Here is a 72,089-nt window from a genome sequence, read left to right as displayed (position 1 = left end):
GCCAGGTCCCACCACCCCCTAAAATCATTTTGATCTTTGGCTGGCCAGAGTGAGGAAGCAATGAGGGTGACAAGGGAGCTCTGGAAAAGACACATTGCCTCTTGTCTCTTGTGGGTCTGAATGTAAGCAGGGGAAAAAAGACATTGAACATCTGGAAACTTAGCTTGGGAGATCTTTGAATATGGGAATGAATTGTCTTCTATACCTCTGAGCCTGCCACTGGCATAATCCCTGGCATCCAGTGGTCATTCAAAAATGATGATTACATCATTGAATAAAGGAAAGAGGAGAGATGGGATTATTCCCCAGAAGGTAACTGGGTGCTTGTTAGCTCAGGGGAGCAGAGAGGAGATAATTTTCTTTTTGTATTTTTTTCTAAGGGGTCAAAGAAGAAGCAGGAATGCTCAATTATCTCCTGTAAATAACAACAAGGAGCTTGCAGCATGAGACAATGTCTAACTGCTTTGTAGATGCCATTTAGCGCTAGGGACAAGCTATTTTAAGTCATGATTAAGACTTAACTTGGCTAGGGGGCAACTTGTTCAAGGGCTGCTGGCTTGGGTACTGAGTAATAGTCTCATTTATTACCCACGGGCAGGGCAACTGCACTCACAGGATGGAGTAGACCATCCTAACCACGGTTTGACTTGGGGGAAGGGTGATTCAGACAGAGGAAGCAGCGTATGAGAAGACCCTGAAGTATGACAAAGCAGTGTCTTAGAAGTGACTTAATAAATGAGGAAGAAGCAATAAAACTTAGCCAGTAGTACTAGAAGTTCTAAGCAAAGTGAGAAATGTAGTAATTATTTCCATTCACCTAGTTTGATGGAATCATGGATTAACTTTTAGGGTGAAGTATCTGCAAATCAGAGCTTGGGTTTAGGGTTAAAGCTTTTGAGGCCACCTCCACTCTGCCCCTGCACCCTTCCTTGCTCTCACCCTTCAAAACACTACAGAAAAGATATCGTCACTTTTGATTCTTTCTGGAATAAACAAATCTCCAGATTGCCTCAATTTTATTGACAGAAGGAAAGGGGGAGTTTGCTTTAACAGTGGCTGTCTGTTACTTGCTGAATCTGATGATCTCAATTTGAGTTTCAGAATGTGCCCTCTTGGTCCTCCTTGTTTTGTTTTCGTTTTTGCTTGTGCGTTTGTTTGGCCTTTGATAAGTTACTTTTATTGGACATCTATTGTTTGTCCGCTTGGTCCTCCTTCCAATTTTCTGAAAACTACCCCTTCTACCATCCTATACAAATGTTTACCTCTGTCCCCCAGGAATGTTGAGTGGGGCTTGAGAGATTCCAGTTTCAGTCTGGCTGGGACTTTGAACAGAGAACATGGAAACCAGGGTGGCCGTGATGCCCCATATGTTCTGTTGTGAGGTAAAGAAAGCTATCCTGCCGTGAGGGAACGTAAGATGGAGAGTGAGGCCCCCTGGGGTCTCTGAAAGGCTCCAACCCTGCATTCAGATTGTTCTCTGGACCTGGGTGCATCTCTGTCCATGGCATTTATGAACTTCCTTTTGATAATCCAGGGTATCCAGTATTTTATCTGGAGACCCTCGTTGGAGGAGACCTCAAAGGAATTCAATACAATTTTGATACAGAAATGTGCTTTGCAGATCTGGTTCCTGTCCCACACTCCACTTGCACATTCCCTATTCAAATAGAAACAAATCGTATAGGAACAGACTCTTCCTGGCTAGGATTTTGTTTTCAAAAACCAAACCTCAAATGCAAAAGATGAAAAGTTTTAAGTTTCCTGGTAAATCAGGAAAAACTCCCATTCAGGTGTCCAGTTATTTAAGCAAAAGAAATTGTTTTGTTCTCCCTTTACTGAATTAAGTTACTAATTTTCCTCAAGTAACATTACTCTAAAGTATTCTTTTAAGAACTTTCATTCTCACATACATAATATTTTGCATAATATTAACACTATATTAATAACATGAACCAATAAATATTGAGTGCTTAATACATGCCAGGAACTCTTCTAAGTATTTTGCATGTGCTAACTAATTTGATTTTTGCAGCAGCCTCATCTGGTTTATTATTATTTCCATTTTATATATATAAGGAAACTGAGGCACAGACAGGTTAAATGCATGAAGTGGCTTGCTGGAGGTCACACACTAAGTGATCAAATGGAAATGAACATGGCAGTTTGGTTCCAGAGCCAGGGCTCCAAACCACGACAGATTACTCTTAGAGATAGATATTCCACACATAAACAAAATCACATCAAATTAAAAGAGTTTACATTGAGTGTTCTGGGGTCTGAAACTGCATGTCTGGTTCTACAACTTTCATAGAGCTCCTGATTTTAACTGCTTGGGTAAATGGCTGCACATCATGGCCTCTCCTGCAAGCCATTAGCTTCCACGTAACACCTAGTGTGAGAAGTTACTAAAGGAGATTAGTCTGTTGGCTAGATCATTCTTCTCTGTAGTTTTCTCCCATTCATCCTAGACTGATCTGGTAGATCGTATAAATGACAAGTAATCACTTTCCAGTAGTTGAAGAGCAGTCTGCCTTCCTGGGGTGCTCTTTGCCTTGGTCCAAACACTTTCAGCTTTTTCAACCATTGCTTTGAGCTATCAGGAATAATCCAATCATGTTTGAGTTCTGTGATTGTGCATGGATATTATCTCCTTGGGCATAAACCTGTCTGTAGAAATTTTCTTATCATAAAACTTTAGTCTATGTTCAAATAAAAAATATAGCTTTTTACGGGATACCGAAAAAAATCCTTCTTCGTGGGCCTTTGGAAAGGAAATTCTGTCCTTGTAATTTCCCACGGTGATTCTAAGTGCATGGTCTTTTCCATAGCAATTATTGGCAATGAACAGTAAAAATGGTAAAAATATTTTCTTTTATATTTTAAGCCTGCTACAGTTTTAAAGAGTTTAAGTATAGGGCTCTATAGTGAAAGCAAATCATTAAATCCCCATGTTTATCTTCTGCATGCCAGATGAGGGTGTATCCCTAAATTCTTTCCCTGTTTGTCTTTCCCAATTTCCCCTTTGAAAGGCAAACCTTTAAACTGAACAGACATTTTGAACTTCTACTTGCATAGCCTAGCATCAGAACTTATGGAAACACGTGAGGGAGCAGATAAACTAAGACAAGGAACCTGGCTTACCTGATCACTGATGTTACCGAGGACAAGCAGTGACTGGAGAAAGTTTGGTACATGTGACTAAGATTAGCCTCTGAGGAATGTCTGATGGTGGTCGGAGTGTAAAGACTAATGGTTTTGAAAGTATTCATCACCATTGGTGATGAAATTTCACTGCAGTTTTGGTTACTTTCAATAAACCACGTAGACTCACTGTGGCTTCCCTTAATGTGATGTAGCTAACATTCAGCACAGTACATACCAGCAAGACCATGCATTAAGGGTAGTGTGTGTGTGTGTGTGTGTGTGTATGTCTATGTGATCATACATGACAGAGAGAAAGAGAGAGAAAGAGAGAGAGGGAGAAAGAGAGAAAGAAAGAGAGAGAGAGGGAGAAAGACAGAGAGAAAGAGAGAGAGAGAGAATGGAAACTGGTAAAAAAAAAAACAAAAAAAAAACAGCAGCGGTAGAATTTGTCTTCCACATACTCTGTCTACAGCATCCCTGCTGTTCTCTTAGGATAAGCCAGTCTTCAGCAATAGTACCAGTGCTGTTAGTAGGGTCATTTCGACCATGATTTTGTGGTACTTTATACAAAGCAACCCCAGACTTGTTTTCAGTCTTTTTTATTGAGATGTATTCTGTTTATATAATGATACTCATTCATGAAAACCAATAGATACCATTTATTTAACCCAGAAGTTGTACTTCTTGGAATCTGTCTAAATAAATGATTGGAGAAGTGCAAAAGATGTATGGGAAAGGATATTCTTTGTAGTCTTTTTCATACCTTCTTTCCACTGTGGAAATTACCTGTTTATCAATAGGTGTATAGTTAAATAAACTTTGTTACATGCTTTTAAGATAATTCTTTGTGGCCATTAAAAATGATATAGTTCAATTTTCAGACCTGGAATATGCTCATGTTTTTATGTAAAAAGAAAATAGGCTAAGTAACAGTGTATATAGTTCATTCTTATTTTTGACATCTATCCATCTGTAACTAAATGGGTAGGAAGTATTCTGGAAAGGTAAATACCAAAATGCTGGCAATAATGATCTCTGTACAGTAGAATTATAGATGATTTCAACTTCATTTTTGATTATCTGTTTTTCAAATATTTTTATGTAATTAATAATCATTAAATTGCTTATATAATGAGGAAAAAGTAAAATTATTTTTCACAGAAATAAATAGACCAATAATTGTCTTTGTTTCTAGTAATACCACTTCCTCAGTGAAACTATCTGCAAGTAACTGAAACAGATAAAAGAAATTCAACAATATGTAGTTCAAACATATAGCTTCTATGGATCCACTTTGGCCACAAGATATAATGATTTCTTCTTTTGTTTGGATATGATACTATACACAATTATTATTTTTAAGTCATAGAGCTGCTACTATTCAAAAATTTGGCTCACTCATGCTTAAAACCCCCGTGTTGCCTGAAAATATTTAATTATTTTCCCTATTGTTAACCATTGTTCCTAAGCTGGTACATCCAATTAGATAGAGAGCCTTACCTTGTCTTTTAGGCACTTTGGAATAAAAAGATCAACTCATGTTTAGCAGATAGCAAATGTAAAAAGCATTAATTGAGAACCCACTATAATCTGTTAAATTCTTTTGATTAATATCACTTATTTTTACAAAATAACCCAATGAGACAGAAATTATCCCCATTTTCAGAAGAATAAATATAGATTTGGGAAAGCTGGTTGACTGCTAGCATTATAGAGTTAGCCATTGGCAAAGCCAAGACTTAGACCTAGGTCTTTTGACTTTAGTTACCATTTATTTTCTCATTTCCATAATGCTTCAAGAGGAGTAATAAAGAACTTAATACATTTGGCAACTTCCTATCAGAAGCATATCTATGCTGTCTATAGAGATCATTCTTTCAGTCTGAGTTTTTAGTTGCAAACAATGAAACAGGCTTTAAACAGGAATAATTCTCAAATCATATTTTGTCTACAGGTGTATCCTCACAGCACTCATCAGAGGCACAAGCTTGAATTTTAGATACTGCATGGGTCATACTCACTAGGACCCCTGACTTCTGAAAACTCAGTGACTACAGCAATCAAGACAGTGCTGTGTTGGCGAAACAACAGACAAATAGATTGGTCGAACAAAACAGAGAGCTCAGAAATTGACCCACACAAATATGGTCAACTGGTCTTTGACAAAGAAGTAAAGGCAATTCAATAGTCTTTTCAACAAATGGTTCTGAAACAACTAGACATCAACATAAAATAAATTTAGAAACAGATTTTTTACCTCTTACAAAAATGAACTCAAAATGCATCACAGGCCTAAATGTAAAATACAAAACTATTAAACACCTAGAAGATAACATAGGAAAAAATCTAGATGTGTTTGGGTTTGGAGATGGTTCTTTAGATATGACACCAAATGCACTGTATACATGAAAAAAAGTTGATACATTGGGCTTCATTAAAATTAAATATTTTTGTTCTGTGAAAGACACTGTCAAGAGAATGAGAAATAAGCTACAGAGTGGGAGAAATATTTTCAAAAGATATATCTGAAAAAGGACTTGTTACCCCCAATATAGAAGAAACTCTTAAAGCTCAGCAATAAGAAAACAAACAACCTGATTAAACAACCAGGGCAAAAAATCTGAATAGACACCTAACCAAAGAAGAGATACACATGACAAATAAGCATACGAAAAGATAGTCTACATTATACCTCATTAGGGAATTGCAAATTAAAATAACCACCACTCCACACCTATTAGAATGGATAACATCTAAAACACTGACAACACTAAATGCTGATGAGAATGTAGGGCAACATGAACTTTCTTTCATTGTTGCTGGGGATGTAAAATGGCACAGCCACTTTGGAAGACAGTCTGGCAGTTTCTCATAAAGCTAAACATGGTCTTGTCATATGATTCATAAATTGTGTTCCTTGGTATTTACCCAAAAGAGTTATGTCCACAGAAAAACTTGTCTCCACACAAAAACCTACATACATACATTTATAGCAGCTTTGTTCATAATTGCCAAAATTTGGAAGCAACCAAGATGTTCTTCAATAGGTAAATATATAAACTGTGGTATATTCACACAACTGAATATTATTCAATGCCAAAAAGAGACAAGCCATGAAAAAACATGGAAGAACCTTAAAGGTATATTACTAAGTGAAAGAAGCAATCAGAATAGGCAAAACTATGGAGGCAGTAAAAAGATCAGTGGTTACTGGAGGCTTGGTGGGAGAGAGGGAGGAGGAGTAGGTGAGGTGCAGGTGATTTTTAGGGTAGTGAAACCATTCTGTACCAATACTAAGAGGGTAATACATGTCATTATACATTTGTCAAAACCCACAGAATCTACAGCCCAAAGAGTGAGCCCTAATGTAAACTAGGGCATTGAGTTACAATAATGTGTCAATGTCATTTAGTCATTTGTAACAAATGCACCACTCTGGTAAGGGATGCTGATAGTGAGTAAGGCTATGAGTGTGTATGAGCTGAATGGGTATATGGGAAATCTCTGTACTTTGCTCAATTTTGCTGTGGACCTAAACTGCTCTTAAAGATAAAGTCTATTAGTTAAAAACCAAGCAAACAAACAAACTCCATGACTCTTGTCAACAACCATATAGCTTTCCCCAAAAATGAATTCCATGTGGAGTCTTCTTTCTCTTTGATGTCTTCCAAATCCAAGCTTGTAGAGGTGGTTTAATTGGTTCAGTCTACGTCATATGCCAAGGGTAAGTTGAAAATGGAGTTCTGGATTCTACTTTGACGAAAAGGGCTATCATATGGGAACTTCCATACACATCGGAAGCCAGACTGTCACTATTGTGGCAAATGTCCACTATAGACACTAATGTAGAAAGAGAAAAAAAAACTCTACATTAATATTTTTCAATAACTAATTCCTTTACAGGCACAAAAGCCTAATGATTAATTAACTTATTTTTTCCATTGGAAGGGAATTAAGGTCTTCTCTATTTTGCTATTTGCTTTCTTTGATTTCTATATGTTCACTTTTTCTGGGGGTGGGAGTGGGGATTCTTGCAGAAATGCTTTAAGTACACCTATAAATTTTTCCAACTGCTTTTGATACATTTACTTCTAGGAACTGTTCATTAAAAGAGTTAGCATTTTCCCCCACTAACACTTTAAGCACAAAATCAGTAAAGTTTACGTATTTACTAAACTTCTTTCATGTCTGTTATACAAAGGCAGTTGCCTTTAACAAGATTATTTTGGCTGGCTGTTTCTGAAAAAAAACACAGATGCTGGAGAAATATTCAAAGACTTTGTTAAACGTTAGGATTGTTAACTAATTATATCAGTTGAAGGATGGTTTCACCTTTGGCTTTTACAATAAAGTCAGACATTAATGGACTTGGCGATTCTAATAGGAAATAAGGATAGAAAGATTAAGGAAATTTCTACAGCAGGAACAATATAAAAGACAAAAAAGAAAGGAGAAGGAACAAGAACATAAAAAAAGGCGGGCTCTGAGAGAGTAGAGGTCAATGCAGTTGTGGCAACTGTCATCATCACTATAGACTCTGGTCGAGACCCAAAGTAAAAATAATCATGATCATAAAGAGAAGAGGAAGTCCCATAAATAGCAAAATTAAAAGAAATTCAAAAAACCAAAAATCCCAACTCATGCTATTAGAAGTGGGCAAAGGACTTGGATAGACATTTCTCAAAGGAAGATATACAAATTACTAATAGATCTATAATAAGACAATCAATATTATTAACATTGGGGAAATTCAAATAAAAACCACAATGAGGTATCTTATCACACCTGTTAGGATGTCTATGACCAAGAAAAAATAGATAATGAGTGCTGACGAGGATGTGAAGAAATTGGAACCCTTGTACACTGTTGGTTGAAATGTAAAATTGTGTAGCTGTTATGGAAAACAATACAAGATTCCTCAAAAAATTAAAAATTTAAAAATTTAAATTAAAAATAGAAATACCACATGATTCAGCAATCCCACATTTGGGTATGTATCCAAAAGAATTGAAATCAGGATTTTGAAGAGATACTTGGATTTCCATGTTCATTGCAGCATTATTTACAATAGGCAAGATAGAGAACAACCTAAATGTCCATTGACAGATGAATGAATAAAGAAAATGTAGCACTTACATACGATAGAATATTATCCAGACTTAAAAAAGAACGAAATCTTGACATAAGCATCAATATAGATGAACTTAGAGAACACTGTGCTAAGTAAAATAAGCCAGACACAGAAGGACAAATGCTGCGTGACTCCACCAACAGGAAGTATCTAAAATGGTCAAACTCATGGAAACAGAGAGTGGAATGGTGGTTGCCAGGGTCTTAGCAGGAGAGGAAAGAAGAGTCATTGTTCAACAGGTATAAAGTTTCAGCTATGTTTTTGTTTGCTTAATTGAAGATCAGTTGGTTGAAAGTATTCAGGTTTATTTCTGGGTTCTCTATTCTGTTCCATTGGTCTATGTGCCTATTTTTATACCAGTACCATGCTGTTTTGGTGACCATGGGCTAGTTTGAAGTCAGGTAATGTGATACCTCCAGATTTGTTCTTTTAGTTTAGTCTTGTTTTGGCTATGCGGGTTCTTTTTTGGTTCCATATGAATTTTAGGATTGTTTTTTCCAGTTCTGTGAAAAATTATGGTGGTATTTTGATGGAAATTGCATTGAATTTGTAGATTGTTGTTGGCAGTATGGTCATTTTCACAATATTGATTCTACACATCCATGAGCATGGGATGTGTTTCCATTTGTTTGTGTCATCTATGATTTCTTTCAGCAGTGTTTTGTAGTTTTCCTTGTAGAGGTCTTTCATCTCGATTAGGTATGTTCTTAAGTATTTTACTTTATTTTTGCAGGTATTGTAAAAGGGGTTGAGTTTTTGATTTGACTCTCAGCTTGGTTGCTGTTGGTGTGTAGCAGAGCTACTGATTTGTGTACATTAATTTTGTATCCTGAAACTTGACTGAATTCATTTATCAGTTCTAGGAGCTTTTTGGAGGAGTCTTTAGGGTTTTCTAAGTATACAATCATATTATCAGGACACTCTATTTAACAAATGGTGCTGGGATAATTGGCAAGCCACATGTAGGAGAATGAAAGTGGATCCTCATCTCTCACCTTATACAAAATCAACTCAAGATGGATCAAGGACTTAAATCTAAGACGTGAAACTATAAAAATTCTAGCAGATAACATCGGAAAAATCCTTCTAGACGTTGGCTTAGGCAAAGACTTCATGGCAAAGTACCCAAAAGCAAATGCAACAAAACAATGGTAAATAGGTGGGACTTAATTAAACTGAAGAACTTCTGCACAGCAAAAGAAACAGCAGAGTAAACAGACAACCCATGGAGTGGGAGAAAATCTTCACAATCTATATATCTAACAAAGGACCAACATCTGAATCTACAAAGAACTCAAACGAATTAGCGAGAAAAAAAAATCCCATCAAAGAGTGGGCTAAGGATATGAATAGGCAGTTCTCAAAAGAAGATATACAAATGGCCAAGAAAGATATGAACATGCTCAACATCACTAATATCAGGGAAATCCAAATCAAAACAATGCGATACCACCTTACTCCTGCAAGAAAGGCCATAACCAAAAAATCAAATAAGATTAGATGTTGGCATGGATGTAGTAAAAAGAGAACACTTCTACACTGCTGGTGGGAATGTAAACTAGTACATCCACTATGGAAAACAGTGTGGGGATTCCTTAAAGAACTAAAAGTAGAACTACCATTTGATCCAGCAATTCCACTACTGGGTGTCTATCCAGAGGAAAAGAAATCATTATACGAATATGGAACCAGCCCAAATGCTCATCAATCAACATGTAGATAAAGAAATTGTGATATGTATGTACAATGGAATACTACTCAGCCATAAAAAGGAATGAATTAATGGCATTTGCAGCAACCTGGATGGAACTGGAGACTATTATTCCAAGTGAACTAACCCAGGAATGGAAAACCAACATCATATGTTCTCACCAAAAATGGGAGTGAAGCTATGAAGATGCAAAGGCATAAGAATGATACAATGGTCTTTGGGGGCTCAGGGGAAGGGTGGGAGCTGGGTGAGGAGTAAAAGACTGCAAATTGGGTTCAGTGTATACTGCTTGGGTGATGGGTGCACCAAAATCTCACAAATAACCACCAAAGAACTTACTAATGTAACCAAATACCTCCTGTTCCTCCAAAACTTATGGAAATAAAAAAGTTTTAAAAAAAGTATCAGGTATGTAACATGAGTAAGTTCTAGAAATCTGCCATAAAACATTGAGCCTAGATATAGTTAACAATACTGTATTTTGCACTTCAAAATTTAAGAGGGTAGGTCTCATGTTAAGTGTTCTTACCACAATAAAACAGACAAAAACAATTAACGATCACACACACACACACATAATAAAGAGAAGGGAAAGGTGAGTTGTAAAAGCCTAAGCAGCTAAGGAGAATACAAAATTTTTCCAGGTATTAGAGAGAAGTTGGTATGAATACAGCTTTACATCTATGGCTTATTATTAAAGATATTAAAATACCATATGATGAAATTGTGGGTATTCAACACAATTCTTTTTTTTTTTTTTTTTTTTTTTTGGAGTAATAGAGGGACTTTATTTGATAATTAAAAAATGAATTTCTTCATCTCACTCAATGGTAGTACCTGTTGCTATAAGAGGTCAAGCAACTGAATGGTAAAATAGCTAACCATGTTCATTTGCTTCTTAATGTCCTGATATTTGGCTTCAGGTGGAGATGAGTGTCTGTTTTCTTTTCTTTTTTTTTTTTTTTTTTTTTTTTTTTTTCTTTTATTATTATTATTATTATTATTATTATACTTTAGGTTTTATGGTACATGTGCGCAATGTGCAGGTAAGTTACATATGTATACATGTGCCATACTGGTGCGCTGCACCCACCAACTCGTCAGCTAGCATTAGGAATATCTCCCAATGCTATCCCTCCCCCCTCCCCCCACCCCACAACAGTCCCCAGAGTGTGATGTTCCCCTTCCTGTGTCCATGTGTTCTCATTGTTCAATTCCCACCTATGAGTGAGAATATGCGGTGTTTGGTTTTTTGTTCTTGCGATAGTTTACTGAGAATGATGATTTCCAATTTCATCCATGTCCCTACAAAGGACGTGAACTCATCATTTTTTATGGCTGCATAGTATTCCATGGTGTATATGTGCCACATTTTCTTAATCCAGTCTATCATTGTTGGACATTTGGGTTGGTTCCAAGTCTTTGCTATTGTGAATAATGCCGCAATAAACATACGTGTGCATGTGTCTTTATAGCAGCATGATTTATAGTCCTTTGGGTATATACCCAGTAATGGGATGGCTGGGTCGAATGGAATTTCTAGTTCTAGATCCCTGAGGAATCGCCACACTGACTTCCACAAGGGTTGAACTAGTTTACAGTCCCACCAACAGTGTAAAAGTGTTCCTATTTCTCCACATCCTCTCCAGCACCTGTTGTTTCCGGACTTTTTAATGATTGCCATTCTAACTGGTGTGAGATGGTATCTCATTGTGGTTTTGATTTGCATTTCTCTGATGGCCAGTGATGTTGAGCATTTTTTCATGTGTTTTTTGGCTGCATAAATGTCTTCTTTTGAGAAGTGTCTGTTCATGTCCTTCGCCCACTTTTTGATGGGGTTGTTTGTTTTTTTCTTGTAAATTTGTTGGAGTTCATTGTAGATTCTGGATATTAGCCCTTTGTCAGATGAGTAGGTTGCAAAAATTTTCTCCCATTTTGTAGGTTGCCTGTTCACTCTGATGGTAGTTTCTTTTGCTGTGCAGAAGCTCTTTAGTTTAATTAGATCCCATTTGTCAATTTTGGCTTTTGTTGCCATTGCTTTTGGTGTTTTAGACATGAAGTCCTTGCCCATGCCTATGTCCTGAATGGTAATGCCTAGGTTTTCTTCTAGGGTTTTTATGGTTTCAGGTCTAACGTTTAAGTCTTTAATCCATCTTGAATTGATTTTTGTATAAGGTGTAAGGAAGGGATCCAGTTTCAGCTTTCTACATATGGCTAGCCAGTTTTCCCAGCACCATTTATTAAATAGGGAATCCTTTCCCCATTTCTTGTTTTTGTCAGGTTTGTCAAAGATCAGATACTTGTAGATATGTGGCATTATTTCTGATGGCTCTGTTCTGTTCCATTGATCTATATCTCTGTTTTGGTACCAGTACCATGCTGTTTTGGTTACTGTAGCCTTGTAGTATAGTTTGAAGTCAGGTAGTGTGATGCCTCCAGCTTTGTTCTTTTGGCTTAGGATTGACTTGGCGATGCGGGCTCTTTTTTGGTTCCATATGAACTTTAAAGTAGTTTTTTCCAGTTCTGTGAAGAAAGTCATTGGTAGCTTGATGGGGATGGCATTGAATCTGTAAATTACCTTGGGAAGGATGGCCATTTTCATGATATTGATTCTTCCTACCCATGAGCATGGAATGTTCTTCCATTTGTTTGTATCCTCTTTTATTTCCTTGAGCAGTGGTTTGTAGTTCTCCTTGAAGAGGTCTTTCACATCCCTTGTAAGTTGGATTCCTAGGTATTTTATTCTCTTTGAAGCAATTGTGAATGGGAGTTCACTCATGATTTGGCTCTCTGTTTGTCTGTTATTGATGTATAAGAATGCTTGTGATTTTTGCACATTGATTTTGTATCCTGAGACTTTGCTGAAGTTGCTTATCAGCTTAAGGAGATTTTGGGCTGAGACAATGGGGTTTTCTAGATATACAATCATGTCATCTGCAAACAGGGACAATTTGACTTCCTCTTTTCCTAATTGAATACCCTTGATTTCCTTCTCCTGCCTAATTGCCCTGGCCAGAACTTCCAACACTATGTTGAATAGAAGTGGTGAGAGAGGGCATCCCTGTCTTGTGCCAGTTTTCAAAGGGAATGCTTCCAGTTTTTGCCCATTCAGTATGATATTGGCTGTGGGTTTGTCATAAATAGCTCTTATTATTTTGAGATACGTCCCATCAATTCCTAATTTATTGAGAGTTTTTAGCATGAAGGGTTGTTGAATTTTGTCAAAGGCCTTTTCTGCATCTATTGAGATAATCATGTGGTTTTTGTCTTTCATTCTGTTTATATGCTGGATTACATTTATTGATTTGCGTATATTGAACCAGCCTTGCATCCCAGGGATGAAGCCCACTTGATCATGGTGGATAAGCTTTTTGATGTGCTGCTGGATTCTGTTTGCCAGTATTTTATTGAGGATTTTTGCATCAATGTTCATCAAGGATATTGGTCTAAAATTCTCTTTTTTGGTTGTGTCTCTGCCAGGCTTTGGTATCAGGATGATGCTGGCCTCATAAAATGAGTTAGGGAGGCTTCCCTCTTTTTCTATTGATTGGAATAGTTTCAGAAGGAATGGTACCAGCTCCTCCTTGTACCTCTGGTAGAATTCGGCTGTGAATCCATCTGGACCTGGACTTTTTTTGGTTGGTAAGCTATTGATTATTGCCACAATTTCAGCTCCTGTTATTGGTCTATTCAGAGATTCAACTTCTTCCTGGTTTAATCTTGGGAGGGTGTATGTCAACACAATTCTTTAAAGGAAGATGCTGATTAACATTTCAAATTTTTAAAACGTTGCTCGAGTAATGCCATTTACAGAATAGCAGGAAGTAGATGTGAATTAATTGTGTGCATTTCTCAGGTGGCGCTGAGGGTTATAATTCATCTCACTTTAAGATCTGTCCTGGCCAAATGCACTGAGGTGCAGAGAGGATCAGCAGAAAAGGAGCCACTGAGGAGGATGGAGGGAGGACTCGGGTGCAAGCCTGAATTCACCACATGAATCCTTCACCCTTTTCCAGAATGAGCTCTGTCTTGCATAGATGGAAAAGCAAGCAAAGAAATATATTAATCTTTCTCCCTGATATACAGCATATTTTATTTTTGTTTGTAGTGGTCTTCCGACTCTCACTGAGCCTTGCTAAGGGATGTGCCAGAACAGAAGTTTGTTCTGTGACATTGCCCATCACTCTAATTTGTTTTCCCTTCATAAAAAGACTGCATAATTTCTCAGGTCTATTCTAGCCACTATATCTTTTGATCTTTTTTCCTTGTATTATTTGTCATACTAGGATAATATCAGTATAAAGTAGCTAGCTCCAAGTTAAATTGAGCAGAGCTTCTGCTTTAGTTCTTGTAGGAAAGAAGACAATGACAAGACAATTAGTTTATATTTATTTATTCAATCAATAAATATTTCTTGAATTCCTACATTATAAGTGCTGAGAGTTCAGTAATACAACAGAGTCTCAATTCTCACAGACATTGTATTCTTTAGGGGGAAAACCACAATACACAGTATATAAAAATGTCAAGTGGTGATGATAAGAGCTATAAATTACAATAAAGCAGGTTGCAAGAAACTATGCGAATGGGGAGGAGCTGCTATTTTATATGAAGCAACGAGAGCAGACTTCTGATAAGGCAATACTTGATTAATTTGCTTCCAGAATCAACTCCAAAGCTCCATTCAGATTCAATTCAATATCATATACCCTTTAAGGTAATGCTTGTACTTTAAGAATTCTTCTAGGTTCTGTGCAATAGATTACTGGCTGAGGCACTAAAACTAGGTAAGCCTCTGTCATCAAGAATTTATTTTTCTATTCTGCTCTACCAGAAAAAAAATTGGAACATTTTCAATAAAGGTTAAAATAAAAAATAATTTTAGTTAATCTGAAAATTAGGTAATGCATAGCACTCCATGCCCTCTTATTCTACCATAAGAAGGTTTTGTATGTGTGACTGCTCTTTTCATTGGGAAGATGAAAATGTCTTCCAGCTTGATATCAATCATGTGCAGTGATGGGCATGCTTCTTCCTCCTGATATTTCAGATATAGGGAGGAGGCCAAGTATGGGAGAGCAGAGAATAATAGACCTGGCTGATTCCATAAAAATCAATCATTGTTATTCATAATAATAAAATAGGCCAGATGTGGTGGCTCATGCCTGTAATACCAGCACTTTGGGAGGCCAAGGTGGGTGGATCCCTTGAGCCCACAAAGATCCTGGTTAATCTGGTTTTACAGTTCATGGTCCCCACTACCGTAGGTGGCTTCTCAAGGAAAGACTCGTTAGGATGGCTTTTGGCCACTGACGTTGGACTTCAGTTTCTGGCTGGTGCATCTATCTTTGGTAGGCAGATTTAGTCTGGCCAATGTCCAGCTTAGGAAATCCATAAATGCTTTGAATTCTGTACCACAGAGGGTTTTGTTTCTGGTACACCTTATGGCACAAATGGCAGTCGTCTGAAAAAATATTGTTCTGCTTACTAGTTTTAGCTTCCTGAAAGAGTGGTTGGTTTGCCGTCATAGAGACTGGTGTCTTTTTTCTTCCCAACCTAACCTTCCTTGGAGAGTTGGTTACTTTGACTCAATCACCTGCTCTGTTTAGATTCACCATTGATCTGTTATCAATGAGCAATGTAACCAAAACTATTTATAAGCAATTTCTGAGTAGTGGTCAACTTGCAACACTTCCTCTGTTGGGCTTGTGGGTTCCTGGCCCTGAGTAATACATGCGATATAGTGCAGGGCAGTGGTTTTTAACCTTTTGATAAACACAGATATTTTTAGAAATTTTTTTGAGATTTTTGGTGGCTATGTATCTTTTATTAAAAAATGAAGGAGACTATAAACCCACCTGATGAGAAAGTACTGCATGCTAATACCACATACTTTCACTAAAAAGAAATAAGTAAATAAAATAGCTAATAAATGATACAAAGGCATGAAATGTGAGAAGCTATTCTCACTTTCCCAGCTTGGCCATGAACTTGGTAACTTCCTGGGGGAATTTTTCATTGTCAATGTTTTGGTGTACTTCTTTAGGCTTTTTTCATCTCTACTTACTTTACATGGTTGATATCCCATTGAACCCCACATTTTAATAAATATGAATCAGGGTCTGACCCAGAGGTCAGCAAACATTTTCTGTAAAGGGCCAGATGGCAACTATTTTAAGCTTTGATGACCATGCAACAAATCCACTTTGCTGTTGCAGTGTACAAACAACCATAGCCAATATGTAAGCAAATAGGCATTGCCGTGTTCTAATAAAACTTTATTTACAAAAACAGAAGGCAGATATAGTGTGTTGATTCTTGTGCTGTGCTATTAATATGAAGTTATTATACATACTATTTGTCAGGTATAGATATAGGTTGGTGCAAAAGTAATTGTAGTTTTTGCCATTAGAATTAATTACCAGTGGCAAAAACTGCAATTACTTTCGCAACAACCTAGTAATACCTATCTAGCATATTTCATTTGAATTCACTAATTTAAACAAATGCAGTGACTCAAGTTATTAAATATAATTTTAGAGATTTGACCATCATTACTTGAAGTCTATGGCAATAAAATACCTATTTAATTGTTTTTCTATACAATTCTTGATTTTTTTTGGAGAAAACTATTAATTCTCTTTGCATAGTATCTCATGTAAAAATAAAAACAAATTACGTAAAAGTTAGGTCATTCATTATTAGCAATTTCTGGAGTAAATAGCATCAGTTATTGTTTTAAGTGGTTATCGAGTAAGACCAGGGCTAGATGAGTTTTTTAACCCGTGAGAAAAAGAAGAGGTCCAATTACACATTCCCTGGTATTGGAAAATAAGCAGAAGCAGAATAGTAATCATGAATAAAAGTACCACAGAGCCAAAATTTTTCCCCAGGCTTTGGAATTCCACTAAAAACCGTATAATCCAACTGGATTTCTGTTTAGTATCAAGTTCTCTGTCTCCGCCTGTATTGAATTCACCATCAAAATATCTCCAACGTCTCTTGCTTAAGACTTCACTAGGGGAAGACCCTAGTGTTTAAACCTCACCTCCAAGACAAGACACTTTTAATATCACCCTCCCTAGGATGAAATATGTCTCCAGTTGGTTAAAGTCTTCCATGAAAAATGGTTCTATAGTCAAAAATATTTGGGAAATGTTGGGTTAGCCAAATTTTACTGTAGGACTTCTCAGAGGCTTTAACATAATGATATGCTCTATGAATTAGTAATGCCCTATATTTCTCAAGTTTATTAGAAATGGACCTCTCCCCAGATGGCAGAACAAATGTTTGGTATAAAACACTTTGGGAAATGCTGATAGATTCATCCTTCCCACTGTTCTTCCTTCAGAACTTAGCTTCACTGTGCATTTCCTTAGGTGCCTTCTCTGTTTTGCACAGTGACAGTCTATCATCAATGTATTAACCAAAGTCCAATATTAATGCCTGAGAATGAGATGAGTCTATGCCTTATTCACTCCAGAATCATCTGTGGCTCCTACAGAGTCAAATTCTATTTCAAATAATTGATCAAGCTACTATAGCACTTATGTTGCCGTGGACATAAAATTGAGAGCTATCTGGTATGATATCAATCTTCCAGCCAGCTTAATTTTTATACATTTAACCTTTGTATATCTTTTAAAGAAAGCAGTTGGTACAAAAGTAAGAGACTGTCTTCAGGAAGCTTCCTGGAGGGAGCTTATGCTAAAGAGATGTATAGGCAAGTATACAAAGTTCAAAGAAATGTATATTCTTATTGCTGTGTAGTCCATGGTTGAATAAAAAGGGAAATAATTTAAGGACCCTTCAAGAGGGTATTAGTGGTGTATCAAAATATCTGACAGTATAGGGCACTGTGTAGTAGCTTGGTCTTGGAGTCTGGTAGACCGGTGTTTGAATCTTTATCATCACCAAGCTTTGTGATTTTTAGTGAATTTCTTAAGCTCTTTAAGTTTCAACTTTCTCATCTATAAAATGTAGAGAATAATTCTACTTATTTCATTATATTGCTTTAAGGATTAAATAAATGGGTTAATGCCCTTTTGTACTTAGCACAAAGCTTCACACATTGCAAATGTACAATAAATCTCCAGCCATTGAATGCTGTAGAAAGATTGTGAAATGATATACATAGGCATATGTACCTAGAGAGCTGTTTGGAAGAAGGTCCATTTATTATGGTTAAGTGATTTTCTCTGGGTAGTGGACTTTGGGTGAATTGTACTTTCTTAAAAACCTTTTCTGGACCGGCGCGGTGGCTCACGCCTGTAATGCCAGCACTTTGGGAGGCCCAGACGGGCGGATCACGAGGTCAGGAGATCAAGACCATCCTGGCTAACACGGTGAAACCCCCGTCTCTACTAAAAATACACAAAATTAGCCGGGCGTGTTGGCGGGCGCCTGTAATCCCAGCTACTCGGGAGGCTGAGGCAGGAGAATGGCGTGAACCCGGGAGGTGGAGCTTGCAGTGAGCCGAGATGGCGCCACTGCACTCCAGCCTGGGGAACAGAGCGAGACTCCGTCTCAAAACAAAAACAAAAACAAAAACCAAAAACTTTTCTAGAGTGTCTGGATTTTCTTTACAGTAATCACACTGTTTTTCTAAGAGAAATACAAGAACGCTATTTTAATTTAGGGAAAAAAGATGTACAATTCAAGAGATGTACTGTGGGCCCGTTTCAAAGAAAATAATCAGAGTAATCTTGCTTTATTTTTATCCTTTAGAAACTTGAACCTCAGGCGCACCATCAGATTAATCATAATCTTATTGCTATGACAGGTCGTGCTAGACCTCATCTGCTCTTTGTTTCAAGCACTGATCCAGATTACACTTCCCAAATGGAACTCCATTCTCTGTTCTCCCACTGTGTCCTTGCTTCTAGATGGACCAGATAACTGGATCTCACCAGTTATGTGATACCAAAGAATACATGCTACTTCTAGATAAGAGGAGGTGTGCCATGCTCTCTCATTCTTCATCCTGCAGCTGGAAGAAAAGGATTCCCAGGCTTTAGGAGATGGTATTATTCAGAGGTGGAAGCAGCCTAAATTCCTGTGTCACTTTCTGGAGGAGAGCGTTCAAGACAGACAACCGATTAGGAATATCTACAATGATTTTTTTGTTATTCTAATCTGAATGATACGATTATACATTATCTTCATTAGTCTACCGGTGACCTTTCTCTACTCAGTTAATTACTTTGTATAATATGCCACCATTAACCTACCTACAACTTAGGCACTTGAACATTCCAAGTAATTGACGTTTAATGCTCCTTTCCTCTGAAATTCTCTAAGTATGTATCTAGGAGCAAGATTTCTGGATCTTCATGGTATGCAAATGCTCAGCTTTACATGACAATGCCAAACTGCTTTTCAAAGTGTTATACCAATTTCCAAAGCCATGAGTAATATATGCTGCTTCACATCCTTGCAAAGTACTAGTATCAGAGTTCTTAATTTTGACCATTTTGAATGGGAAGAAAATGGGGTCACACTGTGGTCTTGACTTTTGTTTGAATAATTACTAGTGAGCTTAAGGCAAGATACTTCTGAAGAAAAAGAAGAAAAAAGAAGAAGAGGGCTTGCCTTACTAAAAACTAAAGTTAAGTTATAAGTAATTACTTAGGTAATGAAGGTAGAATGGTGTTAGTGAAGGATGGACAGATGGACCAGTGGAGCAGAATGCAGGCTCTGAAATGGATGCATATATATGTGGGGGCTTCATATATGAAAAGTAGTTTAGGCAAAGGTAGAATTATTCAAAAACCAGAGCTAGAAATGTCGGATGTATAAAGAAAAAAAGCCTTTGGATCCCTTTCTCATAGTCCGTACAGAAATGAACACCAGAAAAATTGAAAATTTAAATGTCATATGCAAGACTTTAAAATTTTTAGTAGAAAATAGAGGTAAATCTTTTTCTGACTTTGGAGAAAAGAAGAATATATTAAGGCACGAAAAGCATTAACCATAAAATAAAATAGTGATAAACTATGTTAAAACTATATACTTTTTTCATCAAATACATAATAAATGTAGTGAAAGACATACTATAAACTGAGAAAATATTGCAACACCTATGACAAATAATTAGTAAGATGAATATATAAAGATTCCTTACATACCAATAAGAAAAAGACAAATTGCCTAATAGAAAAATTGGAAAATTATGCAAACATGTTTTATAGAAGAAAAAATCTTCATATGGATTGCATGTTATGTATGAAATACAAAATAACTTTTCAGATGAATTAAGATATTCAGACCAGAAAGTCATAAGAAAGAGAAAACATTGAGTTTCCTTTACTTGTACCCCTCATGCTTCTGTCTTCTTCCCTCAACAATGAATGCTTTCCTTCAAAAAATGGATTTTTCCATTCCACTATGTGGTCACACATGCATGAGCGGTGTCAATATTCCAGAGCACTAGAGTTTGCAGGCATAAATGTTGATGTTTGCACATGTGTATGCTTGCTTATACACTCCTGCACGTACACACCAGATATACTTGCATTTATTCTGGATATACAAATTGAGCAGCTCCTTTAATGCCAGGCATTGTACAGGATTCTGAAGAAACAGCAGTGAAAAAGATAAAGAATTCCTGGAAAAAGACAGACAAAAAAAATTAGCAAGTAAATTGTTGTTATGTTTGAAGGTGTTGGGAGTTCTGAATGAGAATAGAACAGCAAAAATAGATCAAATGATACCAGAATGGGCATGTGTACAAAGTTTTAAATTGGGTGATCAGGAAAAGCCACAATGAGCAGCATTTGAGCAAAGAATTGAAGGAGATGAGGGTATCAGTCATGCATACATCTGAGAGAAGAGAGTATCAGGCAGAGGAAACAGTAAATGCAAAAGCTTGGAGTCAGGAGCAAAACTGACATGTCTGAGAAACAAGGTGGCCACATGTTGTGTTGATGTAAGAGGGGTAGAGAACAGCAGGGGAGGATGTCAGAGAGTGAATGGGAGAGAAGAGCACAGGGTATAGGTACTTGTAAGCCCTTGCAAAGACTTTGAATTTAACTCCTAAGAATGGAGAGCCATCGAAGGATTTTGAGGAGAGAAATGACATTTTCTAATAGTCACCTTGGTCGATGTGGTCAATTGAGGCAAAGATGGAAGCAGAAAGAACAGTTAGAAGGCTATTGCATGACTCCACTAATCCAAGTGAGAGGTGATGGTGGCTTGGCATAGGATGGTTCGGGGGTAGTGAGAAGTGTTTAGGTTCTATTTGAAGATAGAGAGCCTGCAGTATTTGCTGATTGGGTGTAACATCTATGAGAAAGAGAAGAGTTAAAGATAAAAAATATTCATTATGACAAGTATGCCTCACTGATTGTTGTCAACCAATGTCCACCCATTAGCAAGTCATGCCCACTTTGCACTAGGTTTCTACTTTCTTGTCTGTTATTTAATTCTTCCCCAAATGAGATTCTAGTGCATGCTTTGACAAACTGAAAGTGAACGATTCATTCTGAGAGTTTAACAAATTCCATGTCAGTATGCTAAATGAAAATTCAGCCACTAGTCAAATTGTCGATTTCATTGAAAACATGAGAAAGCCTCAGGCACAATCCCCTGACTTCACATCTTCATTTTTTACTTCTTTTTATTATTTATTTTATTAAAAAAATTGACAGGTAAAATTGTATGTATTTATTGTGTAAAAGACGATGTTTAAAAGTATATATACATTGTGGAATGACTAAACCTAACTAATCAATATATGCATTACCTCACATAGCTATCATTTTTTGTGAGGAGAATACATTCACTCTAGCATTTTTCAAGAATACAATATATTTTTAATTACAGTCACCATGTTGTATAATAGGTCTCTTGAAATTATTCCTTCTATCTAACTAAAATTTTGTATTTTTTGACCAACATCTTCCCAACCCCACCCCACGCTTCTCAACCGCCCCAATCCCTGGTGACCACCATTCCACTTTGTATTTCTATGGAATCAACTTGTTTAGATTCCATATGTGAGTGGGATCATGCAGTGTCTGTCTTTCTGCGCTTGGCTTATTTCACTTAAAATAATGTCTTCCAGGTTCATCCGCGTTTCGGCAAATGACAGGATTTTCCCCCTTTTTTTAGGCTGACTAGGACTCCATTGTGTATATGTACCACATTGTGTATATGTACCACATTTAGGTTGATTTGATATCTTGGCTATTATGAATAATGTTGCAATAAACATGGGAGTGCACATATCTCTTTGATACAGTGATTTCATTTCCTTTGGATATATACCCAGTAGTGTGATTGCTGGATCATATGGTAGTTCTATTTGTAATTTCTTGAGGAACGTCTACTGTTTTCCATACTGTCCATACTAATTTACATTCCTGCCAACAGTGTACAAGAGTTCCCTCTTTTCCATATCCTTGACAACACTTGCTACCGTTTGTCTTTTCAATCACAGCCATCCTAACAGGTGTAGGGTGATACATTATGTTTTCTAAAAAAATTTACATTTCCCTGATGATTAATGATGTTGGACATTTTTTCATATACCTGATTGCTATTTGTGTGTTTTATTTTGAGAAATGTCTATTCAAGTCTTTTGCCCATTTTTAAATTGTGTTGTTTTCTTTCTAATGAGTTGCTTGAGTTCTTTATATATTTTGCATATTAATTCCTTACCAGATGTATAGTTTGTAAATATTTTCTCCCATTTCATAAGTTCTCTTCTACCTCTGTTGACTATTTCCTTTGCTGTGCAGAAGCTTTTTAGTTAGACATAATTCTATTTGTCTGTTTTTGCCTTTGTTTCCTTTATTTGCTTAGACCAATGTCATGAAGCATGGCTTTATGTTTTTAGATGGTCATCTTTCACTTAGTGCACAATCATTGTAATTTTGGGGTTTTAAAAAAATTCATTTACTTAAAAACTGACTGTTGAGCAATTGTTACATACCAGGCTTTCTGCAAGTGCCAGGGATCCAGAGATAGCAAAGGAATCGCCTACTCTCAGAGAGCCTGCCATCTAGTGGGAGACGCAAGAATGTAATTGAGTAAGAGGACACAATGAGATTAGTTGCAGAATAGCCATGAGAACAGAACAAAGTTCTAAGAGAGCATAAAGGGGTGGCACAACTTAAATTTCAAAAAAATTCAGGAAAACTTATACAGAGAGGAGGAGTTTACGAGTAACTATGTAGGGAGCTGTCATGGGTATTCCAGTTAAAGGAAACATGTGAGGAGCATAAAAGAGGCTGGCGCATTGGGTTGGCTGCACATGTCTGTGTTTGTTAAGGTTTGGGAGTGTGTGAGTGAATGGTGGAAGGTGAGTCTGAAAGAAAAGGCAGTACTAGATCTTGAGCATTCTTATATATCACAATGAAAGATTTGAGATACATCCTGTAGTCATTGGAATTAGCAAAGACGTTCTCAGTAGGGAAATGGCATGATTAGATTGAGGCTTTACAGTGATTACCCTGGCAAAGCTGCAAAGAACAGACTGAGAGGAGGCCCTGGTCTGGGAAACCAGTTAGTCCACTGCAATTGGCCTAACATTTGAGCAGTGTGGGAAGAAAGGAGGACACATCTCAAAGAACTACTTGGAAGGTATACTTAGTCTAGTTTGGTTGAGAAAGACACATGGGTGGATAGCAATGAGTCTAAGATGATCCCTATATATCAGTATTTGGAAATTAGATGGAAGAGAACACATTGCTCCATGCTAAGGACTAATATGAGGAGAAGCAGTTTGAATAGAAGATGTGTCCAGTGTTCAAGGAGTGATTGTGCAGTAACGTAGAGATCATTAAAGAGCCAGTTTGAAGGTTAGAATGAAGTCTGGGTGAAAAATCAAATGCGATTAGTGGGAAGTCTCTTAGAGGTTAACCTATAATTTTTATGAAAACATAGGAATTTATTTTCATATTCCTAATAGCAATGGACCTTTAACTACACATATATTTAATAAATACATTTTATAGATACCTATATAAAATAAAGAACAACCACTATACAACAAACTCAGTGGCAGAAAAGTTCCAGTGCAATCAGTATATCTAAATTCTACTGGGAGCATTGCAAATTAAAATTACATTTTGGGAGACTATATGGCAATGTATAATAAGAGCTGTAAAGATGATCATATCATTTTACCCAGTAATCCTATTCCTGGTTATTAAAGGGAAGTAATTCAGTGTACATTAATGAAATTGACCTTATAGTTCTGATCTTTATAATAAGTTATAAGAAAATGGTTTAGTGTGTATGTGTATATATTTACTCGAAGTAGAAATCTGAAGGCTAAAAAAATGGGAAGATATTTAAATTGGTGTTAAAACAGCATTTAAAATTACCACAATTATGAGAATACATGTATGCCAATACAGATTCACTGGAAAAATATTGAAAATGAAAGCTGTCAGATGGTAAGATTACAATTTTATGTCTTTTTTAATTTGAAATAAGTTGCTACAGCACAGCTTTTCAAAAGCTTTTATAAATGTGTATGTTAAGTTGTAATAAAGCAAACATATGCATGTAGACATGCTTAAACAGTTATTTAATCGTTTCTTGGGTACCTGGGGAGATTGGGGTGAAGAAAGGGGGATAACTTGAATAAAGGTGGAGGAGAAAAATGAGAAAAAAGAAAGCAAAGGATCGAGAAGCTCAATGTGGCAGCAGCCTCTCTTCCCCTCCTGAGAGAGTCAAAGGGTGGCACCAGGGACTCATGATCTGTGGTTGTGGAAGCCTTATGTCACACTGGATGTCACATGAGGTGGGATAGAACTCAGTGACCACCCCACCTCATTTCCTTTACAGTTTCCATGCTGGGCCATGGCAGTGAACAGCCTTCAGGCATGTCTACAGCGGAAGATCTGAATTCAGGCTGGTGGCAGAAGACAACACAACCACGTTTTCTTTTATGCATGCGTTTGGTTTAATTGACACATTAACCACAGACAAAGGGGTAAAGGCCACAAGGTGTTAGGTTAGTATGAACAGGGAAAAGGGACTTTTTTTTTTTTTTAAGAAAAACAAAAGCATCAGTATTGCAAAGACTTTCCATGATCCTACACCCACCTTGAAAGCCCCCTCTCACCACAGGAAGTGCACTGACCATTGGAGGCATAAAAGAGGTCCTCAAAGAGCCTGATCCTCACTCTCCCTGCACAGCTCAGCAGGATCTCAGCCATGAGACTTCTCATCCTGGCCCTCCTTGGCATCTGCTGTCTCACTGCTTACATTGTGGAAGGTATGTGGAGAAGCTATCTGTGAGATAAAGAACAGGGAGGCAAGGCAGGTGGGCACACATTTTGGGTTTGACTCAGGTTCTGACTGGAGTAAACTGCTTTCCCCAGGGGAGCCTTAAACTTCCCATGTTCAAAAAAGGAATGATGATTTTGACTGTAGGGGGCTTTGTAAACTTCCAAAACAGGGAGAATTTGATTAGTATCTGGGCTCCTACTTTTCCTAATTGGGTAATTTCAGGTAAATTTCTTAACCTCTCAGGGCCTATGCTTATTTATGTATAAACTGAATAGAATAACAGACATGATCACCTGAGATTAAGATTAAATAAATATTATGGTTTATTTAATAACATCAGATTTCCTTATAAGCAGTAATTTTTTGATTAATGTTAGCTATGGATTAGAGGTGATGATTATAAATGCATTTGTAGGTTTTGCCCATTTAATATATAGTTTGATAAATTATCAAAATCTTAGAGAGTTTAGTTACAATGTGGGGATGCACCAGAGGATGTATGTTCTGGAGCAAATCAATGTTTTCAATACAAAACTAAGCCCCAAATGACTGGAAGTTCAAACCTTCATGTCCAGAAAATCAATATTACCTGCAAGTACTTGGGGGACTCTGTTAGTAATGCCATGGATATTACTATTTATGAGAAATTTTCTGTATTTTTAAGAGAACATACAATAATAACTACTACCAAATAGATCAGCACTTTATACACAGTTGAATAAAACTGCAAGACACATCCAGGTAAGACTCAGATATACCGAGCCCTTACCTGAGCATTCAGTAGGTATTTCTTAAGGATTACTTTTTCCTATGACTGGAGTGAATCTGTCGACTTATTTGTGTTCTAATTGGTAGACTTATTACTTAGACTATGATATTATAACTTAACAATGGGTCCCCAAAGGGTTCCATGAATAAAGGTGGCTAAGTCTGGAAGTCCTTGAAATTGTGTATAAAACAGACAAATATTGATGAAACAAAAAAGTTTGATTACTACATTAGGCCACATGTTGCTACCTGGCTGGCATTTTGCTGAAACAATGGGCATACCATCTGAGGGAGACTCAGATCTGATAAGGGGAAAGGAGCTCTGTTAGAGGCTGAGAAGAACTGCAGACGCTAGTCTCAAATTCCCAGGTTTTCTAGTTGAAGGAACTCTATAAGTCCCACTGGTGCTTAGCTTCTTACATACAAAAATGAGTCAAAACAGTCTCTGCTTTGACTCAATTTTGCAACCTGAGTGAAGGTTATTTTTAAAAAATAACACAGCCACAAAAACATTGCTGACAATAAGGAAAAGGTTTTGTGGTTTCAAGTATAACAGGATTCCCTGAGTCTTAGGAGTCCATTTCAGATACTTGACAGAGAGAAATATTGTTTCTTAAATATGAGAGAAAGAGAGAAAAAGCCCAGATTTTTCCTCTTTCATTGGCTACAGAAACAATTCACCATTAAAAATGAATTGGCAAACGTAGAGGGTAGCAATGTGCAGACTGGCATTGAGAGTGAAGAAATGATGAAGAAAAGCACACAGTGAACAGTCTTTGTTTAGTCCCATGCTTTAAAAAATGCCTTCTGATATTAGCAACACTATAGACCAATGTTGGCCATTGTCAGTGGTTACTTTAGATGCTTTTTAGCTGCCTATTTCACTGAGAAGCAAAGACCAGTGTCTACAGCTAAGGAGAAAATCGGCACTTAGAAACTTGGATTAGATTTTACCCAACCCTTAACAGTATTAATTCTCCCAAGTTATTTTTCCTTTTGCAATGTAAGATGATTCTCTAAACTCAATAGTTTAATTCATTTGGGCCATTACTATTGGGCATGAATATTTTAGGGCTGACTTCCTTTTATGTAGATATTACCTTTTACCATTTATTAATTTTTTGAAGGAGAGTTTTTATTATTTTTATGTACAGAAAACTCAACAGTGTACATTTAACCCAGTTTAGTGACAAGTTCCTCTGCCTCTGCTATTTCCAGCTTGGCAATGTGAGCCACAGATTTTGGACTCAGGACATTTCAGATCTCATCATATCCATCACTGTAATTGGTCCTGATAGCTTCCACCAGCTTAGCCAAAGCTCCTTTGTCTTCCTGGTTAATCTGTGTGAAGACCACAGTGGTTCTTCCTTTGGACTGGATGTCCCAGTCTTGCCTTCCTTCCCCTTGATAATGCATTAAGGGACCCCCCATTTTAGGACACAGGACAGACAGAAAGTTAACCAGCTTGATGGGGTCCACACCATGTGCAATACCAGCTGAGCCTTCTTGTTTTCCAGCAAGTTGGTGATGGTGTTAAACCCTGCTCAAAGAACAGGTGATTTCCTAGTGGGGACAACACCTTTGCTAGCAGCTTTCTTCTCAGCCTGGGCCAACAGTCTCTGCTTCTTCTCTTGCTTTGTCTCTGGTCAGTACTTGTGGATCAGCTTAAGTGGCTGAGTAGCTGTTTGGGGGTCTAAGGCCTGGGTGAACTGGTTAATGGCAGAAGGCACTTTCAGCTGCTTATAGAGGATAGCTCTTCGCAGCTGGAACCAGATATAGCGGGGCCATTTCACAAAGCAGTGGAGGTCCCTTTTGGGCTGGATGTCCTGTCCAATGCCTGCCTAAGAAAACTCTTAGGCCTTTTCTCACACAGCGGTTTCATCACTTTCTTAGCCTCCTGCTTCCTCACTACAGCAGGGACTGGGGCCACCTTCCTTCCTTTGGCCTTCTTTCATTTCAGCATCTTGGGCGGCTGACAGAGAGAGACATTTTACCACTTACAAAGGAGAACACCTTTATTTAGTCTGTCAAAAACATGCTTCCTTCCCTCACTGAATGTTGCCTTGCCTAGAGTACTCTTCACACATTACTCTGTCATCTCACTTATGGTACTGTAACATGCTGCACTATTTGAAATGATCTTTTCTGTTTACCTGTCTGTTTCCTGGCTCCCTCATGAGAAGATATGCTCTATGAAAACAGGGATAACGTCTGTCTTAATAAAACATGTGGGACAGAACAGGCACCATTGTATAAATGAATGAATGAGTGTCACTGGAGCATTTACTAGCCGTCCCAAATGTCTAAGTGAAAATATACACAGAGATGGGATAACATCTTGTTATTTTCTCTCAGCATGAAATTCCTGAAACAATTCTATTGATTGAGTTTTTAAATTAGTCAAATATTTACTAAGAATCTATGATGGGCAAGAGATTCAGGATGCCTATCAGTCATCTCTTCCCCCAATAAGAAAATGGCCTTATATTCTCACAACATTCTCAGAGTAATTTAACAGATGATTGTTCCTATGATCTTGATAATTGCTTTATTTTTAATTGTCTGTTTTTTTCCTCACCAGGTGTAGGGAGTGAAGTCTCAGATAAGAGGACCTGTGTAAGCCTCACTACGCAGCGACTGCCAGTTAGCAGAATCAAGACCTACACCATCACAGAAGGCTCCTTGAGAGCAGTAATGTGAGTTTGCCTCCTCAGAAGTTGGGCTGGGTGGATATCTAGAGGTATAGAAATACAGTCTATAGAAATGCTGCCCTCCTCAGGAACAGTAGGTCAACATGGAGGAACACCTCAACTTAACCGATAACCTCTTTATTTTTCCTTATCAATCATGTCTTTCTGCAGCCCAAACGAATAGCGATTATTGCAAAAATTAGGCTGCCAAGGAAAGAATAGAAGTCCTCCTCTATTTACTTAGTGGAAGAGTCTGTTGAATACTGTGCACAGCTCTGAGGTCTGGGTTTAGAGATGGCTGGCCCATGTCAGGTTTCCCTGCAAGCCTCACTGGAGTTGGGGGATCTTAGGGTTGAGTTAGGCAGAGTCTCATGCTTTATCAGTTGCCATATTTCAAGAAAACGAGTCAATGCACAACCTACATGGTCCCTTTCTTCTACCAGAATCTCATTTTTAGAAGTAATTACTCTTCCCAACATATAATTGCAAGCTTTACTCTAAAAAATGAAAATGTAAAAATCACTTTTTATTTAGAAAATAAGATGAATATTTTTAAATTTGAAAAGGAAGAGGGTATGTAACAATGGAACTAGATGTTCTCAAATGTCTTTTTGTTACAACATTTGGTGACATGGATGAGAAAAGGAGCCTGTGAATTATGGTGAACAAAGGGGCTGGATACTACTTGCAGATATTTCTCCTTTATGTTAAAATAAATGGCAGAAGAGGGGTGCTCATTTATGATCTCATGGCTCTGAAAGACTATTCCTTGCAGCAATTCTGCACAAGATCTCTTCATGTCTGCTCTGATCTTAACTCCTGACCCTGAGGCTTTGAGAATGTGGCTAACTTCGTCTGTCTTTTCCTTGCATTACAGTTTTATTACCAAACGTGGCCTAAAAGTCTGTGCTGATCCACAAGCCAGGTGGGTGAAAGACGTGGTCAGGAGCATGGACAAGAAATCCAACACCAGAAATAACATGATCCAGACCAAGCCAACAGGAACCCAGCAATCGACCAATACAGCTGTGACCCTGACTGGGTAGTAGCCTCTGACACCCTGTCCCTCTCCAGCCAGCCAGCTCATTTCACTTTACATGCTCATGGACTGAGTTTATACTCACCTTTTATGAAAGCACTGCATGAATAAAATTATTCCTTTGTATTTTTACTTTTAAATATCTTCTGTATTCACTTATATGTTCTAATTAATAAATTATTTATTATTAAGAATAGTTCCCTAGTCTATTCACTATATGCATGGAAAAGTAGTGCATAATTGGTGTTTGATTTCTGTCCTACTTGTACCTCTCTTTGATGGTAACCATACTGGAAGAGATTCTGGCTAGTGTTTATCAGAGGTGAAAGCTATATCGATCAGTCTTAGAGTCCAGCTTGTAATGGTTCTTTACACATGAGTCACAAGTTACAGCTGTGACAACGGCAACAATTCGAGATGTATTTCAACTTGTCTCTATAATAGAATTCTGTTTATAGAATAAGGGAGAAAATAATCCAGTCTTCACTGGGTTCCCATTTTGAGGGTCCACTACTCAAAAATTTGCTTCACTCAATTTTTTTCACCTCTTTGTGTTTTATTTTGGTTTCCTACTAAAGGAATAAAATGACACAACTTGTCCCCTTTTTTGTCCCATTAGCAAAAATTAGAATTTTGGTATAAAGAAACTTTATTCAAGTAAAAATCAATACCTTTTGAATTGGACAATAATCTCACTACCTTATTAGGATTTCTGTATTTGCCATTACGCTAGTTATCATACATGTTATGCTTTACTGCGAATAAGCTTTTAATGCTCCAAATGCTGACCCATGAAACATTTCCTCATGTGATCAAAATTTGCAGTAAACTTTTGATTAAATGCTCATCTGGTAACTCAACACCCCAGATTCATGCTCTCTCGTATGCTAATTAAATTGCTGATTTGTTTCATGCTTAGGGTTTTACTATCCAAGTAGCTGATGATGTATACATTCTCTTCTATCAGACTCTAAATAGGAAGACCTGACCTTGCCTTGATAGTTTTAAGTGAAAAGTATTGGCTGTTGTTTAGTCCTGTGCAGACATTTAACAATATCATGAATTTTCAGAGGGCAGATGAAGGCAACTTGTTGAAATCTGCTCACTTCTAATCATACAACTAGTGAATCAGAGTGGAAACTACTAAAAAGTTGCCTCCTAGCAAATGGTGTGGTCACCTATCCATGTTCATTGATATTTGTCTAAAATAAACTTCAGAGATGGTCTTAGAGAAAGCAATCCCTTAATAAGAACAGACATCCTGCTTTATGAGGGCTGAAAAATAACAAAGTCACAAAAGATGAATGGAATGGTTTGTCTCCCAAACGTCTCCCAGACCCTAAGGATTTATCTGGGATAATAATAATAAGATGTGTGGAAGGATATGGGCAGTGCTTGACTTTTCATTTTATGGCTGTTCTATTTTTTGAATAATAAATAGTTGTTAAAATATATAACCATAACTATTTTCTTGCTTTACAAATATGAGCTCACTTAATCACATAACAGAACTCAATTAAAGACAAAACAATGGAGGCATAAAAAGGTTAGTTAACTTTCTGAAGGTCTCTTGGTCTGTGAGGGGTAGAGTTTAGATCTGAACTCATGCAAGATTCAGGGTGTTGACAACTGTGTCATGCTGTCTTTCTCACTTCAGAAGACAATTCCCTTCGGGCCAAATCATATGTAAAGAGATGATTCAGGGGTTATCCTTATTTAACCTACAGACTTCATTCATTCATTCATTCAATAAATGTTTACTGAGCGTTTATTATATGCCAGAAACTGAAGACACAGCAGAGTGAACAGGACAAAGTCCCTGCTTTCTCAGAGCTTACATTCTGGGAAAATCTTTCTTGCTTCCCTTCCCCAGGAACTCACTCCACCAATACATTGTTATTGCACGCCTAATGCATTCCAGATGCTTGGCTGGGCACTGGAATGCAATGGTGAAACCTTCAGGTGTTTACCTTCTGGGGGTTTACATTGGGGAGACACACAAGTAAGCAAATGATTTCAATGCAGTGTAAAATGTGGGATGATGGAGAAAGCAGATGGTGTGAGCTTTGGACACACAGGAGCAAACCTATCCAGATCTTAGCATGAAGGGGGATAAAGATGAGCTTCCCTTTGAAAATAATCCTCTATCTTGAGACCAGAAGGATGATTTAGAGTTATGCTGAAGGCTTCAATGCATTCTAGGCAAAGAGAACAAGCAGCACAGGCAAAGGCCTGCAGGCAAGAGAAATCCTGATGAATTAAGGAAAGGCAAGTAGTTTAATATGACTGAGGGACAGTGTGGGGGTTAGGAAGTGGGTGCAAAAGGTGATGTCAGGGAGGCAGAACAGATACTATGAAGGGCCTTGTCTGGCAGACCAAAGAGCATGTACTTCGTTTTAAAGGCTGTGGGAAATGACATCAGCTGCCAGGTGGAAGATGGAGCGTAGAGAACAAGATAGGAGTCAGGAAGCCAATTGGGAGGGGGCTCTGGACCTCGTGACTTCTGAACTTGGCCTGGCATTGTGCAACACCTTTTACCTTTACTTCATGTGCCTTTACTGCTTAGCCAGGGAGCACATTAGTTATGCATGACTGTGACTCACGCTGCGGCTCAGCTGCGCATGCCAAACGCCTTGGGCCAGTGGCTCCTTTCACCAATTTCCTTGGCTGTAGAGAGCCAGGGCTTGGATAGGAGAAAATAGCATTCTTGGAAATCACCTTATTACTTTCATTATTCTTTGGCTAAGCTAAGGTTGAATCTGTGAGAACACAATTGGAGCCAACCACCCAGAGGAAGAAGGAGGCCAGGTTGTATCAGTGGAGTTTCAGAGATCCACAGACCAAGCCTTTTCTAATGTATTCAATGTCCTGAATATTTGCTGAGCACCTGCAGAGCACATGGGAACGGGATCTAGCCTGCTGTCCTGAAGCTCATGACAGTCATCAAAGCCATTCCCATTTGGATGTTCCAAATGGCCCAGCTCAGGGTTTGACTTCCCTTGGAGATCTTTCTGATGTCACCAGTCTAGATGAGCCCCATCACCCCCATGTACCTGCTCAGCCCCTGGGCTCATCTCTATTACTGCTTACATCATCCTGAAATATCATTTTATTTGACTTTATTTTCTGTCTTACTTAGAAGTAGGTTAACGACTATGAATCTGATGTCTGTGTACTTGTGCCTGGGACATCACAGCCTTCCAATACATTTTTGTGATATGTACTACCTTATACATATCTCTCCACTAACAGTTATCATAAAAAGCTATAGGAATACAGTCTTCTGTGTATTTAAGTCCACCCTGGGGAAGTTAGGAAAAGCTTCGCCCAAGAGGTGCCTTTGAACCTGAGAAAGAGCTTGCCAGGAAAAGGCCAAGGTAGGCACTCCTGCCAGAAGGGCCAAAAAATGAAAGCACAGAGTCAGGGAAATTGAGGCATGTGTGGGGGAACTGCTTGTTTCCAGGATGGGTGGGTTATAGAGCTCAGATTTATAGAGGTTTATAGAGGAAAGGTGGCTTGAGTCCGGACTGAGAAGGCCTGAGTACCATGAAAAAGGATAGGATCTTAGATAGAGGGACCCAGGTTGCAGTATGCTCAGATGAGGGATGGAGAATAACAATTTGGAAGAAAATGGTTGAGGGCAGTGGGAGCCATTAGGCAATCATCGTCTTGGTGCAGGTTGGAGGAGATGTTGGCCTGAGTCAGGTCGTGGCAGTGGAAATAGAGGTGAGGACCCCAAGATAGTGCTGGACTGGCCTGTTTACCCACTGGGCAATGGGTGTGAACCAGCTAGAGGCCTGGAACCAGCTCTGAGGGTTCCAGCATGGGTGACCGGTTCAGAAACAGCACAACTGCTTGGTAAGGCTAAAGTCTAACTTCTGGTGAGGCCACTAATAAATCCTGAAGGAAATAACAAACACCAAGCAGAGGGAGGTGAGGAGAAGAAAAATCCTGGAAAAGTGAAAACCTGGTTATCAGCCTTAATACTCATGTTATTCCGACAAAAGCCCAAACTATATTTTTATTCCCTTCTTACAGACAATTCTTTTACAAGACCGAGGTAAAAATAAGCCTGAATTTCTGTGAAACTCTTCATGCCCCTTGGGGAATAAAAAAGGTACATATAAATGGAATACAGTATCTGCCGGGTGAGTCACCAGAGCTATTTTGAAAGGGATTTGTCACATGGCAGTGGGAGGCAGAAAGGAGCAGAGATGAATCTGTAATGGGAGAAAAAGAGAAATGAGGTGAAAGAGGTTTAGAGTGGAGATCGGGGCACCCAAGCATGACTGAAAGGTGGTGTTTGATGAGGGAAGGTGAGGAAGAAGCCAAAGGGACTTTTTTTTTTTCTTTTTAGGGGAGGAAGTAGTAAAAATTTGAACAGACTGCTGAGGGTGGAAGAAGGCTAGAGGAATAACCTGGAGCTATTATTCTGGAGGCTAGGAAGGAAAATTAGAGGAATCTCAGCTAAGAGAAAGTTCCTCCTCATCAAAAGACATTTCAACCAAACACAAGTGATGTATGTTGACTTTCTGTCACACTCTGCTGCCTAGAGTAATTGTTAAGACTGGATTTATAATCTGCTTCTTTCCAAAACTTGTGATTTCTCTCATCAACATGGAACTGCTGAATGAAATATTTGAAAGAAGTTTCACCGTGTAGAATAAGGAAAGAAAAGACCACATGGCCTGACAGAGGTTATCTTACTTGGATTCACCAGGTGTTGTATGAAGGAAGAGTGACTTCCCTTTCTCTGAAGACTGGATGGAAGGTTGAGGGTTGGTTGGGTGGGGAGGTAGATGAGAGAGTAGAGTATTGGAGAACTAAACCCATCATAGGCAGTGGATGAAAGAGGGAGGGGCCATCATCTGATCTCTCTCTCTCTCGCTCTCTCTGGGGAAGAAACTTGTGTGGTTGCTAGGAGCCTTAGCTCTGCCTGGATTGTACACTGGCTCCACCACATACCATACAGGTGGCTGTGGGGAAATTCCTTAATTTCTCAGTGCCTCAGGTTGCCTCACTTATATAATCGGAATAATAATAATACTAGTGCCAAACTTGTGGGCTTATTGTGAGGGTTATAGCACTTAAAATAGAGCCTGGCACGTAGTACAGGCTCAGTAAATATCAGCTTTTGTTAACCTTAGTCAATGGAGTAGGATGCGGTAAAATGGAGGGTGGATGGAAAAGGGAATAGATACATCAAGCATCTTCAAGAGTTCCTGGTAGCTGACAATTTACTGGTTGAGATCTGTCTTTATCATTTAGGCAAGGCTTTTTAAAAATATTTTCTATAATTGCATATAACACATAAATCATAGAGTGGTCTATGTAATACTTATTCCATGAGAGCCTCCATTAAAAAAAAGACTCTATGGTCAAAAGTATTTAGGAAATGATCAAAACATCCCACTCCTCTTTGACATAGCACGTCAAAATCTCTAAGAAGTACTGTGGAATATATACCCATTAAATCTCACCTATCTCAGTGTTTCCTAAGGTTAATCTGAGCACAGAACCCCTCTCCATGTACTGTTTATTAATATCCCAGGATCACCTATTGAATACACATTCTTAAAGCATTTTTAGAGACCAAAAGTGTTTTTAGATCCATTATCCTGAAAGAATAATGCTACAATTCATTAACAGCATCAACACAATCAAACAGAGGAATTTGCTTAGGTCCCCTCACTTCTGGTGTCTCTGTAAGCTGCTAGAGACTGGAGTCCCATTTTTGGAAATGTCTGTTGTTTTGGAGTTTGCATGTGTGCTTGTGTGTGTGAATATGAGGTGCTTACAGACTCTTTGGCCCCTGTAGATTGTTAATTAACTGGTGCCATCTAAAGTGTCTACCTACCAGCACTCATTGAGTACTGTATTAGTCTGTTCTCATGCTGCTAATAAAGACATACCCGAGAATGGGTAATTTATTAAGTAATGAGGTTTAATTGACTCGCAGTTCAGCATGGCTGGGGAGGCCTCAGGAAATTTTCAGTTGTGGCAGAAGGGAAGCAAACATGTCCTTCTTCACATGGCTGCAGCAAGGAGAAGTGCCAAACAAAAGGGGGAAAAGCCCTTTAAAAAATCATCAGATCTCGTGAGAACTCACTCACTATCACAAGAACAGCATGAGAGTAAACTCCCCCATGATTAAATTACCTCCCACTGGGTCTTTCCTCTGACATGTGGAGATTATGGGAACTACAATTCAAGATGAGATTTGGGTGGGGACACAGCCAAACCATATCAAGTACCTATCTGAATAAGATGCCATACTAAGTATTCTTGGGGCCAAACCAGAATACTTGATGGATCCTAACTTTCCTCTTCCAGTGGCTTTGCTTAGGCTCTTCTTTGTGCCTGGAGAGCAACACTCTGCCTCCTCTTTCTTCCTTCTGCCATCATCAGCATCCATCTCAGATGCTACCTTCTCCAAGAAACCTTCCTTGTCCTTTGAACCAGATCTAATTCTGTGGCTTTTCTAAACATCGAGGCCTTTCTTTTTGCATTCATTTTATTCTTCCCTGAATTGTAGATATTTGTAAACTTCTCATCCCTCAAAAAAAGATCAGAAGTTCTTGGCAGCAGGAACTAAGTCTTATTAATCTCTATATTTCCTGTAGCACCTACAAGAGGGCTTTCCCATGGTCTGTGCTCAACACACAGTTGCTGAATTAGAACTAGTAAAAGGAACATAAGATCCAGTCCCTGCAACTTACGTATTACATTGTAGATGTAGAGGTAATACCTATGCATGAGGATATGATGACAGTGAAAGTCAGAGGTCACTGATTACTGCCTAGTTAATGGAACGGACTGAGGATGACAGTACATTTCTTTCATAATATCAACTCCAATTGATTGGTAGTGGCTGCAGACTTTCTGTGTTGAGTGAGACCTTGACATTACTTCCTGGCTCAGCAGGGAGTGCTGTGATCAGTTATTGATGTCCGCATTGTGCTGTAAGCTGGCTTGTGCAGGCCTGCTCTTAGATCATTCAGTGACTCTGGTATGGTCCATAGCATATGGGGCTCAGAGAAAGGGCAGTGACCTGTGGGCTGACTGGGTTGGTCAGTGAAAGTTTGCATCATGGATAAAGAGATTTTGACTGGGCCATGGAGGGTGAGTTAATTTAAAAGCCAAAGCAAATGGGAGAGGTAATGTAGGCAAAAAGGTGTGAAGGTGGAAGAGACCAAGATATTTTTGTTAATTATTTGATCGATTTGCTGTTTCTATTAGACTGTAAACTCCATGAAAGCAAGGCTCACTTTTGCTCTATTCATGGCTGTATGCTGACACCAGGCATAAAGCAAACACTCAGCAAATATGCACCAAGTGGGCAGGGAGTATGACCAAGAGAGTTAAGATGACAACTAGGTCCAAACAAGAATGGAGGAGAGGCGAGAGATGAATGAGAAGGTGACTTAGGAAAGGGTCCTTGAAGCTGAAGAATTAACTTTCTCTTGTAGGCATTTTGAAGAGTTAAAATTTTTTAGGAGAAAACTTGAGTTCCATTGAGATGTAAGTAGTATTTGTGTAATTTATCTCATAGCTGAATTAATCTAGTTCATTTAGAATCATTTTCTGTGGTTGGCCTCATCACTGAATCACATACCTGTGCCCACCCCAGTAAGAAATGCAAATCACGACAAATCATGGACATCCAGACAAATTGCTGGAGCTGCTCAGCTGAGGCTGAGCATCCTGGGTGCCTCAGTGGATCCATGTTACAGACAAGCAGGCCTTCTGCCAGTGGGCTGCAGGCCCAAGACACATAGTCATGAGCAGAGAAACCCAGAGCAAACGGTCTTCCTTATCCTTAATGACACCACCAGGGCAGCTTATACTTTGGGAAGAAGGTTCGTTTTGTATCTCAGGGCACCTTTAAGAAAGAGCTGTACTGTCAGGCCTTGAAACATTCCACATTAAATGGGTTGAGAGGGAAAAGTGGTTATTTATAAATCCACACCATTAACTTTAACCTGGGCTGAATAAATACAGGCCCTAGTGTATATTTTTTATTACAAACAGAATAGGCAAACTGATTATTAGTGTAGTATAATGATTGTTTTCATCATTTTTGTAATTATTTTTCTCCCTTGACTGGAATTCCCTAACTTATTCATTCATTACATCATTCAGATGTTGTGGCATGTTTGTAAGAAGTTGTCTTGGGTCTCGAGGAATGAGAATTATTTGAATATTTCAGTTGACAACAGCAGAGGAATCTAATGATTAGATGGGCTACACCTCGTTGAGATCAACAATCCTTTGATATGTGTCAATGGAACTGTGCTCTGTATGCTTGAATTAGAACTTATATTTACATAACTGAATGTGAATATACTAAAAAGTTTACATTCCATCTACCAGATTTGTAACATTTAGTAAAAACAACATTGGAGAGGAACATTAAATTCACAAGTGGGTTGCTTACTGCAGTTGAGATTTTGTTTCTTGATCTGGGTGCTGCTTATATAGGCCTGTTCAGTTCATGAAAATTCATGTATTTGTTAACTTATAATATGTGTACTTTTTTGATTTATATGTTACATGTCAATAAAAAGTTGAAAGGAATTCATTGCTTAGTTTCCTCTCTTAATCATGACGGATCATGTTTAAGACTGGAATTCATTAAGAACACAGGAGAGTTACATATGACAAAATTGAGAGAGCCAAATTTTAAAGGTGGAAGATTTAGGGTGGCTAGAAATGGAGGAAGATGGCCAATTTCTAGTCACATTCATTTTGAAAAATTAATTTTGTGGAGTTTATATAATATTAATCATGATCACCTGTGTGATTCCAAGAATAAAAAGCATTATAGGTAAAGATGAAAGATTAAGTGCTTGGAAGTTTTTTTCCTTCTAATCAATGCAGTGTTTCTCCATCTATCTTGTCAAATGCTAAGAAGCAATGTCAACAAGGATAGAAACGTTGCATGAAAGTGAAAAGATCCCAGTACACTCTGCTGAAACAACATCAAATACTCCTGTTTACAAATGTCCTTTTAAAAACATTCTTACTTGCACGAATTTACTAAAACTTCACAGCCAAAGGCAGGCGGGATGAGGTAGGAAGAAGGGCGAGAATGGTTGCAAAGTTTACAGACCACAGAGCCATGTAAACTCAGCCAGAGTTCTTTCTTTTGTGTGTTTCAAATGTTCTGTACTGAGTTTTCTAATTTTTATAATTAGAAAAGATGGAAACAAAACACACCCACAAACACTTATTGAGTGTCCATTCTATGTAAAACAGATCTCTGGCTGCACTGAACAGTGGAGACAATCGATAAACATTTTCTAATTGATTTGTGATCTCTTCCTCCAGCCAAATTCTTAGCTTTCTCTGAAATTCGATGGGGTAGGTTTTCCTAATCACAGGCAAGACTACAGTGACTCTTGCACTGTGTTTTCTCTCAAGACACCAGTAAATATTCTGTGTTTAAAGCTCTGATGACCTGAATATAGTCACAGAAGTCAAAATGTCATGATGAGGAGACAAATTACCCTTGGTTAGCACAGCCAGATCCAGAGCCCGTGAAGAGACTGGGGGTTATCCACAAGGATAAGGTCGAGGTGAATGATTTCTAACTCCAGCTCCTATCAAATAAATGTGATTCAGTGTTTTATGTGCAAATGTAGTGTTTCCCTTATCCTCTTATTGAAGAAGGATGCATGAGTGATGTCCAGGCTTGGACTCTGTGCCCTGCTACCATTGCCTACAGACTTCACAGCAGACTCTGACTAAAGACACTTCATAACAGTGTCTTGCAGGAGGAACCACAGAGATTCTGTATAAATTTTCTGCAAATTACTTAAAGTTGTAAAGACAGCTACAGATTAAGAAAAGAAAGGCTTCTCTCTCCTTGGTGACGGCTTTGGATTGGTATACAACAGCAAGCCTGAAATATGGAATCAGTTTCGCCCCCATCAGCCATGATTACGTCATGATGCATTTGTTTTTTAAGCATCATGTGAGGTTTGTGCTGAGCTCCCGCCTGGGGTTGAGATGGTTGGCTGTAGGATACTTATTCTTGCTTCCAACAGAAACCATAGTGATGACTTTAGTGATGGATGCCTCAGCTCCATCCTCTTGTTCCTCACCTTCTGGAACTCAGGAGAAGAGACTAGGGAGGATACGCCTGCTTGTCTTTCTGAGTAATTGGTATGATTCTTGGAGCAGCATTATCTTTTGTACAGCACCATCTCTGTATATTCAGAACTTGGGAAAAGGATAGGCACATCATAGGAGTTAGTAACAGTTTTCCCAGTGTGATTTAGAGAGGTGGATTATGCTGTCAATTGCTCTGAGAACCACCTTTCCTTGTTCCTCTCATTCTCTCTGGCACTGATATGCTTAGAGAATCCTGGGGTCACAACTGGGTTCATAAGTACCGTGTATCTTGGGAAGATTTCTAAAATATAAAAAGAAGATACAGAAGAAAGGAAACTGTAAAAACAGAGTCTTTTGACATTGAGATGGGCATTAGTGTAAATAAATATTTTACTCTTTTCTTGATTACATTTTGTGGGTACAGCTTTTGAGCAAAGACACAATTTAAAAAGGCATAGCTATCCACTGATTACACAAATAAATCACACGGATTGCTATGAAGAGGTGTAACAGATTATGCTCTGGAGGAAGAAAGAGATTGTGATGAATTGGTATCATCCATCTTAAATATTCCTACACTTCTAATCTTAATGTTAAATTGGATTTATGTAAGTGCTTGGAATTTTTAATTTTTCTGAAATGTGTTTATTTCAGGTTATAGGAAATGTATTTATTTCAGGTTATAGATTTATTTCAGGGTTGGCTTCTCTACAGGATGGAACAAGTGTGGGGAAGCCAGCATTGCAACTGCACTTCCTATTTTAGTACTACACAGATCTTGCTGATGTAAAAAAAAATCAAGCGATTCAAAATCATTAAGACCATTTTCTAGGATTTCAGAGGAAGAGAATAAACAAAACTTTGCTCAATGGGATTTGGTTTAACTGCTTTTCTTGGCATGCTCTCTTGGTGTAGTCAGTGTAGGACTTGGTGTAGTGAGTGTGGCTCCATGGCATTGGTGTCAGACATCATGGCCTTAAATTCCAGCTTGGATAATCATTGGCAGAGTGACCTTTAATAAACTGCTAAATCTCCCGAGCATCATTGTCTTTCTCTGTAAATAAGATGGCCTAACTTACATGGTGCTTGTAGGAATCAAATGAGATACAGTGATGAACAAATAGACAAGAGGCAAGACCCTGTCTTCATGGAACTTCTTTGTAGATGGGGTGGTCATGGGGAACTACACACAAGTGCACAACACACACACACATATCAATCAAAGTGTGCCACGAGGTGATGAATACTACAAAGAAAAACAAAGCAAGGTAATAGGATAGGGATGATGTGGGGGTAAAGGGAGGAAGGAGCAGTGCTCTACTTTAAATAGAATGTGGTCAGGGATGTCTTCTCTGATAATACGCAGGAAACCTGAATGAAGTGAGAGAGTGGCCATGAGGATATATCAGGGAAGAATATTGGTTGTAGAGGGGAGGAATATGCAAAGGTCCTGAGGCAGGAATATGATTGATGTGCTGAAGAGCAGCAAGAAGACCCGAGTGACCAGGACTGGTGACAGGGAGGAGAGTCGTATATGGGGACTCAGCAAGCTCGTGGAGCATTGCAAGGCTTTGTCGGCCATGGAAGGACTGTGGGTTTATCTGAGGGAACCACTGGATCTGTTTGAGCAATGCCATGATGCAATTTGTTTTTCTGCTAGCCGCATAAAGAGTAAATTCTAAGGAGTCAAGGCTAAAAACAGAGATTCCAGTTAGACTATTAAAATAATCCAGGCAAGAGACGATAGTGGCTGGGATGTTTAGCAGAAGAGATGGTGTAAAAATGATCTTATTTGGGACTTTTTGGGTCTGTATTTTCAACAACATTGTTGTGCTATAATTTATATACCATAAAATTTATCCACATTAAATGTACAACTAATGTTTTCAGCACAGTTACAGAGCTGTGTGATTGTCACCACAAGCCAGTTTCAGAACATTTCTATCACTCCCAAAAGGTCCCTCATTCCCATTTGCGTTTAATTCTTTCTCCCACTCCCAGTCCCAGGCAGCTACTAATCTCCTTTCTGTCCCTAGAGATTTGCTTTTCTTTGACATTTCATATAAATGGAATTGATATATGTAGCCTTTTGAGTCTTGCCTATTTTCACTTAGCATTCTATTTTTTGAGACCCTTCTATGTTGTACGAGGTAGCAGTAGTCTATTTCTTTGTTTCTGAATAGTATTCCATTACATGAATACGCCACATTTTGTTCATCTATTTACCAGTAAATTGGTATTTGGAAAGTCCTACTTTATGGCTAATATGAACAATGCTGCTGTGAATATTCGTGTACAAGTATTTGTGAGGACATATGTTTTCATTCTTCTTGAGTAGATACCTAGCAGTGGAATTGCTGGGTCTTACTGTAAGTCTGTGTTCAACTTGTTAAGAAAGTGAAAAACTGTTTTCCAAAGTGACTATATCATTTTACTTGACCTTTAAACAACATGTAAAGTTTTAGGTTTCTCTACATCCTTACCAAAACCAGTGAAAAAGAACATGTACAAAGGATAGTGGATGGCTGATCCATTGCAAATGTAGAAAAAGTAGAGGAATTTATCAGGAGAGCTTCATGTGGGTTGGAAGGTTTGGTGGTTGGAGCATGATGGGGCTTGCTTTTGATGGAACTTACTGTTTCCAGGGTCATCAGTTGAGAGTGGAAAGGAGGAAAGAAATGCATTGTTAGCTTGGAAAGAAAGAAGAAAGCAAGAAATTGACATCTAGAAGAGTGGCAGAGCTACAGAACTAGGGAAATGTGGTTAGACTGAAGGAGGGAGAGGAGCAAGGACATTTTCGGTGTATGCAAGGGAGTTAGTAATGCTAAGCTGGGAAAGGAGATGAGTGAGGATGTTAAGGAGTGACAGTCAGTGCAAAGGTGGTAAAGTCAAAATATTTGGGGACTTAGTGGGGCTGAAGAACTGTTGGGATTAAGATACAAGAAAGAAGGAGATACAAAGATAGGGCGTGCTGGTCAGGAACCAAGGTAATGCATGAGATGCCATGCACTGGTGATGACAATGTATGGTCATGAGAGATTCCAGTTAGACTATTAAAATAATCCATGCAAGAGACGATAGTGGCTGGGATGGTTAGCAGAAGAGATGGTGTAAACATGATCATATTTGGGACTGAAATAGGGTCTGAAATAGGGTGGAAAGAAGAGATCAGACCAATATTTAAAAACAAATAGTCTGCATGGATAGTGAAATAAGCAAGAATTATAGTAGAAGTAATGATGGAGAGACGAGAACCACATGCTAAAATATTCAAATAATGAAGGCAAGGATGTTTGGATTCTGGAGAGGGCTGCAACAGGAGAGGAATCTGGTTTCTGGTCGTATTACCTCAAGATCTTATCTTCAAAGTCTCTGTGTAGGGAAGGTGAGGGCAAAGGAGAAATAGTGGTTTGGAAACAGCAATAAAATGCAAGAAGGATGCTTAATCTGTTTTCAGACTCGCTGTATATGAAGTATGGGAAGCAAAAACTCTGCCAGGTGCCCGGTACAAAGCAGCTCCCTTTTGTAGTCGGTAGTAGAGGTTCTCGAGGTCTGGATCTCTTACTTTTTAAATTAATTCTTTGCCTTAACAAAATCTGTTGTGGCTTGGCATTTGCATTGCTTTAAATCCACTTTTAAGCATATTAATATTTTGGTTTGTTTTAAATGGCACTAAATATGTCCTGGGACACGAAACACACAGAAACATTCTTACACATATACACACACCCACACACTCACATGCACAGATCTTCAAGAATATTCACCAAGCAACTAAAAAAAAATGTCATTTTTCCTCAGAGTTACACATTTTGGGGGTGAGATGGCTGGTTCAAGTTAGTTCTCTTTCTGTGGCTGTGAACTTATATTTTCTCTATGTAAAGCTATTAGCTATAAAGTTATAACTATCAGAGGAATAAAAACTGGTACACGAATTCTCCATTTCCTTTTTTTATATTATTATACTTTAAGGTCTGGGATACATGTGCAGAACGTGCAGGTTTGTTACATGGGTATACATGTGCCATGGTGGTTTGCTGAACCCATCCACCTCTCATCTACATTAGGTATTTCTCCTAATGCTGTCCCTACCCTAGGTCCCCACTCCCCAACACGCCCCTGTGTGTGATGTTCCCGTTCCTGTGTCCATGTGGTCTCATTGTTCAACTCCCAGTTATGAGTGACCACATGCAGTGTTTGGTTTTCTGTTCCTATGTTAGTTTGCTGAGAATGATGGTTTCCAGCTTCATCCATGTCCCTGCAGAGGACATGAATTCATCCTTTTTTATGGCTGCATAGTATTCCATGGTATATATGTGCCACATTTTCTTTATCCAGTCTATCATTGATGGACATTTGGGTTGGTTCCAAGTCTTTGCTATTGTGAATAGTGCTGTAATAAACATACATGTGCATGTATCTTTATAGTAGAATGATTTATAATCCTTTGGGTATATATCCAGTAATGCGATTGCTGGGTCAAATGGTATTTTTAGTTCTAGATCCTTGAGGAATTTCCACACTGTCTTCCACAATGGTTGAACTAATTTACACTCCCACCAACAGTGTAAAAGCATTCCTATTTCTTCCCATCCTCTCCAGCATCTATTGTTTCCTGATTTTGCTGTTGTTGTTGTTTGAGGTGGAGTCTTGCTGTGTCACCCAGGCTGGAGTGCAGTGGTGTGATCTTGGCTCACTGCAACCTCCACCTCCCGGGTTTAAGCCATTCTCCTGCCTTAGCCTGCCAAGTAGCTAGGATTACTGACGCCTACCACCACACCTGGCTAACTTTTTGTATTTTCAGTAGAGACAGGGTTTCGCCACGTTGGGCAGGCTGGTTTTGAATTCCTGACCTTGTGATCTGCCTGCCTTGGCCTCCCAAAGTGCTGGGATTACAGGTGTAAGCCACCGCGCCCTGCCTGTTACCTAACATTTTAATGATTGCCATTCTAACTGGCATGAGATAGTATTTCATTGTGGTTTTGATTGGCATTTCTCTAATGACCAGTGATGATGAGTTTTTTCTCGTGTTTGTTGGCTGCATAAATGTCTTCTTTTGAGAAGTGTCTCTTCATACCCTTTGCCCACTTTTTGATGGAGTTGTTTTTTTCTTGTAAATTTAAGTTCCTTGTAGATTCTAAATATTAGACCTTTGTCAGGTGGATAGATTGCAAAAATTTTCTCCCATTCTGTAGGTTGTTCACTCTGATGAGTTTTCCCAATACCATTTATTAAATAGGGAATCCTTTCCCCATTGCTTGTCTTTGTCAGGATTGTTAAAGATCAGATGGTTGTAGACGTGTGGCATTATTTCTGAGGCCTCTGTTCTGTTCCACTGGTCTATATATCTGTTTTGGTACCAGTACCATGCTGTTTTGGTTACTGTAACCTTGTGGTATAGTTTGAAGTCAGTTAGCATGATGCCTCCAGCTTTGTTCTTTTTGCTTAGGATTGGTTCTGTATGAAATTTAAAGTAGTTTTTTTCTAATTCTGTGAAGAAAGTCAATGCTAGCTTGATGGGGATAGCATTGAATCTATAAATTACCTCGGGCAGTATGGCCATTTTCATGAATTGATTCTTCCTATCCATGAGCATGGAATGTTTTTCCATTTGTTTGTGTCCTCTCTTAGTTCCTTGAGCAGTGGTTTGTAGTCCTTCTTGAAGAGGTCCTTCACATCCCTTGTAAATTGTATTCCTGGGTATTTTATTCTCTTTGCAGTAATTGTGAATGGGAGTTCACTCATGATTTGGCCCTCTGTTTGTCTATTATTGGTGTATAGGAATGCTTGTGACTTTTGCACATTGATTTTGTATCCTGATACTGCTGAAATTGCTTATCAGCTTAAGGAGATTTTGGGCTGAGATGATGGGGTTTTCTAAATATACAATCATGTCATCTGCAAACAGAGACAATTTGAATTCTCCATTTTCTGATGTTATATTCCCTAGTGTCCCAGATATCATCAGCTTTTAGTTATAATATTGTCCTAGCAGTGTTAATGCTGGGACTGCCAGGCATTAATGCCATACCTGAACCTCTTGCTAAGCCCCTTTCCCCAGGATTTCTGGAACTTCTCCAGTGATCTTTTACACCTACCCTTGAAAGTCCTGCTTGTATCTCCCTGTGGCCTCTGTTGCTGTGGGAGCCAGCTGCCCTCATGGCTAGTGGAACCTCTATTCCTCCATATTCTGTGAGGTGTGTGCCAAGCTGAGTGCTGGTTTTCTCCTGCTTGAATCCATCACATGGTGTAGACCCTTGGCAATTGACGTGGACCCTTGATGCTCTTTGGATATAAGAAAGAGAATGTGCACTCCTTCTAGTTGTTAGGAATTGGGAGGGTCCCACAAGAGAATTGCTTGAGTCCTGACATGTTAAAGAGAGGATCATTTTTCAGTAAATTCCATAATCCCTTTTCTCCTAGCCTCATGCATCTATTTATCAGGGCAGCTGAGTTAAGGCAATTTCCAAACAGCTTTGTCATAAAGAATGTAGAAACTGTGACTCCCCTCCCACTTTGAGACCCTGTTGCTGAGTCTATTCATCATAATTGAGTTCTTTTTTAAAATGTCAGATTCTGTCCCATGGCCCTACAATCTCTCACTGCAACCTGACTTCAGTGACAGCCTCTTCCACCCAGTCCCTAAAGCAAAGGGAGTCCTTTAGCAATTTCTGCATATATCTCGGTGCCAATTGTGGATCCTGTGTAAGTTTTTTCTTCTTTCTCTCAATTTTTCTGACTCCACCCCACCCTCGGCCTCACTGGCACTGCTGTGGATCAGGGGATGGAAGTAGATGCTTAGTGGGAGGGGTGTTGCCACCTCCACCATAAAGGAACACCTACTGACATCTCATTATGCCTCTGTTCCATCAGATCAGACAATAGAATCTCATCTAGGCACAAGCTGAGGCAAAAATTCATATTATGAGCATAGGGACCTTCACAAAGAATGGGTAGAACCTAGACCTAGGCACATTCCATTTCCTATCACTTTTGACTCAACTGGGTTAGACCCAAGTTACTCAGTCTGATGTAAATCACAACTTCCTTTCAGTCTTAGTTCTCATTGATCATACTTCCAGTAGGTCCCGGGTAGCCCAGTAGGCCATTGTTATTAAAAAGCATATGGTTTTCAAGCATTTTTTTCTCACAAGTACTTACAAATGTATCCCCCTCAAAATGTAAAAGGTAAAATTATGATAATAGTAAACCTAGAGAACGCACAATAGTAAAAAAAAAAAAAAATCAATGATCTTATAATCCACAGATTTCATGGAGTTGTTACTATTTCTATTTTGCTTTCCCCTCATGCCTCTGTGATTTCTTAAAAATTGAATTGGGGATCATATGTAATTTCATACTTTCCTCTAAAAATATTAAGTGTTATAAAACCAGAGATTTAAGATTCTATTATTGATTAATTTGATTGAATAAGTAAAAAGACAAAATAAAATTTTATTATAGCTAATATAAAACATCTCCATTACTGATTTTTCTTTGAAGCAATCTTGGAAGCTTCTTTCAGAGGCTGACCCTTTCGTCATCTACAACTTCATCTACCACCCCAAGAAAAAGAAAAAACAGTGAAATAAAAAAATGTGAGGTGACATTTTCAATTTTTGTCCTGCCTCAATGTAACGGAAACCCTTTGCCTTCACTTCCAGTGAGTAAGTGGCCAGTTGCTATGATTGGTAGGTTCCATTGCGACCCTGAGATGCTGGGAAAGGGACAAATCATAAATGCTACTCAATAATTCTGATTTTAGTGAGATTTTAATCTCCACCCAGGAGATGCCTGCAAAATGATTCACTGGTGCTTTGAACAGGGTTGGCCAACTCTTATTTCAAGAGAATTGAGAAAAGGGGATTTATGATGACACAGTCTGCCTGTTTTCCAGGCTGATGTTTGCAATTTGTTTTTGAGAGCAGGTCAGTTCTGCTGCTATTTCATTCTCCTGGCAGGCCTTTGCCTTCCACACGGCAGGGTCACTTCATGTAGGAAATTAGCTAACAAACTTGAGATTGGCAAGAAAGACAGGCACATAAATTCGATGTAATAAAGAATGCATTAAGGCAAACTTCCTTCAAAAACAAAAAATACGCACTTATTTTTGACTTATATGTACAATGACAATGGGTTATATGAATAAAGGGCTCATACATGCTGATTTCTAGAATGACTGCTGTCCCACTATCCTTTTTCATTTTACCCCTCTAACACCTCCTCTTTCATGCTTAAATTGGGAACAGAAATGTAAAAATTAAGCATGACAGGAAAAATTGTTCATCTGGTTCAGGAGGAGCTGAGACAAATTGTAAGTTAACAATCTGACAGGTAAAGCTGCTGCTCTTCTGAAATTTACTGTCCAATTTTGCAGCTCAAATTGGATTACAACTTTTTGTATCCAGTGCCGTTTTACAAAAGGAAAGTATTCAGGCTGATCTTGCTCTGTGACTTGAAGCCTACTGCCCTGCCCTGCCCTGTCTTGCAAGGCAAACTAGGCAGATAAGTCCCATGCATAGCAGTACTGATAATGGACCATGGAGCTAAGGGCCTCTCTTATTCCTTTCACAAGCCAGTAGCACACATGGTTGGTGAATTTGCCATTTTTTGTGATCGTCAGAGAGTCATATATAGCAAATATATATTTCAGTCGACAAGCAAAAGTGTGCAAGAAACAACTTTCTTTGTTTTCCAAATCTCTACTTAATGTTATTTTCAAGCCCATTTCACTAAGATTGAACAATGTAGTCTCAATCAATTTGGAGTCTCCTCTTCCTCCTGCCATTCTAACCCTAGACTTGAGTCTAAGTCTCAGGCGATATGAGTAAGGCTGACACTTCCTGACAAGAGCTCATCCCAACCTTGGTGCACACAGGTACCCACTGTTCCATACGGGTCGTCACTGGGACATCCCTAAGTCATGTCCACGTGACTCTTTCCTCTACTTCTGAACTATGGAGTTATCCTGCTGCTTTTGTGCCCCATTAGGGGTTCCAGAATTTCTGGTAGGGGCCTAAAGCTCTAGCAGAAATTGCTATCCATCTGCATAGTATGTGGTCCTGTCCAGAAGAGCAATCCTCTTGCTCATCTCATTATCCAAGACCTAGTTCATGCCTCACATACTCCACGAGTCCTCTCCTTTTAACTCAGAAGCCCATTTTTCTCTTTTTTCCCTTTAAGATCCTGTAGCACTGGGCCGGGCTCATGCCTGTAATCCTAGCACTTTGGGAGGCCAGGGGGTGGGGGTGTGGATTGCCTGAGGTCAGGAGTTCGAGACCAGCCTGGTCAACATGGTGAAACCCCATCTCTACTAAAAATACAAAAATTAGCCGGGCCTGGTGGCGGGCGCCTATAATCCCAGCTACTCGAGAGGCTGAGGCAAGAGAATTGCTTGAATCCGGGAGGCAGAGGTTGCAGTGAGCCAAGATCATGCCATTTCACTCCAGCCTGGACAAAAGAGCAAAACTCTGTCTCAATAAATAAATAAATAAATAAATAAATAATAAATAAAAAGAAAAATAAAAAGATCCTGTAGCGCTCATCTAGCACTTGTTATGAAGGAACTGTCTTATCGTTGAGCTTTCCATGAATGCTTGCAGGACATTTTAGGGATAGGCTTCATCACCTTTACAGTCTAATGAGCATCCTTATGCCTTCCTCATATAAATTAGTACTCCATCTTGAAGTTGAAAAGTCCACATGCTCATGTAGAGAGGCAAAGAAAGGAACCACAGGTAATGGGAGAAGAATGAAGGTTCACGTTGTAGGTTATACAGATCATGCATCAACAAGTAAAAAAACATGCCACACATATATTTTATCTTCTGCACTACATTAATAAGCTCAAAGGCAACGTCTCTGTATTAACCATCTTTTGTTTATTTCAGCCCAATGACTCATTTGATGGATGATAGTTGTGCTGTACGCTGACCCAATTACAAGTGCAATGAAATCACAAGGAGGAAATTAAAAAATAAAAATTCCCACCAGAATATTTATTCTCAAGATAAATCGGGAAACAGTATCTATGAATATGATTAATAGATAAGCCCAAAGATGATTCCTCTATCATCCCTTTATTGGTAACTCACAGCAAGTTTGGTTCAATTCAGTCTAAGTTTGTTGACTTTCTACATATTGCTGCTGTATGAGTCTCTGATGATACAGAGAAGAGACAGACATGATTGTGGGATTACAGTGCTTGGAATTTCTTAGCAGGTGGGCATGCTACATAGATATAAATATGCATACAGATATTCAAGAAACTATTATTTTCTTAAATAAAATACTCATTTTTGAGGACAGTGCCCCAAGAGGTATTTTAGTTGGAGAAAAAAAACATATATATAAGGTATGGTGCTTTCAGGTGGGCTGGAAGTGGGCCACAACTTCTCAAGCCAGGAAGCTCATCCAAAAACAAAACAGATGCTGTTTAGGGGTAGTTAACTAAGGAGCAATTTTATGCTAAGGTGCAGTTTTATGCTAAGGAGCAATTTTATGCTGTATACAGACCTTTATTAAAAATCCAAAGGTTCGCTCTTATTTGGGCAGGTCTTGAATTGGGTACACATACATGTGCATAATTATCTAAACCCAGGCATTTTCAAAAGCAAAAGGGGCACTATTAATAATTATGCTGTGACGAAAGAAGGCATAAACCTGAAAGTATGGCTTTCCAAGTCTTGCGGAACTGACTGTCAGAGTTAATGAAAATAATATAAGGGCTAACTAAAACAAACAATGACACCTCTGAAACAAACCTCTCCTGAATGGAATATCACAGCTGCCATAGAAGTAGTCATTTCCCATTTGTGGTAAGAATGAACAGGTCTCCCCAGAATGATTCTACAAACATATTTGCTTCCTCCAGAATTCACTGTTTGCAAATTCCCTGACCTGGGGGTTTACTGTTCCCAGATCTGAAGTTATCACAATATTTACCTGGTCTTGGGCTGATAGGAAAAAAAACTTTAGAAAGATGACGAATATTAGATACCAAGGAAACAGTATTATTTGAGTGTGTTTCTTTGCATGAGGCATTGAATTTGTGAGTGATGCTGAGGTTTGAATGTATATTTATGTAACTTCACTGTAGGCTATTTTAATAGCATTACATGTTATTCCTTTTATAAAATAGTATATAATACTTCTTGTAGATCATTTTAAAAATACAAAAAAATACAGAAGAAAATAGAATCATATGTAAACCCTAGAGAGAGAACATTTTGCTATCTTTCCATTGGTGTATTTCATGTAGTTGAGATTATACTGTACATGGAGTTTTTTCCTCCCTTTCCATCTACTATTATACTATCTTAATGCAATTATTATGCAATATTCAATAATGATATCTAATGTTTATGGATGCTAATATATATGATATAATTTAAACCATGTGACAGTCCTACAAGGTAGGCATGTTCGTGAACCCATTTTGCAGATGAAGAAACTGGGCAGTTTGGTAAGGGAATTTGTTCAAGGTTTCACTACACTTAAAACAGATCTTGGGATTGAACCAAATCTAAATGATACCAGAGTTCAGTTCCTTAACCAACAGGCTGTGCTGTATCAGTTAAGTTTTTGTTCTGAAAATAGAAGCCACTCTAAGTTGTTTTCACTATAAAGGAATCTGACATAGGGAATAAGGCTTATACAACCTTTATATATGCCTCCCATTGGAAGGAAACAATGGTCAGGATGGCTCTAGATCTAGAAACACAGACATTGCAGTGATATCACTACTACTGAGCTTAGCTGCTTGCAGCACCTGGGAGCTGCTGACAAAGCCCCACATCAGCCATTTGCTGATACCCAGACACATGCCTAGATCTTCTACTAGAAGCAATGGCCCATCTTTTCCTTCTGCTTTGCAAACTTCACAAAGCGCCACCCCAATGATGTTCAAACAGGGACTTGAGAAACGTGATTTCCATGCTTTCAGCCCCTGTCGTACAAGGGGAAAGCTTAGAAGGACAGAAAGGATACTGAACATCCACAGATAATATCAGGCTCACAGGTTATGAGACAAACCATGATTTACCTAATTTTTTCTATCATTGTGCATTTAGGTTGTTTCCTAGCCTGTGGCTACACATTTCACTGGCTCATATGCCCACCTGCATATATATTTTAGCCACACACACAATTTCAGTTCTCCCAGGGAGAACTGAATATACAGGTGGGCATATGACCCAGGCAGAACTGAAATTGGAGTATGTGGTTAAGATATATCCCAGGTGAGCTCACAAATGTTCTGCTCTTCCACTCCTGGCCCCCTGCTGATGCTTACTGTCCAAACAGCCGCTTGAGGGCAGCACCTCCCCACTACCACAGATGCTGGCACCTGGCATGGTGATGCTGGCTTGTCTCCCTAGGCTAGGTCTCCTTATCTTCCCAAAGCTGCAGACCCTCAGGTTGCTAAGGCACATCGTCATCCGTCTGTGCTGAACCCAACCAAGGTTCTTCACCAAGTGAAGAATGCTCTGCATTAAGTCTTCTAACTTCTTCCCTGAGTACTAAACAGAGTTTTCAGGCCTCTGTGTCTCATTCATGGAAACAGCTTCTTTAGTGTCTGAGGGTGATTCTCTCTCCCCTTGTGGCTAGACTGAGCTATGGGCCTGGTCAGAGGCAGATGTCTCATTGCCTGCCATCTACTCATCTCTATCGCTTGATGCCCAATCTCTGAGAAATTCTTTCCTTGATGAAAATCAACTCATGGGAAAAAAAAACTCCAGTTAACTGCCAGCTCTGACACTTCACAACACACGCATTTATTGTTTGAACCCTTAGGTTCAGAAACTTTCTATGTATCTACTGCTACAATGAAAATTTTGGCCATCACTCTTTGTTCACATTCTCTCCTTAGAGAAGGCTGTGATACATATTGGCAAATTTCTTCCAAAAGATCACACCAATTTATGCTTTCACCATCCAGTGACAGTGCCTGTATTTGTACCCTGGTCACTGCACTCTCCACTGAATGGTATTTTATCTATCTAAGGAGACATTATATTTATGTGTGTGTCCATGCATATATATATTTATATGTGTGTGCGTGTATATATGTATAAGGGTGTGTATTTCCCTCAGGATGTTCTTCGCTCCATATTAAAATAAATCATGCCCCAATTCTCTCTGCTATATCCTTGAAACCCAAAACACTGAGCTGTCCAAAAATGTGAGAATGGCAACAGCCCCAACATATCTGTTTAGTCCATTGTAACTGTGATCATTGCAGTTGCTGATTGATTGCAAGGTATTCTTCCAGAGGTTGAAGGGGTATATCGCTAAGGAGTAGGTTTAACTTCAAGTGACCAAAAAGCCAAAATAATAGTGGCTTAAACTAGATAGATTTTTTTCTCTGTCCTCTAGGGACAAAATCAGTAGTTAACCAGGCCAAGGCTGGTATGAGATCCCTGGAACCCAGGTTCTTTTCATTTGTAATTCTCAAGTTTGCATCCACTTTCCATCCAGCAAGAAGAAGAAAAGAAGATGTGTTTCTTCCTTCAAAAGACATTTTCTAGAAGCTGTATGCATAACCCCAAGAATATAGGTAAGTTCAGCTGCAAGAAAGTATGGGAAATTCAGTCTTTATTCTATGTAATTGTTTTCCAGCTAAAAATAAGAGGAGTTAAGTAAAGAATAGATATAAAGAGACAAACAGAAGTCTCTCACCTGGAGGTATATGATATGATGTCTGTTCTTAAATTACCCACAATTTACTTATTTCCTGGAAAGCCAGTGTTCCTCTTTTATATGGTAAACAAAATGTTGTGGATAATGGCCTATTTCTTTCTTTCTTTTAATTATAGTCTGATTTTCCTTTGACATAGATTATAGTTTCAGAGATGCTTCACATTCATTTTGGACTTCAAGTGGCTGAAGTTTCTCATACTTTACTTTGTTTCCTAGCCAGGCTCTCTGTCTGGCCATTATTTAATCTTAGAATAAACACTCAAATGCAGCTGGTAAGTTGTGAGCCTGAAGGTTTGTTTCATATCTTTTCCTTGACAAAAGAAGGATGAAACTGTACTAAAACACAAGGAAGTAAAGAAACTGAGAAAGAGGGAAATGAAGAAAATGAGTATAACCTCCATTATTCAAATTAAAAAACCTACTTTGGCCATTCCAGTGAACTTTAATGGAGGTACACATCAGTGGGCTCAGGGCAGTTTACAGAGGCAGGATTTCACCATGGTACTATATGTATCTTGTACATCTCATAAAATGCACACAGCAAAAAATTAAGGTAATATAATTTAATAAGTTACTGGTGAGGATGAGTAAAGATGGTGATATAAGCTTTATTGACTAGCAACCTTAAATAAATAACAGGTATATCTTGGGCAATGAATCCCAGAAGTGTTTCTTATCACTCATAACCGCTTGGCAAATGGTCTTTCTGCTGTCCAATTGGTTGGGAAAAATTTCCCTATTTAATTTTACATCCATCTTTATTTCCAGCTTTCTCATCTTTTGCCTGAACCATGCATATATGCAGTGTGCCTTACTCAAGAAGCATTTTCTAAATGAAGCAATTTGTGTATAGTTGATACCCAATTCAGATATATACATTGATTGAGGGCTTTTGTCTGAGGATTGTATTACTAGAATGTGCTTTTAAAAAAAATCTATATACCACATCTACTAGGATGGCTATAATAAAACAAAACCAGAAAACAACAAGTATTGGTGGGGATGTGGAAAAACTAGAATTCTCATACATTGCTGATGGGAGTGTAAAATGATGCAGTCCTTATAGAAAATATTATAGTTTGGTGGTTCCTCAAAGATCTAACCATAGAATTATAGTATAACCAAGAAATTCTACTCTGAAAAAGAATTGAAAACAAGAAGTCAAACATATACTTGTATGTCAATATTCATTGCAGCATTATTCACAATAGCCAGAGGTGGAAACAACCCAATGATCCAGCAACAGATGAATCAATAAACAAATGTGGTACATATGTACAATAAAATATTAGTCAACCATGAAAACGATGAAGTTTTGATATATGCTACAATACGGAAGAAACCTAAATACATTATACATAATGAAATAAGCCAGACACAATAGGACAAATATAGTATAGTTCTACTTATATGAAATATCTAGCGTAGGCAAATTTATAAAAAGAACATAGATTAGAGATTACCAGTGGCCTAGGGAGGGGGAATAGGGAGTTACAGTTTAATGGGTACAGAGTTTCTGTTAGGTGAGATTAAATAGCTGTGGAGAAAGACTGTGATAATGATTGCATAACATGATGAATGTAATTAATGCCACTAAATTATTCACCTAAAATGATTAAAATTACAAATTTTATTATATGTGTTTTACCTTAATAAAAAAAAATTACTTTAATCTTTCACATTTAAATGGGTCTATGGTTTGAGTTGGTCCCCTTCAAATCTCACGTTGAAATTTCATCCCCAAGGTGCTGGTGTTGGCAAGTGGGTCCCAGTGGGAGGTGTTCGGGTCATGGGGGAAAATCCCTCATGAATGGCTTGGTGCTGTTCTCATGGCAGTGAGTGATTCTCCCTCTGGCCAGAATGGATTAGTTCTCATGGGAATGTTCCCACAGGAGTGGGTTTTTATAAAGCCAGGATGCCCCCTCGAGTTTTGCCTGTTTGCAGATGTCTGCTTCCCCTTTGACCTCCATCATGTTATGACGCAGCTCTAAAGCTCTTTCCAGAAGCCAAGCAGATGCTGGCACCATGCTTCTTGTACAGCCTGTAGAACTGTGAGTTAATGAACTTCTTTTCCCTATAAATTACTCAAGCTCATGTATTCTGTTATAGAAACACTAAATGGACTAAGAGAAATAGTATTCCATTTATAGTTTACAAAGGTTTGCCATATCTGATTTAATTCTCTTATCCCCACAAAGTGGGCAGAATATCTAGTATTCCCTGAATCCACTTGACCCCTACTTGCCCTGACCCTGCTTTAATGATGGTAAAGCTGAAGTTTAGAGAACTTAGTGAGTTGCAGAGCCAACATTGGTACCCAAGTCCTTAGACTCCCTGCTCAGAGTTCAAGTGTTGATCCTCTTAAGAATTCAAGTCTTGGAAATCGTCCTGAGGTCATTGATCTGCAGGTGCCCTTACGTAAGCTGTCACTATAGACATTTAGCCTCTGGTTAAGATTGGCCTCCACCTCACCTCCACTTTGGGCATCTGAATATCTGACTGAATGATTGTTTGGGGTGTCAAAACAGGCCTGGAAAGAGATTTAACTTCAGAGTTCAAGGTGCTCTATTCATTAAGATGAAGATGCACAAGGAAAAGATACCCAAAATATTAAGTAGCTAGAGTGGATCCAATGACTCCCAGTACTGGGGCACAACGTGAATCAGTATGGGAAACTAGGACTTAAGACATCCTGGGAATTGTTGTTCAGGGCCTAAGACTTTAAGAATCATTGGAAGCCCATTCTACCTATTTAATCCTCACAACAATGGGGGTAGGGAGAGGAGCAGGAACTGTTTTCCATATTTTATAGCTTAGGGAAGGTTGGTGCTTGTCTAAGGTCATACAATCAGAGGGTACCAAGATGAAAATAGAACTCAGGTGTCTGGACTTCTAGATCAGGGCTCTTTCCATTAGGTTGCAGCTGACTTCTTCTAGGAGACCAAGTCCAATGCCCAGTAAATGCCATGTAGAAGGCGGCTGTTACTATTCTAAGTTTCAGGCAGGGGATGGGGACAGCCAGAAGTGGAGTGTAGGGATGCCATCCCAGATATGGAGTCATTTTTCATGACTTATGCCGCTCTAACTGGCATAAACAAGACATAGCTGAAGATTAAATGTCCTGAACATTATTAGTCCATTAGATTTCTTGACACCTTTTCCCATAATGCTGTCTTGTTTACATTCCCAATCAGGTTCTGCTTATCAAGTTTCTAAAATGTTCATGAGGAGTTGTTCTCTTCCTTACCAATCTCCAAGGAGCAAATACTCTCTTGTATACTTTGGGAAGAAAAAAATATTTCTTTTTAATTGAAAGCTCAAGTTGCCAAGAAGAAATTGCTTTACCACCTCTACCCTTGTTTTGCGGTGCCAACTTGTCCCAGTCTGCCCCGAACTTTCCTGGCTGAAAGTCTGTGTCCTCCCCTTAATCTACGGAAAACTGGGGTGGTTGATCACCCTACCATGAACCTAATTTTCTTCACTAGTTCCCCTTCCTGAATCCATACCCCTTCTGTTCCTATATTTAAGACTAGCTTTTGAGAGCTGGATCCTGCTGGGATTGGGAGCTTGATCACAGCAAATAGGAATCTTAGGGGTTAGTCCTGGGCAGAGGGTGATGTGGCTTTTTTGGCTTTCCCAGCCTAGGTATGTTGTGTTGATTGTAAGCAGTTCCTTCTTCCTGCCTCTGCAGGTGATGAACCCCACCCTATAAAATGCTTTGTCCTCACTAGAAAGACATTCTGTGGCTCAATTCCATCTAACAAAGGCAGATGGATCGGTGAACTGGGCTTGATGGTCTTTGCTCTGTAAGACAAGGAGAATCCACATGAAGGTGAAGTGCAGATGTTTTAGGGCCTGAGCTTCCTGGGGTGAGACTTCAAAGGCTCTCAGGAAAGCAAGAGAGTGGCTGTGGCTGGTCAGAGGCAAAAAGAGGAGATGTTGGCGCCATTCACTCTCGCCAGCAGGAAACTGGGACTAGCCCATGGCCCCAGGGAAAATTCTTAATATTTTCACTGTAGAACATTCTAGTAAAGCCAGGCGGGAAGCAATTACTGACAAGGTCAGTCTATGAAGTGAGGTAATTGAGAAGATTTAGCACAAACCAGTGTGTCCTTCATTTCTCTTGGCAAAGTAGATTTGATGATTTTGGCTGGCTTTACCCGGCTGGCGATTGTCGCAGCAGGTTGGGTGAGGCGCTGTGCTAGCAGAGAGGTCAAAGCACTGACTCACAGGCCTCCTTCTCAAGTGTCCTATTTCCTTAGGAAGAAGAGTTCGCTGTCCATGGTTAGATCAGGCTGCCTTTCTGACCTGTCACAGGGTATTTGTTGTGCTGGATTTGTCGTTTCAGGGCATGACTATTTGACAGCTCCTGAGAGGAGGACAACCTAGTAGCATTTCAGCTTTCACTGTCTCGCCCGGGGTTTTAATGATAGAGATGAATTCACTGCATGTGTGCACGGGGCTTATGTAAGCTGCAAGCAGTAGCGCAGAGTGGAGAATGGGAAGACATGCGGGGGCGGCACCGCAGTGCAGATCAGAGCTTGGAGAGCTGGGCTGAGTTCGCAGCACATGGAGGTGCAGCGACTGCAGGCTGCAATGCAGAGCCAGTCAGAGAGCCTGCAGCAGGGGCAGAGGGGCAGCTTAGGAGCTTCTAGGGGTGGTGCTGGGTCATAAAGCCCTAATTTGGCCCTGTTCAGAGGGGAGGGCTGGGAATGGTGGGGAATACTGCCCTACTGGGGCTTGTTTGTGACAATGGGTGGGGTATGAAGTGTGGGAGGTTGCTGAGGAGACAGAGGGGAGAGGGAAAGACCAGATGCCCTGGAGCTGCGGTGGAGGGGTGCGGTATTAAAGCAGCAGGCCCCTGTAACTGATTAGCTGAACAATTTCACTTTATGGGCTTCTCCTTTTCTGTCTGCTCAAACTACTCCTTCCTCCCCACCGTCACCCCTGCTCCCCCGCCGCCCTCCAAATTCTTTCTTCTTTATAATCCCAGCCAGACTGCTCCCCATCTTGGACTTTCCTAAACCACGGCCTACAGTTGCCCACCCCAGCACCTAGTAAATAGCACCTTTCCTTGATGTGTCAGTGGGCTGATGGGCAGACATCTCTGCTGGAGTCATCTTGTTTGAGGATGCTCAGGATCTCAGCTGAGTGGCCACCTCCATGTAACACCAGTCTGCCCCAATCCCACAATCTTTATTTGAGCTTATTCTGCATAAGGAACTGGGCTAGTTCCTTCAGGGAATGTTGCTGCCCTCTAGGGCTGGCAAGATAATGGTAAGAAATAGGACAAGAGCTCAGATAAATAAAGCAACCAGCCAAACATGGTACCTGAATACCTAGAGAAAGATGCAAAGTGCTGTGGGTGTGTGTGTGTTTTCTATAGGTTCAAATACCTAACATCTCTTTTTTTCCAGCTGATTTACTGCTTTGCAGGAACAGTATATGGATTATTTTTTTTTCTGATCTCTAAATCCGATGGGGTTTTCAATAGGGCAAACGCTAGAGGTATATCTCAGTTTCTGTTACTCTCTTTTTGATCTAGCAGAGAAAGCTTGCCTTTAAAATCAGACAGACCTGGGTGTAAATCTTGGCACTACCACTTACATGCTTTGTGATGTGGGGCAAGTAACCCCACTTGCCATCTGTTTTTCCATCTGTAAAAGAGGGATTAAATAAAAAGTGGTTAAGGAGCACAGGCTCTGGGGTTAAACTGTCTGGGCTTGAATCCAGAATCCACCAAGTACTGTGTGATCTTGGGTAAGTTGCTTAACTTCCTGGTGCGTCAGTTTCTTCATCTGAAATATGGGAATAATAATAGCACCTATCTCATAAGGTTATTGTAATAATGCAATATGTCAATACATGCAGGGAGCTTAAAATAGTGGCTGGTATAGAGTAAGTGTCTTCTAATAATGATGGAATCAATATCAGTTATATCACAAGGATGCTGTGAGATATAAATTAGACAACATACATAAAAATATCTGGAAAATACATATGAATATCTCTGAATATCTTCTTCACTCATTTATCATGAGTTGGAAACCACAGAAAAGCCTTCTGTTCTAACATTTTGTGGCACATAATTTAGTCTAATATGAACAGATTTTTTTTTCTTTTTTGCCACTTTTCTTTAAAAAAATGGAAACTTAAGTTGATATAGTGAGTGATTACCAATATGATATAATAACTGTTAACATTAAATCAAAAAGTTATGATAAAGTACAATTTTCAAAAAGGTAAAGTCATGACTCACATGCAAATGTAACATGAATAAATGTCAGAAATTTTACTTAACCCATTAATTAATCAGGGAATGAGTAAGATGCTAAAATGAGTTCAAGGAGAATTTGAAGAATACAGACACACACACACACACACACACGCACACACAATCAGGAGTGCTGAAATGAATTTGCTAAAAGGATAAATGACGAGTTAATGGGTGCAGCACACCAACATGGCACATGTATACATATGTAACAAACCTGCATGTTGTGCACATGTACCCTAGAACTTAAAGTATAATAATAAAAAAAAAAACACAAACAACTGAAAAAGGTAGAAAACTGATTAATAGCCTACAATGCTATAAAGTCAAATGTTTGGCATTAACTTGTTTTACAGGATGAAAATCAATCAAATTTCTACCAATTTACTTGCATTTCTCTAGATAAGAATAATTTACTTTACTCTCAGTTTCTAAAACTTAAATTCTTTTCCTTCAGGGTTGTAAAATTAACTAGTGAATGAAAACAGTGAAAGGTGCACACCCTGTGGAATCAGATGACCCCCGAGAGTCTGCTAGCCAGTGCTCATCCCCTCACTGAAAGGGCCCCCAGAGCCTCATAATTCAAGGCAAATTAAAGAGAAAATACCTTTGGAGTTAGATATGGGAGTTTAATTTGTGAAAAGTATACTTGTCAGTTGATTTTATAACATAAGGAGAATCTGCATTCGTGCTGTTACCTTGTCACACATCTTGGATTCCTAGGTTCAAGACCACCATCCCTAAAATGTGAGATATCTGTAGAGGCCACTGAAGTGATGGCTGGTGCCAGAGGCTGCTTTTTGCTGACTGACTTCTCAGAGAGACTCCATCGCCTGATAACTCCTCTTCCAGTGGCGTTGCAGTCTTGAGAGAGAAATCATGCCACAAGTCTCCAGGGCCTGAAATAGGAAACCCAAGAGAGGTGGGGAGATCTAGACCTCAGGTAGTAGGTTGATGGATGCTAAGCTGCTGGGCCACAGTTCAGGGTAGCTCTCTCTTCAGACTTCTTTCTGGGGCTCCCAGTAGTGCCCATCACAAGTCCCTGAGCCGTATTCGTATTAACATGTTCATAAAGTAGCAGAAAATTTCTCTGACTTTTTAAATCACTTTGGGTATAATCATGGGCTAGTGGAGATGCTTAGAATGAGCATGATTAGGATTCCCTGGAAAGTTTTCTCCAAGAACTCAGGCTGAGTATGTCCTTACTTTCCAAAAGAGAGTCAGCTATGTTCCCCAAAGCATGGCCTGAGAGCCCCCTAAGTGTCAATCACTTTGAATGTTACCTCCAAACTCATGCGGATGGGGACACTTAAATAATCAGTGGGCCAAATGCTCTCTTTTCTCCTTTTTTGGAGCTGAGACCAGCCAGTTTCTCAGTCACCAATGGGAGGAGAAAGGGTAAGGGAGAGACGGCAGACACAGAGGCTCTTGGTTTGAGATACTGGGTGATATGGCAAATTGACCACAGTGCTCCTCTATTCCTTTTGAGTTTGGGGGAACCAGGGAGAAGTGAGGGCAAACACAGTGGAGTAAATCAAGTGTGATTTATTCATGGACTGGCAAGGAGCTCTCTCTTTCTTGCTTGGGCCACATAATTAAATCTAATTAATGGAAAGTGATTGTAGAGGGAGTTCAAAGCCTATTTCCAGTTGTCATTATCCAAAGACAGCAATCAAAATGTAGATGAGCTATCTCTATCTTACCCCAGGAGGGAAACATGACTTCTTGATAATGAAGGGGAAATGGCAAATGGATGCTGCTTGTGGCTTCCCTATCCACAGTGGCTGCCAGGGTGATGGTGGGGAATGGAGGACCAGCAGACCCATTTTGTGTTCTGAAATGATGCCACCCTGTCTCCACTGTCTGCTTTCTGCCAGGACAGCCTAAGTGCTGCACTAATGCTCTCTTCTCACACTGTTGGGAGAGAGGCAGGAGGCCAAGGAGTTTTGTTTCTTCCTCCCTTCACCCCAACCTCAACAAAGATGAGCAGCTAAGTAGCTTTCCCCAAAGTACAACAGACAATCAGGATTTTTAACCAGAAAGGGCACTTTGGAGGATTGCAGTTTGGCAGCATTAGAGATCCACTCTCATTCTGACCTTCAATCTAAATAATTAGAGGCTTCTCATCTAACTAAACAAAGAAGATCTGGGGCAGCATGGAACAGAATTAGAAATAACCACCGGGAGGTCCGAGCCCAGCCTGAGGAGGACAGCCGGGTGCCATAGCCCAAATGGGAGAAAACAAATCAGATGGAGGCAGACATCTTCCCAATCTGCATCTGTTTTTATTATTTTTGAAAAACAGAAAAATGACTCCCAACAAACCCCTCTAAGAACAAATCAGCCTGGGATGAAATTTCCAGTGCACCTCTTTCCCTGACAGGATCATAAATTAACCCTGGGCTGCAGCGGCTGCTGGGGCATCACTCTGGCTGCTTCCAGCCTGTCCCGGGAGAGCCCCCTATGGCCCCTCCCTCTCCGCCTATGTCAGCCCCACTAAATTTAGCTCTTCCAGCATGTGCACAGTTTATATTTAGTGCCTAAAAGTCAGAGTTCAATGTACAATTCATCAAGTCATCAATCATCCCTCCATCCAAGCGACACATTATAGAAAAATCCTTTCAAAAGACTCGCTTGCTCTCCACAAGGGGTAGAAGCCATTCTAAGAAGGAATTCACTGGGCCGGAGGGGTGTTCTCCTCACTCTGGTGTGTGAGGAGTGCCTGAGAATGCCAAGCCTGGAGTGGGGGTGAGTGGAGAGGGGAAGAAGAGAGGGAGGGGGAGGACTCAGAGAGTGGACAGCAAGCCCTGCTACACTGAGTCTGTCCATGCTGAAATTCAGGCAGCTGGCTGTGGGTCTTAAGGCCCCTGCTTAGATACCCGTTCCTGTTGGGAGCTTGCCTTGAGACCCTGCAAACAAATTAGGAGGCACCCGCTGCACACATTGTTTTCTCTGCCACTCTCAATAGCAGCAAACAAATCACCCAGGATGTTGCTGAAATGCAGATTCCCTTTTGGTATGTTCAGGGTAAGATCCTGCACTTCTAACAAGCTCCCATGAGATTCCCAGGCTGCAGGCAAGGTCCACAGTTGAGAGGCAAGGGCCCTGCTGTAATCGCCTGGAAGCGGAAACATGCTATCTTCTGTCACAGACCGTAAACTCCCTGAGGGCATTGACCTCACATGCCCCCAATACACAGTCAGTGCTCAATAAATATTTTTAATGTATGAAAACAGTGATCTGATTCCTCAGGAAGGTCTTCTAAAGCCATCTCCTATTTTGATTCACTAGCAACAGGAGCAGCTAAAACATATAGGACTTTATCATTGACAAAGCATTTTGAGGTTTACTTTAATCCTTATAGTCACCTCATGAAATATTATTGTTGTTATCTTAAAGTAATTTGTAATAGAAAAAAACCTGAGAGAAATTAAACGATTTAGCAAAAATCACACAGCTTCAAAGCACAGAGTCAAGAATCAAATTTTGGCCTTCTGGTTCAAAAGCCCAGTCATGGAGCTCAGTGGCACTGCGGATGTGCCCTTGGCCAGGGATGGGACAATGTGCCTCCTCCAGAGCATGGCCCAAGAGTGAGGCAGTTTTGACTCTTCTTTGGGGTCCTCTAGAGACTCTGGAAAGGAGCTTAGGCCTGACGCAATGTCCATGGAGGGGGGCCAGAGCTGTTGTTGATCTCAAGGAGTAAAAGGCTTGGGTAAGGCAGTGGAGGGGCTGCTCTGAGGCAGAGCTGATGCCAGGCTGACCAGCTGCAGCAAGCTCAGATGTTCCCTCAGGGGATGAGCATGTATGTTCATGGGTGAAGGAGGATGTTAGGTGAGGAGAAAGCTAGCAGGTCTTCATTTATACCACACCCCACAACTACCACCATGACTGCAGGGCAATGGAACTGTACCCAAGTGAGGGAGAGATCCCAGTACATGGGCAAGAAGGCTTGTGTTCATGGATTTCAGTTCAGGCCCTGAGCTGCTCAAGCTCTCTCACCCAGGGATCTCCCTTTCAACAGAATCAACAATGAGTATCACAACTGGGGGTGTGGCATCAAAGCACAACTGGGGCTGGTGTGGAGAGGCTGGGTTTTCCTGCTTCTAAGGGGCAACCCAAGAGACAGGTGGTTGACTGAATCCATGCAGGGTTCAGGATAATAGTGAACTGACAACAGAGAGTGGTGAAAGAAAATGTACTATACAATTAAGGAGGTGTTTTAGTTGAGGCTATTGAAATAGGGAGAATGTTCATTAATAAGCGTTGTCTCAAAGAAAAGAGAGGAAAACCCAGTGTTTTATAAAGGCAGATAAATAAAAGCATCATAAGGAAGGGTCTTATCTTGGAATATTCAGGATATCGCAGGGCAGGGTTGTCTTTTGCAGGTAGCTGTTTTGGAAACACAAAAGGGTAGAGGTTTCAGAGAATATAAAGAGGGGAAGATTCTGAATCTTTTCTGTTTTCCAGGACCACAGAGATCAGATGAGTTTCAACACTGTCAGAGTATAAGGCAGTCATTGTTAGGTGCTGGGCGGGCATGGCTGTGGGACAGGTGCAGCCCAGGAGTGTATCAGGAAGTTAGTAATCGGGAGGCCTCTGTGGACCAGTGTCACCTGGAAGCAGTAGGATGGTGGAGCTGGCATGAGCTCACTCTCAAGAACTGATTGTTAAATATACAACAATATTGTGACAAAGATTATTTGCCTGGCCAAACTTTAGTCAGGCTTCTGAAGCTTCTCCTAGGCCTATTTGTGTATTTCCCTTGTAAAACCAGTCTTGCCAAAGAGCCCTGCTAAGTTAGTTTAGCAACAATCTACCACCCTACATATCTGATCAAATTCCTCGTTCTTCACCACCCCTGAGGTAATGTCAGATCACGCTAGCCTATCTTCAGTAAACATGTTGTTAGGAAGACTTAGCCAGAATCCCCCTTACCCCTGATGTTTCCTCTCAATAATTTTTCATTTAATAGCTCCGACCTTGATCCCATTTTCCCAGCCTGTATTCCGAGTTAAGCCTCATCTCCCCTCTTCACTGTAAGACCCTGTTGCAGTGGTCCCTACCACCTATAGTGAAGATCTTGAATAAAATCATTCTCGCTGTGATTTAAAAAGTATCATTGAACACTTTTTTCTTTAGCAATTGTGAAGTGGTTGTTAAACCACTGGTAGTTTGAAATTGGATGGTGAGAGTATTTATACCATGAAAATTGGCAAACACTATAAATCAGGTTTCCTCCATTGTCCACACACCCAGAGAGCTGGTCACACCTTTACCAGTATACCACTGCCCAGAAATCCCTGTGGAGGAGGCAAAATTTGAAATCAACTGGAAAGTTGGGAAAAAAAAAAGTATGTTGTATTTCTCCTCCACAAGCCAGTGCCAGAAAACAGAGGTTTAAGACTTGCAATTCTTTTTTTTTTTTTTTTTTCATTTTTTTAATTGTAGAGCTTTATTACCTTTTCCACTCAGTTCAAAATATGGGAGGATATTATAATGGGTGTACAGATGGGCAAATATTTTTTCTTTGGCCTCGTGATCCAATATGACTTCTTGGCTCTAGAAGAAACTGTCAAAACTACCTTTCTCTCAGCCAGCATGTAGTCACCAGTCAAGGACTTCCATCTTCATAAATCCTGAATGGCCAATTTCTAAGTAAATGAATGTGATTTCGAACTCAGTTTAAAAATTTGAAAATTCTTGATGTAGCAAAATATGTTTATGCTTGCTAAATGAGAATTACCAGGTGGCCAGGTGTGATGGCTCATACCTGTAATCCCAGCACTTTGGGAGGCTGAGGCAGGTGGATCACTTGAGGTGAGGAGTTCGAGACCAGCCTGGCCAACATGGTGAAACCCCATCTCTACTAAAATTACAAAAATTAGCTGGGCGTGGTGGTGCGTGACAATAATCCCAGCTACTTGGGAGGCTGAGGCAGGAGAATCACTTGAACCTGGGAAGTGGAGGCTGCAGTGACCTGAGACCATGCCACTGCACTCCAGCCTGGGCAACTTGCAATTCTTAAACTCCAAAACTAAGTACCATGAACTGAAATAGAAATAAATTAAAAGTTGCTATAAGTAAGGACAGATAGATATAGTCTGAACAAGGATTTTTATTTTCTTTTTGAAATAGGACAGAAGAATTGCCCCAGAAAATTTGTGACACATAGATACAGTACCATGCGTCATTCTATCATACAGGGAATTCTGTTTAACATATGTTTTCTGAGTATTGACAGTCTGGTGATTATGAGATTTATAGTGCCTTCTGAATTTTCAAATAAAAAATAGGCTTCTTATTGTTTGACTCTTGTATATTTTGTGGTATTATTATTTTTTAAAAGTGTGTATAATAACATCTACTTTAAAAAAAAACAAATTTTGGTTAACCCGTATGTTGAATTATTCAAGCAATTCAAGAATGGATAAAAACATAGCTTAGTGCAGACCTGAAGAAAAATCCATGTTATGTTATATCAGAGTAGGATACTCAGTTCTTCTAGTGCATATCCTCCTTTAAGGTGATTCTGTAATTCAACCTCTAGCCTTATCATCCTTTTACCCTGACAAATACTTTGCATCATAGTTCTGTCTTCAAAGATGCATTTAATTGTCCCCCACTCCTCTTTTTTGAGACAGAGTCTCACTCTGTCATCCAGGCTGGAGTGCAGTGGCACAATCTCGGCTCACTGCAACCTCTGCCGCCCAGGCTTACGTGATTCTCCTGCCTCAGACTCTTGAGTAGCTGGCATTACAGGCATGTGCCATCACACTCAGCTAATTTTTTTGTATTTTTTTTTTAGAGACAGTGTTTCACTATGTTGCCTAGGCTGGTTAAATACTCCTGAGCTCAAGGAATCCACCCGCCCTGGCCTCCCAAAGTGCTGAGATTACAGGTGTGAGCCACTGCACCCAGCCCAGTTCTCCAGTTTTTTCATATGAACTGTTGAATTGAGGGTGATCAGAGAGAAGAGTAGAATTATATTTGGGCGAACCTATTTCTGCTACTGACACAAAAATGAAAAGAAACCCCTCAAAGCATATATCAAATTCAGAATTTTGCTTTGCAGAATAAATAGAAGTTAGCTAGACAAGGGAGGAGAAAGGGATTTCAGTAAAAGAAATAGCATTTGGTTATGTCATTGTACTATAAGGCATTCACTGTTGTCTTATTTGAAATATGAATACTTTTGAGATGGGACAAAGATGGAGTAAAATGAGGAGGAAGAAGAGCAGTTAGGCAGTAGTCACATCATTCAGAGCCTTCTGGGTTAATCTTACTTGTGAGCTTGAGCTTTACTCTGAAAGTGCTGGGGAGCTCTCCAAGAACTGGAATCAGGGCAATGGGAGTGGTATGTTTTCAGACTGTTGGAGGATGACCCAGGAAGCTGTGTATTAGGGAGGGATGATAGAAAGTGCTGAGGACCTGAACTGAGATTGGCAGAGGGTCAGGGATTCTAAAGAGATCCTAAGGAGGAAGTATCTGCAGGTCTTGGTGACATGGCTGATTGGTTGACTGGTCATGGGGATTGAGAGACAATAAGGGATAAAAAGATTCAAAGGTTTCTGCATCTAAAGACTGAATGGGTAGCATAACATTCGCCAAGACCGGGACTACAAGAGGATTTTTGAGTAGATGCATTCAATCTGTATCTGGTGAAGGGCATCCTTGGGCAAAACTGCCAACTTCTTATAATTCTTTATTCTCTTTATTAACTTGTTATATTTCAATAGTAACATGGCTTAAGCTGTCTGTCTTCATGAAGGCTAATTATGGGCATATGTTAATTAAGGGTATAAAGCGAATACTATATAACTAAGAATGAATCACTGTAAGTCTGTATAATAGTGAAAGCCTCCATTGTAGCCAGCCTTGTTCAGCTGAGTGATGAACTGACTAAGTCATCAGCACACTCATCTGATTTTCACTGACTGCTGTGTAATCTTTTTGAGAATCACTTAGGCATTCTTAAGCTTCTATTTGTAATTAAATAACTTTAAATAATTATTTTATTGATTAACCTTTTAAAATAGCAATGCAAACAAATGGCATTACTATTTTTAATAAAATGAACTCACTGGAACTCTTTTCTGAGCTCCAAAACATTGATATTCCTTAATATAATGGAGCCCTGATATTAAATCAGAATATGTGCTCCACAGCCATAATACAGAATATTATTTTTTAAAAAGAAAATCCATCAAGAATTGAATTCTGTTTTAATGTAATAGTATTTGTTTCCTAAGAATTTGATATTGATTTAAAAACACATTAACTTAGTCAATGGAAGTGAAAGTTTTGAAAGTGGAACTTTCTAATCTGCTGAGTGTGCACATCATCGTTGGCTTTTACCCCCACTACCTGCAAGCTTATCTGCATCAGTCTTTCCTCCTTTTCTGCCTCATTAGAATGCACACCCCACCTCCTGTCTGAAGCTGTCCTTTTCAACTGAGCCTCCAAGTTCTTATCTCCTTCTGCTTCCTCTGAGACCATTCAATATCTCTCTCTACTCTATCTTCAATCTCTCTTTCTAGTAACTACCATTAACATGAAAGTATGCTCACATCTGTTCCATCTTATGGAAAAAATCCCTGGCAGGTCTAAGCCACCTTCATCTACTGTCCTGTTTTTCCCTTCTGTTCACAGCCACATTTCTCAAAATAGTAGTTTATCCTCATTGTCCCCACTTTATCGTCTCTAATTAACTCTTCAACCAATAAGATTTTCATTCCCACTAATGCTCTGAAACTACACTTATTATCTGGGCAGCTATTGGAGCGTTATAAACAGAGAGGTGACATGATGTGGCTTATGTTTTGTTAGGGCTACCCTGAAAGGCACGAGTAGGAAAGCATGGAGACCTACTAGATTGTTATTAAAATAGTGCTTATAAGATACAATGGTGGCTTGGACTAAGATGGTAGCAATGAGGATAATGAGAAGTGGTCAGATATGGTGGATGTTTTGAAGGTAGAGTTGACAGAACAGATGAAGTAGAGATTGAGTGTGAGACAAAGGGACGAGACAAAGGTGATTCCAAGGTGTTTACCTGAACAAAGAAAAATGGGAAAATGCCAGTCAATGCTATTCTGCAGTGTTGGGCTGTCATACAGATTATCTTAATGCCCCACTGCAGATGGTAAAGACTTTGGATTTTACTCTGAGTGACATAAGAAGTATAGAGATTTTTGAGAAGGAGAGTGACATGATTTGACTTACATTTAAAAAAATTACTTTGGTTTCTTACTAGAGAATAGGCTATAAGTGAACAAAGATGGAAGAAAGGTGATTAGTGAGGCAGCTTTGCAGTAATGCAGGAAAAAGACGATGGTGGCTAGACCCAAGGTGATAGCAGTACAAGTAGTGAGATGTGGTCATATTCTGGTGATAATTTCAGAGAAGAACTGACATAGTATGTTGTTATGGGGGTTAACAGGAGAGGAGGAATCAAGGATTACTTTAAGGTTTTGGCCTGAGGAGCTAAAAGTTACAGGACAGGATGGAAAGTTAAAGAGTTTATTTTTTTGGAATGATAAACTTGAAATGCTTATTAAAAATCCAAGTGGAGATATTGACTAGCAATTGTATTTACAAGGCTGGTGTTCAGAGGAGGGATTAAGCTGGACATATGAATTAGGGAATCATCATCATAGACATGGTATTTAAATCTACAGGACTGGGGGAAGATCACCAAGAGAGTGAGTATAGACGCTGAACATCTAAAGAGCCTGTGATCCTGGTCCTGTACACATTTAGATGGCAGGCATATAAGTAGGAACTGACAAAGAAGATTGAGAAGGAGCAGCAAATGAAGTAGGTAGAAAGCCAAGAAAGAATGATATTCCAGAAAAAAAGTACTTCAGGAAGGAAACCATGATCCTCAGAGTCAAATGCTGCAGAGTCGAGTGCAATGGCCTGTGCTAATTAAGCCCTGGATTTGACTATGTGTGTATGTGTCGTAGGTGGTGTGGAGAGGGCATGAAGACTTTTGCAATAGCAGTTTTAAAGGTGTACTAGGAGGGAAAGTTTGATTGGAATGGGTTCAAGAAAGAATGGAAAGAACAAAAGGGAAGACACCAAGTATAGACAACTTCTGATGATTGCTAAGAAACAGGGCAATAGTTGGAGGCAAAAATGGGTTTGAGAGATGGGTTTTAAAATGAGATAAACAACAGTGTGTTTGTATGCAGATAGGAGAATTCATTATGTAGTAAAGAGACGAAAGATTGGAGGGGGCAAAATCTTTGAGAAGGTAAAAGGGAATGGAACTCAGAGCACAAATATCGGGGTTGACTCCAGCTAGAAGCATGGAGTTCATGCGTCATAACAAGAGTTAATACAGTGTGTATAGGTAGACTGGTGGATGGGAGCACACAGATGTTCTGTTATCAGCTGCGAATATAAGATAAGGAATTGTAGATTTGAAGTGGGAGGAAAAGGTGTGAAATTCTTGTCTAGAAGAGAGGGAGATTGAATGAATTAGAGATATATAATACGATGAGAGGATACCACAAAAGGACTCAGGGAGGTTAGTGGCTGTGCATTGAAAGTGACAGCAGTTGGCCTGGCTGTGTGTTTTCTCTAGCTGGGGTGGAAGTTCAGAGAGGAAAGGGTGCACCAATATCTCTCTTCTTTTCCTTATTTTTTCTTGCAGCACACAAAGCTCTTGAAGCTCTTGGCTGTTTGCTCCAAGCTTTGAGTTCAATCCTGGATGACAGCTGGGGGTTGAAGACAGACAGCACTTTCTTTGGAATGTCTGCTCTTCCTGCCAGTCAGCATTCATCTGGCAGGCTGGCCTTTGACTGCACTGGTATTTTAAGCATTCAAATGTGTTCTAAGCCAGTCTGGCAGACATTCTATGCAAGTCAAGCCACTGCCCTTTACACCAGAAGGAACTTAGGGACCCTGGAAATCCTCAGTCAGCAGAGTCTGGTTTGAACTGCAATGAAATCCATTTGCCCAGGGACACTAATAGACGCAATTCAGAGGTAAACAGATTTGGAGATTTCATTTAAGAAAAAAAGAATGTCAAGGAAGGAAGCATCTGGGAAAGGAGTAAAGTTTGGCTATGACAAACAAAATAGGCTTCAGATAGAATGGTCTCCCCCCACCCAAAAATAAAGCACATAAAGTAGACGAGATAGGAGCTCAACCTATAACCTGTCACCTATATATGTACTGATGTCCTCATCTCTGTGATCTGGGAATTATAATAGAAATTACATTATAGGGTAGTTTTATATTAATACCTGAAAGGTACTTGGAACATTATTTGACAGAGTAAAGCTCAGTAAATACTAGAAAACATAATAGTACTGATAAATAATTGTTATTAGTTTATTATTATGCCTTGGCTAGTGCTGAGCTGCTTCTTGTTTCTGTGTCTTTTTTTAGGCTATGAAGAAAATCTTATTCAAATAGACAACAAAAATTAACAGATTGATTAATGTGGTTCCTGTACAAGGATGACATCCACATCTATGAAGCACATCACAAATGTGATGTGGAGAGAACATCAAGTAGTAAGAAGGTTCATGGTTTTGAGCCAAAGACCCCCTCAGCCAGCCCAGGCATTTAACCAAACTGCTTAACCTTCAAGAACCTTACTTCTTTGATGTGTGAAATGGAGAAAATGATACTAATTTTTGAGATTTTTATCAGAGTTAAATAAATCAATATATATAGAATGTACCTTGAACAGTGTCAGGTACACAGTACACATTCAACAATGTTAGGTATGATTATTAATAATTCTGGTGAATCCTCAGTGGGAAAAATCCTTCCTGTTCTTCTCCAGGTACAGAAATCCTCTCCACCTTTTCAGGACCAGCCTCTGAAAGAATCCTTCCAGAGTCTCCTAGTTTCTTCCTCTGGGCTTCTGTTACACTTTGTTCATGCTTCTGTTGCATCATTTTCCCCCTCGGTTAATTTTGAAAGTCTTTTTCCTTGTATGTTTGTCTCTCGAGCTAGAGTTAATATTTTATTTGTTTGTTTTTTTAATACACCTATAGACTTATTACAACTCAGCAGAGAGGCTAGGATGCAGTAAGAACCCAACAAATAGTTGTAGAATTAATTGAGACTTATTTCTAATCTTCAAAGCAGGGAAACTGACCTACATTTAGAAGAAACTCCTTCCCCCTCTTTCTTCAAATTTTCCCTATCAGAATTTTGGGAACAATATAGAGTAGTGACTGAACATATGGTCTCTGAAGTCAGTAGACCTCTTCTGAAATTCCATTTCAGCAATTGGCATAGCATTGCAAGGAAGG

General features: G+C 39.3%; 1 protein-coding gene and 1 pseudogene across 1 annotated transcript; one reads left to right on the top strand and one right to left on the bottom strand.

Moving 5' to 3' along the window:
- Window positions 1-25,116: 25,116 nt before the first annotated feature.
- Window positions 25,117-31,132, top strand: XCL1 (X-C motif chemokine ligand 1). The gene is made up of 3 exons (XM_054461865.1): window positions 25,117-25,215; window positions 28,579-28,693; window positions 29,565-31,132. Exons 1-3 carry the CDS (start codon window positions 25,155-25,157, stop codon window positions 29,731-29,733), a joined length of 345 nt encoding a protein of 114 aa, XP_054317840.1. The 5' UTR covers window positions 25,117-25,154; the 3' UTR covers window positions 29,734-31,132.
- On the bottom strand, window positions 27,252-27,960 carry LOC129019398 (large ribosomal subunit protein eL8-like; annotated as a pseudogene).
- Window positions 31,133-72,089: the final 40,957 nt, after the last annotated feature.

The sequence above is a fragment of the Pongo pygmaeus genome, chromosome 1 (assembly GCF_028885625.2).
Source record: "Pongo pygmaeus isolate AG05252 chromosome 1, NHGRI_mPonPyg2-v2.0_pri, whole genome shotgun sequence".
NCBI classification, from domain to species: Eukaryota; Metazoa; Chordata; class Mammalia; order Primates; family Hominidae; genus Pongo; species Pongo pygmaeus.
Note: the sequence above shows the minus strand (reverse complement) of the source record. Positions and strands in the feature narration are given on the sequence as shown.

What these genes read in the sequence shown, in the direction of transcription:
- XCL1 (XM_054461865.1), top strand. Translation starts at nt 25,155, where the DNA reads ATGAGACTTCTCATCCTGGCCCTCCTTGGCATCTGCTGTCTCACTGCT. An exon ending in CACTGCTTACATTGTGGAAG is followed by an intron (nt 25,216 to 28,578) that starts GTATGTGGAGAA and finishes TTTCCTCACCAG; the next exon opens with GTGTAGGGAGTGAAGTCTCA. An exon ending in GGCTCCTTGAGAGCAGTAAT is followed by an intron (nt 28,694 to 29,564) that starts GTGAGTTTGCCT and finishes CTTGCATTACAG; the next exon opens with TTTTATTACCAAACGTGGCC.